The sequence below is a fragment of the Cynocephalus volans genome, chromosome 2 (genome assembly GCF_027409185.1).
Source record: "Cynocephalus volans isolate mCynVol1 chromosome 2, mCynVol1.pri, whole genome shotgun sequence".
NCBI lineage: Eukaryota > Metazoa > Chordata > Mammalia > Dermoptera > Cynocephalidae > Cynocephalus > Cynocephalus volans.
This window is the reverse complement of record NC_084461.1, coordinates 47801217-47873305: the sequence shown is the minus strand read 5'-3', so window position 1 is coordinate 47873305 and position 72089 is coordinate 47801217. Positions and strand designations below refer to the sequence as shown.

The following is a 72089-nucleotide window of genomic DNA, read 5'->3' as shown; positions in this document are numbered from 1 at the left end:
ATTCAGTGGAGTTTGTGTTTAGGAAATAGGGTTTCCCAAGAGTACAACTGGCAGCTTTGGGAGGGAAAGGAAAAGCAGTGGGTTGAACTGGGAGAAAAGGATGAAACAGTATGGGAAAGGGTCTGGGAGAGAGGAGATGACAGAAAAGTGTCATCTTGAGTGGTGTCCAGTGTTGACATGGAGGTAAACCATGAAGCACTAATAGCAGGGTTCTGGAAGAATTAGTTCCCACAGCAGCTTTATGAATAGAAAGGACTTGGGTTTCTCTAAGAAGACAGGCGCAGCTCAGGTTGGTTATACTTCCAAGGGAACTCTTGTCTAGATGAGCCCATGGGCAGTGATAGTACCATAGTTTCTCCATTCTATCACGTTATGAATTGTGAGGCCATTCAATTCATGCATAACAGCTTATGGGGGTGGGGGCAGCAAACAGTACATGAATCATGCATAGTGATTTCAGGAACATTACAATATGAAACATGTCAAGAAAATATAGAAGCTGCTTTTGTATAACTTTATCATGTCCCTGGTTGATGGAGAGGGAGACACAGGCCTCATGGGGATATATTACATTTCTTAACTGAATAAATGAGGAAGGTGTTGAGAGATGGCCATTCAGAGAGAATAAGAGGAAATGAGATGGAAGTGCAGTCTAGATGATATTAGTGAGAGTTTTCAAACAATTCTCATTCCAGTTTGGGCTAATCTTTGTTAATCACAAAACTGGGTTTTCACAAAAACATGGTTGTCTCTTCCTCAGGGACTCTAAAATATGATGGATTTTCATCTCTTTGAAATGGGTTTCCTGGCTGTAAGCCAAGGTCTAGATAATCTCTACAATTCTCTAGCAAAGTGACTATTCTGCCATCCCTGCCCCCCTAATTCTTGTTCATGTCTTTACCCAGCCAGTTTATACCCTTGCCTATACCTAGGGCAAAGTTTTACGTAAATAAGGCTTCATTTAGTCTTTCTCAGAGATGTATTTCTTTTCCTAAAATAAGAAATTAACAAAAGAATTTCCTAAGTTTTCCTCCACTTATTTACATATCAAAATGAGCATAATGCTGGAGTTTTTTGTATGCTCCAAGCAGCAAAACCAAACCCTTACTTGGTGTAATTTACTTAAATGCCAGATTCTCCTGGGGAAACTGGGCTGTCTTTATAATTTGATTCAAATAACTACTCTGATTCTCAATAGCTTTTTATGAAATTACCATGTAGAACCTAAATTGGTGCAGCTGAATTAAATAAATATCGAAGTTTAACATTCTTAATCGCAAACCCTCAATTTAACCAACCATTTATTATAATCAAAAAGCAATCAATATGTTGATTGTGGTGACATGCAAAATGGAGTTAGAGTTATTAGTAATTACCCTATATTACTGGTTTAATGTGATGGAGAAATAACTAGAAAGAAATTTTAAAGCACTCTATAGTTAAAGGACTGGTTGCTATGTTTTGGAGCAGCGTGCTAGATTGATTGTAGTCTTTAAATAAATTGAATAACATAGTTGCTGTCAAACATATGAATTATTCATGAAGCACAGTTTGAGAACACTAAAGCAGCTCCTGTTTATGAATATTCAGAAGTGTTAATATATAAATGACTGACCCAAAGCTAACCAACTCTTGCATAAAGAAAAGGTCTCAGAAACAAAATCGAAATCTATTAGGCAAACTCGCTCACTTGAGTCACTCATTTGAAATATAATCAGTCTGAGAGATGGGGAATGAAGCCTGAGCCTCAAGTCAGAGAGGAATCAGGCCAAGGAGGGAGGCACTGGGGGCCTCGTTTGACCAGGAGCACTTGGTGTTGCCCAAGTCTTTTCTGCAGGCCCCCGAGACCTTGGAGTTTCTATGATCTGGTGTGGCCTTTGGATCCCTCCTTATCAGTGTTTGGAACTATTTAGCAACACACCTTTTGTGTGCTTTTTCAGTCCTCTTCATGAAAGGATAAGAGGAAATTTCAGAGCATTCCATTTTTAAGAAATGCAAGTCTTTATATATTCATTCTAGAAAGAAGAAAGTTAGAATAAGCCATAATTATAGCATATATTCTTCTGGACTATATATGTTTAGATATATTTTTCCCACAAAAATTTTCTCATCCGTCTTTAGTATAACTTTTTTCATTATTTAGCATTTCATGTAAACATTTTTCATCTATATTAGTATTTTTAATGGCTGTGCCATCATCTGTGTAATGCTGTTATTGAACATTAAGATTTCTCTCTCTCAATTTTTTTCCCGTAAAACAAATCCTGCTATGAATATCCCTGTACATTAATCTTTGCTCTCATCTTTATTTTATTAAGATAAATTCATTGAAATAGAATTGCTTATTTAACAGTTTATTCTTATAACTAGTGCAGAGTTACCTTGTTTCTTTCATTGGCCTTGACTAAAACCACAGCCCTGTTTTAATTTCATAGATTATAAGTGGGAATGAGGGAGGGCTTGACAACTTTTGTCATTATATCATGGGCCATTAAATAAAAAAATATGGGGTCTCATAACTTAGAATTACAATCTCTTACCATAAAAGTGGTTCTTGGGAAAGTTTATTGCAAGTGAAATTCCTTAGACAGTGAGATGTAATTCTGTCCTGGGGTAGACAGGTGACTTGCCAGTCTTCCACACTTTCCTGTGTCTGAGGTCTGCCAGGTAGGATGTGGTTAAATACTGAGATACAGATCAACCTAAGTGCTGCATATAACATTCTGTAGAAATCATTCTGGTAAAGAGGCTTTTTATTTTCAAATTTGCATGAGCAATTATTTGGATAAAATAAACTTCCTTAAAATTTGGTTATTTCAACCAGTTAATATCAGAGTTACATGAACATATGAGGGATCAGGTATGATTTTATTTCTCTCAGGATAAACTCATAGAAGAATGTTGTATGTACTGCAAGTCTTATCATTTGGAGGTTTAAATCTTAATTGACTGGTGGATTTCACAAATCAGTTATCTGAGGGCAAACAAGGCAATAGTATACATTTTTTAATTTTAGAAATGGCTTTCTGCTCTCATGGTAGCACATCTCTGGTCTCAATGACATTGTGCAGTCACGCAGGCCACCCATGGTTACAAGGACTCTTATCCTCCATTTGCAATGCATGTTGTATGGAGTATGATTAGAACTGCCCAGCCCAGGATGACTGGGTGTGCCATTGACCAACAATCTTCTTCAGATGATGAGTAACCTTGAGATTAATGCCCTTCAATAGCTGGCTCCAAAGATGAAGAACAGTGCACATGGTTGAAGTCACAGATAACACAAGTTGTGTGCTCAATTGTTGGCATATGCAAGAGATATTTTTGGAAATATAGTGGCTAAGAACATTCTGCTCTAAACATTTTTTATCAGGATTACATGCAAATATTTTCAAAATGTTTCACATGGTAACACTTGATTTTGGTTTATGACATTTGGATGGATGGATATAGTCTAAAAACAGATGGTTTAAGTTCTTCACAGGGACCTGTTTCACAAGGTGCCCTTACTATCAAGAAGGTAATAAAATGACTGGATCATTTGCTTGATAGATTTGCATCCCCTCTACATCAGTGTTCCCTTCTAGTTGCTCAATTATCAAAGCACAGTGTGAGAAGGTGATTGTGCCTCATCAATATCTTGTCTAGGTGGTGTCTTAGTGGCCACATGGAAAATGTCACTCTCAATAGGAAAGATATATAATTAGTTAGTTAGTTTAAAATAACAACCTGCTTTCTAGCAACTGAAAACCAGATAGATTTATTTATGTATCTCTGGTGTGTGAGATATTGAAAAGAACCTGCAAGTGGAGTCGGTGGTTTTTATTCTGGACTTTGCTGAATAGAAAAGAAGTAACCATTTAAATGTTGAATTATTTCTGAGATCTTGACAATAGAAATAGGTAGGTATTCCCCTGAAATTGGTAGCCACATTCATGACACTTCACTGTTGCTTCATGAAAAGATGTTCTCATGGTCCTGAGGGTCTTCATAATCAGGATCATATGACTTAAAATGGAATCTCACCTAGATCGCTCTTATCAATGAGCATCTCTCTCAGAATCTTCTTTGAAACACCTAGCACAGAATTGGCATTCAGTACTGGCTCTTTTTCTCCTGCTGAGGAGACGATACCTCTCTGACAAGCCATGTGCCTTGACTGTGCTTTGTAAGCTTAGGATTGTAAGACAAAGCTTAGTTGGCAGAAGGGCTTTCCAGAATGGGGATGACAAGATCCCAATGGGATTGAGCCTTGGCCGTACCCCCTACACTTGAAAGTGTGATCCCAGCATGTCTTTTCTTTCTTTCAATTAGGCCATCTGACTGGATTAGTCTGTTTTCTGTTGCTTATAACAGAATACCTGAGACTGGGTAATTTATAAAGAAATCAAATTTATTTCTTATGGTTTTGTAGGCTGGGAAGTCCTAAGGTCCAGGGGGCACCGCTAGTGTGGGCCTTCTTCTTGGGGGGGGGTCTTTCTGAAGAGTTCCCAGGCAGCTCAGGGTATCACGTGGTCAGGAAGGCAAAAGCCTGCCAACGTGCTTCTTCCTTTCTTCATAAAGCTGCTAGTGCCATTCTCGTGGTAACCTATTCATCCATTAACCACTTCATCCATGAATGGATTTATCCATTGATGACGGCATAGCCCTCATGGTCCAATCACCTTTTAAAGGCCCCAACTTTCAAATACCATATTAAGAATTAAGCTCCAACGTGAGCTTGGAGGAACATTCAAACCACAGCACTAACCAATTCTCTAAAACTGGTGCTTTGTTCTTTGCAAAAACAATTAATTTTACTGATTAATTTATAATTTTACACTAACCACACTGAAGTCTCCTGCAATTTTAGTAGCCATGTTGAGCCATTAGTTATATGTGTGATATCAAACAGGTCACTTCACTCTGGACCTAACTTCTGCTATTAAATAAGAAGGTAATTGATTAAGCTCTAGGACTCTTCAAACTTCAAATTCTATGATTATAATATCCAAATTCATTCACTATTCTTCATTTATTTAAGAATACATATTGAGCCCACACTTTGTGGTAGGTACTGTGTTGGGTGTTAGTGATACTGCAAACAACTTCAGGTCTAGTTCCTTGTCCTCTGATGGCTTATGTCTCAGGCAGGGAATATGAGAATAAGGGCTGGGACGACTGGAGCATGTGAAGTTTGACAAATCTCCCCAGGTGATCCTGGTACTTGCTCCCTCTATCAGTTAGTTAAGAACTTGATATCCATTCAGAAGAGGTCAGCCATGACAGGTTATTAGGAAATATTTTCCCCCTGTAGATTGACTAGTTTAAAAATCAAGCTAGAGGTTACCCCACTCTGTATAGCTACAGTTTTGCCACTCTGTTGTACAGTGCATTTATAAAGTATTATTTCAGCCAATGCTGGGTTTCTGATCCTTCAGAAGCACAAGATTTCATTTGCATTAATGCATTAGTTATATACTCTGTGAGTGACTCTGTTTATTTGTAGTGTCAGGGAGTAAACATGTGACTCGTCAGAGAAAGGACTGGTTGAGTGGCATGTTCTTTGACTTGGGCCCCTCTTTGCTCCATATCCTGTGGCAGGATGGGGAAAGGGGAGGGTTGAACGTGACAGCTGTCAGCTGTGAGGGTGCAGCTGCTAAACATGTCTGTGACCATTCTAGGGGTGAGGGCTTCTGAGGCACTTTGGGGCTTGTGACTTCTCCTTTAGTTTGTCACCAATTCCAATCTAAGAGTGAGAGTATCCCTCTGTGTACCTATTACAGCCACTGACGCTTTGATCTCTTCCTCATTTACACACACACACACACACACACACACTCTCGCTCATACACATACCTGTATAATGATGGTTGCATGTTGCCATTTCCTATCTTCACCATTCATTCATTTATCAGCTCACTGATTTTTTGATTCATTTACTGATTTGTTTATTCATCATTGACTTATTCATTCCTTTGTAGATCAATATTGGAAAGATTTATGCACAACAGTGACTCAATCCTAGCGCAAAATGTTTTGGAGAGCCACCTGTATTCTCTGTCTACACCACTTCCTTTTCAGTGTCCTCCCAATTTAGGCCTCTGTTAGAGCTGGTCCCCTCCCCTCCCTTGCTCCTTTTCTCCCATCCTCCCTCCCACTTTAATGCCTCTGATAGGCTTTGTTCAAGGAGATTGCCCACAGGTTTAGGAGGTCAGGGCTGACTGCCTGGAAAGACATCTGTGGGTTGGTGACAGGTGCAAGGTGGCACCAGGGAGCAAAAGAAGTTAACTAAAGATCTGTAGCAGAGAATACTATAAATATTTAAAATCTCAACTCAGAGAGTTTCTCACATTTTCTTTTACCTCTCCAATAGTAGCTCTATGGTACCATCTGAGAGTACTCTAGGGTGGTAAATGGGAAGGGATTGTTCTGGAGCCCAGAGATCCAGTGTGCCTGGTACTGTGTTCATGCTGGGACCACAGAAACAACCAAGGATCCCACAGCTTACTGATGATTGTTAGTCTACCACCTCTTCTGTCCAGTCTAGAACCTGGTGTCTTCATTTTCCTCTTCCCACCGAACAGTCTTTCTACTCCAGCTCCACTACAACCAACCCCTAGAGAGGTTCTTAAGTAGCATCTATTTTATTCCTGAATTCTTGGTCTTCTTTCCATGCCCCATTTCTTGCATCTGGGCTTCTATCTCTGAGTCCATTCCCAATAACCTGGCCAGTGTCCCAATTTCCTCTTAAAACAAGAGCCTCCCTTTGCCTCACCACTCCAGCTTGCAGGGACCAAACTCACAAACATCCCCACTGCTAACAGACTCCTGGCTTGGTGTCCTGGACTTCTAAGGGAACTCCACCTTGAATGCCCCATTTCTGTGCTTCACACACCTGCTGGAACCCTTTCCCTCCTCAACTGCTGCTCAGAACTTTGCAGTTGTACTTGTTCTGCACTGTGCACAAAACCATTATTAACTGCAGCTGCAACTGCTTGGTTCCTTTTCCCTCCCTTGTGTTTTACCCCGGGGGACAGAGATACTTCCAAGTCCCGGTGCCTCCTTCCATTCCATCCATCTGCAAGTACTGCTCAGCCTGGCTGAATTTCACAGAGTGACACAGGCAACAATCATGCGTGAATTAAAAGTTATGGCATTTGCTGTTCTGTAGATTCATGCCACAAAAAAAGAGCCAAAACTTGGATGAGTGGAGAAATTTTAAGGCCACATGCAAATCCCCTCCAAGTGAAATGTTTCAAAGCAAGGAAAAGACAAAATGCTGCCTAGCTTTGCTGTTTCCCCATTTTACATCATGCAATATGACTGTAAAATATACTTAGGGTTTATGCTGTGCAACTTTCTTTTATGCCAATCCCCTTATAATGTGATTGTTTTGTATGACTTCATCTAAGTCATTTTGATGTGTCTTCAGAGGATCTGCTTAGTAGTAGGATATTGTATTAGTCCGTTTTGTGTTGCTATAACAGAAATACCTGAGACTGGGTAATTTATAAAGAACAGAGGTTTATTTGGCTTATGATTCTGGGACAGCTGCAACTGGTGTGGGCCTCAGGCTTCTTCTATTCATGGCAGAAAGTGGCAGGCAGCCAGCGGGTACAAGCAGATCACATGGCAAGAGGAAGCAAGAGAGAGAGGAGGTGCCAGGGTCTTTAATACAAACAGTTCTTGTGGGAACTAATAGAGCAAGATCTCACTCAGGACCCCCACCCCCCAGAGAGGCATTAATCCATTCATGAGGGACCCGCCCCCATGGCTCAAACAGCTTCTAGCAAGGCCACATTGGGGATCAGATTTCCACATGAGCTTTGGTGGGGACAACACATCCAAACTCTGTCAGATATCATAGTGGAAAGAGCAAAGGTCTATGTCCTGGTCCAGACTCCCTGGAACCTACTACCTATTTAAGCTGTGCAAAGCACTAACCTTTATAGGGCTCAGTTTTCCCATCTGTGAAATGGAAATAACATTTCTCAGCCTGCCTTACAAGGTCATGAAGACCAAAAGATAAAGCCTTGGGCTTGCCAGTTAGCTTAGTTGGTTAGAGTATGATGCTGATAACACCAAGGTCCAGGGTTCGATCCCTGTACTGATCAGCCACCAAAAAAAAAAAAAAAACCCCAAAACAAAAAAAAACCAAGATAAAGCCCTTTACGAACTTTACTCATTATATAAATGTCAGATATGGCTGTGAGAATACAATAGTGGTAAAGAAATATAAGATGTTTATACACACACACACACACACACATATATTTAAAGTTGTTTTCTTTGACATTGTTACCAAAGACATTTATTTTAGGTTATTTGTAAACTTTTCTGAATATTACATTTATTTATCATTTTATTATAAACCACTTTGTGAAGTCAGTTGAAAAGCATTATTGTTTCCATTTTATGGATGAAAACTGAGATTAAGAAAAGGTAAATATGGGATTTTACCCAAGATATTGGGGATAAGCAGTAGACCTCAGGTCCCCTGTTTCCCTGAGCCTCTCTCTAACCAGCTCCAGCACCTGCATTCTCCCCTTGTCTAACCTCCCCTGGGCCAGGGGCAGAACAGAAGCAAGCCCTTGGGGGCCAGGCAGGAGAGCGAGGGGATGACTGACCACCAATGGAGGGGTGGGTGGCTGGGCTCCCCAGAGTAATGGGCCAAAGTTGAATTGTAGGGTGGGAGCAATGTTCAGGGATCTAGTCAGAGATGAATTACCAAAAGAATAAAAAAAAATAATTCTGAGTGGATAAATACGATAGGCAAAAACCATATAAGCAGACGAAGACTAAAGCAATCACAGTTGACCTACTGTAGTAGACAGGAGTCAGGCTCAGGCACAGGGTACTCTGGATTAACTTTCTGGGAAGGGGTCTGTGTGCTCTTTGAAGGCTTGGGCGTAATTCTGAGGATGTGCCCTCACTCGACTCAAATGCTTTAACTCATTTAGTCAGTTTGCATGCACGTATCAACACAGATTTATTAAGGATTTACTATGAACCATGGGATGTGTTAGGTACTAGAGATATAATTGTGAATAAACACATATATGGTTCTTGTTCTCCTGAAGCACATAGTCTAGTGCAGCGTTCTCCACTTGGGCACTATTGACATTTTGTTGTGGGGATTGTCTAGGGCATTGGAGGATGTTTAGGATATCTGGCCTCTACCCACTAGATTCCACCTCTCCAGTTCTAAAAACCAGAAATGTCTCCAGACACTGAGACATTGCTAAATGTCACCAGGGGGGAAGAAGAGGACTGATCACTCAGAGTTGAGAACCACTAGTCTAATATTAACAATTATTAACAATTACTGAGCATTTCCAAAGTACCAGGCACAGTGTTTGGCACAACTAGCCAAAAGGTAGATAATGGAAAATCTGAAGCAGGCCTCACTTAAACAATTCATTGCATTCTCCAAGGATGTCTGTTTTTTCCATAACTCACAAGGACCAATTCCAAGGGCATGTGCACCATTTGCAGCCAAGGACTCTGGTTTGCCTGTGCGCTTCGGTTCAACACGACACATGTTGAGTCATATGCTTACAAAAACATATTGTTTGTTCTCAAATCTGTTTGTGCCTATTGTACTTGTTATAAGTGTACAATTTAATTAGGGAGTACATAAACTAATTAAAAGGAGTATGAAGACTTGTTTCTAAGAAAATTTAGTGGAATGCTTTGGAAAGATATGATAAACAAAACTTTGTTTAACTGAATATGAATAAGAACAACTGTAAAAATGCAGAAAATATTGTAAAATCCAGAAGACATAAATTGTTGCTACACTTTAAAGAATCCCAAACTGGAAATTGTTCCCAATGCATTATGGATCTGGGTTAGTAAGAATAAAGAAGTGAAGTACAGTTAGCAAATTGTTCTCAAAGAAATGCCCTTGCACTACAAAAAGATGTATAAATAAATGCATATTTATATGTTTTAAGTTAAAAGAAAATGTTTAACATATGTATGGTGTTTAATGATTCTCTGTTTTTAGTTTATCAACCAACAGTCTATCTCAATTGCTTCAGATGAGTAGGATTATCTCATATTATCCCCATTTTTGAGATGAAAAATTGAAAGAGAGGGAACTTGCTGAGTGCTAACTGGAGACAGTGTAGGCCTCAGGCTATTTGAGCAGTTGAACCCAAAACATGGATATCAAACCAAATCATACAATTTATATCAATGATATGAATGACAAAATTTGAAAGAAGAATTGAAGAGATTCTTGTATGCCCTGTTGTCTCAGTTTGGTCATGTAGTAGATACTGTGGCAAGCCTCCATCGTATTTCAGGAACTGGGCTCATCAATGAATGCCTTGAGACAGTTGCAAGGATTCCCATTTTATGGTAAACCAATGTGAATCCAGTATGCAAAAACAGATTCTCATACAATTATCTAAAATATGTGGCACTTTTGCTGATAAAGAGCTGAAAAAAGCCAAAACTATAGGACTGCAACAACCACAAACAAAAAGTCCAGGCAGGGAATATCAAATTCAGTTAACATCCAAGGAAATTGAACACCAAGTCCTCAGTTTCCTGATGACCTCCAACTATACTTTGTTCCTTAATAATTTACTGCAGAGACTAATGGGATGATGTTGTCCATGCTGTTTAGTTCCCTGTATCCAAGGAAGTACGTGTAATTCCTGGGAGGCATAGCATTGCTCTTGTTGAATTTAAAAATGACAGGCAGGCTGGAGCTGCCAGGGATGCTTTACGAGGACTTAAGATCACCTCGTCCCATGCCATGAAGATCACCTGTGCTGAGAAATAACGTTTGGGATAGTCATCTTTAAGAGATTTAATATTGTTCATGGTGTTTGTTTTGATAACGTTTGGTCAGGTCGTTCTAATAGCTGGGAGGTGGGGGAAGTGAAAGTGAAAAAAAAATAGAGAGGTAACTTAACTAGGTAACATCTAAGGACATGGTGAGCCAGGAATGAAATCTGGGTGTGCCTGGCTATGGTTCAAGCTCAAGACCACAATGCGATGCACAAACACCACCGCCAGCCCGCACAAGGATGCTCTTGATTACATTAAAATTAAGGATTTCTGTTCAGCCAAACACATCACGGACAAAGTTACTAGATGGTAAATTGGGAGATGTTTGCAATGTCTAAAACTAACAAGGGTTCAATATCTAGAATATACAAGGAATTCCTAAAACCAAAAAGAAGAAGAAAGCAATCCAAATGTAAAAGTGGATAAAGTGTGTGACAGGTAATCGACAGGAAAGGAATCCCTAAAGACTAATAAGCATATAAAGAAATAACAATGATTTTGGTAATTAGATAAAAGGAATTTAAAACAAGAAAGAGATATCACTCTGTGCCTCTTTGGTGGGTGTAAATTGGCTGGATAATGCCACGAATAGGCAGGGATGCAAAGATATGGGAATCCCATGCATTGCTGATAAGAATGCAGTTAAAAGCAGCCACTCCAAGGGTGATCTGGTCTCATCCTAGGACCCACTCATTTCTCTCCTTGGTGTATATCCTCCAAAAATATTCACACAACTTTATTTGGGGATATGTACAAGGATGTTCAGTATAGCATTATGGGTTAGCATGTCTTCTAAGAAACAGATACCAAGATGTGAATTAAACCAATTAAATATACAAAGAATTTATTACGGGGAATACCTGTGAGAGAAAATGGGGAGGCATGGGAGACCTGATATCACAATGCAAGTCTGACTCCAAGTAAAGCAAAGAGGGAAGGAAGGTTAGTGGAAGTGTGCTGAGGAAGCTTCTGTAAATCTACAACGTCCTCAAGCCAAAATCAGCTGTGAGAGAAATCCTGTGTCTCCCAGAAATGGGCCTGTCTTAGTGTCTTTGTTGCAGTCAGTCATTGGAGACGAGCAGCCTGGGACAAGCTGGCCTTGGTTGAAGCCCAGAGATGGATTTCAGAGTAGCTGGCCTTTGGTCAATTATACTCCTTGTGGTTGGAGGTCTGTGGCGCACGTTCTCATGGGTGCCACACATCATCTGGAGTACCGGGAGGAGGAAGGCGACCTGCATGCCAATCGTGGGGAGTGCGGATAGATAAAGCGTGGTGGACACCCACCAGCGAGCAGTTAGAAGCAAAGAAGTAGATGTATATCTAACAGCATGAAAACAAAGTGCAGAGCAAAAAAAAGATAAACAGAATAGATATCCAAGACAATAATATTTACTAAATTTAAGATATATACATGTATGCATACAAAAAGATAACACACAATATGCAAGGGTACACATATAAACCAAAAGACTGCTAGGGAGAAAAAAGGACTGTATAAAGAAATATACAAAAAAAGGCCTCACATGGGATCAAAGAGGATAAAGTGTCTTGAACTGAATATAAGTAATTCAATCTCCTGACTCTGAGGATCTAAATAAATCAACACAGTACCCACCACCTACCTCCCCCAAACTCCTGAACACAGAAGCAGCCTCTCTAGAATTCTTTATTGGCAGCAACTATAAAAGCAGTCTTCAGTTATAAAAACAGCAGCTCTCTGTCCAGTAGACATGGACCCCATTCCTGGTCCTTTAAATCACTAGCCCTATCAGTGCCTCACTTTGCAGCAAATACAGACACAGCAGCACGGCACACCTCGCCTAAGAACGGCCTCAAGCTGCCCACCTGCCTATTCTGTCTCTCAACCTCTCCCTTCTGGCTGACTTCTGGGTTCTCCATACCTGCCCTGGCCCCTTGCTGCTTTTGTTTGTTTGTTCTTGTAATGTCTTTATTGAAATGTAATTCACATACCATACCATTCACCCATTCAAAGTGTAGGATCCAATGGCTTTTAGTGTAATTGCAGAGTTGTGCAAACATCACCACAATCATTTTAATCACCCCCAAAAGAACTACTGCACTCCTTATCCATCAACCCCCAATCCTTCCATGCCTCCCCCACCCCAGCCCTAGGTAACCACTAAATCTACTTTCAGTTGCGATAAATTTGCCTGTTCTGCACGTTTCATATAAAAGAAACCATACAATGTGTGGTCCTGCTTGACTGGCTTCTTTCATGTAGCACAATGTTTTAAAAGTTCATCTGGGTGGTGGCATGTATCAATACTCCATTTTTTCTAAGGGCTAAATATGGCTATACCACATTTTGTTTATTCATTTTTCAGTTGATAGACATTTGGGTTGTTTTTACTTTTTGGCGATTATGAATAATGCCGCTATGACATTTGCGTACAAGTTTTTGTGTGGACATATGTTTTCTTTCTCTTGGGTGTATACCTCAGAGTGGCATTAACTTTTGAGGCACTGACAGGCATTTTCCAAAGCAGCTACAACATTTTACATTCCCACCAGCAGTGCATGAGGGTTCCAGTTTTTCCTTATCCTAGCCCACACTTTTTATCATCTGTCTTAACTGATTATGATCCCCCAATACTTGCTATTGGCTCCCAGCTCCTCCTGGACTCAGTGACCTTAGCTGTCCTGCACTCAGTTGGTATGCTCCTTGATTTCAGGACTCGTCAGTGTTTCTGGTGCAAGGCATCCACCATCACACGGGCAGAATTAGTCCTTGGCTTCCTCCAGTAGAAAAATAATGGGGTTCTTAGATTCCACCCCCAAAATAAGAGAGGAGAAAAAGGAAGATCTTGAATGTGACTGACAGTTACCTTAGCCCTTGTGAGGATAATTTTGTACATCAAGTTGACTGGGTTAAGGGATTCCCAAATATATGGAAAAACATTATTCTGGGTGTGTTTGTGAAGGTGTTTCTGGAAGAGATTAGCATTTGAATCAACAGACTGAGTAAGATCATCCTCACCAATGTGAGTAGCATCATCCAGTCTGTTGAGGGCCTGAATAAAGCAAAAAGGTGCATGAAGGACGAATTACCTCTCTCTTCTTTAGCTGGGACATTATCTTCTTTCTCCTGCTTTCAGACTTTGGGTCTCCTGGTCCCTGGGCCCTTGGACTTGGAGTCTTACACCAGTGGCTCCTCCAGTTCTCAGGCCTACGGTCTTGGACTGAATTACACTACTGGCTGTCCTGAGTCTTGAGCTTGTTGGTGGCAGATTGTAGGACTTCTTGACCTCCCTAATCACATAAGCCAATTCCTATAATAAATCTCCTCTTTAGCTATCTGTCTACCTATCTGTCTGTCTGTCTATCTATCTATCTATCTCCTTTTGGTTTGGGTTTTCTAGAAAACCCTGACTAACACAGCCCTTTTCTTTTTCCTCTCCTCCAGTTGCTGGAATAACAAGCCGAGGGATCCAGGAGGGGCTGACCTGGGGACAGCAGCCATTCTGGAATTCCAATCTGAGAGTGACAAGAAGGATAACATGACCAGTGCAATGACCAATTCAGAAGTGAATTCTCATCTCCTTAATTGTTTTCATTTTCTGTGAATGCACAGATAAGGGAGAGAAGAGTTAGCGTTAGGCATGGCAATAACTAATAAATCACTGTTTTTACTGACAGTAATTTACAATTGATAATGTTAACTGTTCTTCTTATCAATGACTTCTCTTTTATGGCTGGCCTATTTAGAAACAACTGTTGGCAGTTGTATCATTTCTCTGTGTTTCAGGCTGAAGAGTTCTAGTACAGGGTGAGACAGATTTCAAGATTATCATGGCTAAAAGAAATGCTGTCAGCACAGAGGAAAAACATCAGAAAAGTCATGAATTGTGTTTCTGTTTAACTCCCATTCTGAGGCTGGGATCATTTAAGTAGAGATTTCTGCCTTGGAAAATTGACTTTGGTTTGGATTCCTCAAGCATATTTGAATTTCATCACAGGAAAGCAGGCTCAGAGAGCACACTTTCCTACACTAATGATTCTATACAGGACAGACGCCTTTACTTAACAGCCACTTAAACTTGGGAATAGATTAAACCCATTAAGTAGGCCAGTGTTTTCTCCCTTACTGTGGTAATTAACCAAATTGCTAGCTTAGTTGGAACCCAGATGATTATACTTAAAGGATACCCTAGACCTATGGTTTCAATATTTTTATTTCAATAGGCATGACTAGGAAATACGTTCTCAATTGATTTAGTTTTGTAACGTCCTTTATTTATTTATTTTTTTGGCAGATGGCCAGTATGGGGACAAGTAGGAACTTTTAAAACATGAACTCTCTAGAAGTGTAATTCACATACATTTAACTGTACCCGTTTTGAGAACTGATCAATGAGTTATACATTTGAGTAAGCACTGTCATAATCAAGATGTAGAACATTTCTATCACCCTTTCTTTCTGCTCTTTGCCATCAATCCCTACCTACTTTCTGGCCCCAGGCAGGCACTAGTCTACTTTTTTGTTACTAGATTAGTTTATAAGAATTAAATATAAATGGAACCAGAATGGTTTTGAGATTTATCCATTTTGTCACACGTATAGTTGTTCCTTCCTATTTACTACATAATAGTTCCATAGTGTATGGATATACTATATAACAATAAGGTAAAGTTTACCTCAGGAATGAAAGGTTGGTTTAACATTGAAAATCAATAAATATAATTTGCCATATGATCAGAATACAGGTGAAAAATCATATGATATATGTAGAAAACGTACTTGAAAAAATTGAACACCCATTAATGATAAATACTCTCAGCAAACTAGTAATAGAACAGAGTGTCCTCAATATCTATAGAAACACTTCTATAGAAAACAAGATACTTAATGGCTACACTGTATATTTATCGCTGTATAACAAATTACCCCAAAACTTAGTAGCTCAGACAATACATGCTTATCTCACAGTCTCTGGGGGTTAGGGATTCAAGAGCAGCTTAACTGGTTGGTTCTGGCTGAAGTTCTCTCATGAGGTGACAGTTAAAATGTCAGCTGGTGCTACAGTCCTCTGAAGACTTGAGTGGGACTGAAGGATTCACTTTCAAGATTGCTCATTCACACAGCTGTTGATAGACGGTTTCAGGTCCTTAACCATTGTTTGTAGGAAGCCTTTAGCTCCCGTCATACGGATCTCTTCCTAATGTTTCTTGACTGTCCTCATGGCTTGGCATATGGCTTCCCCCAGAGTGAGTGACCCAAGAGAAAAAGAAAGCAAGAAGGAAGCCACAATGCATTTATGACCTAGTCTTTGGGAGTCACATACCATCACTTCCACCAGAGTCTATTCATTAGAAGCAAGTCACTGACTACAGCCCACATTCAAGGGAAGGAAAATTAGGCTCCACTTTTTGATGGGAGGAGTATCAGAAAAAATGTGGATATATTTCAAAACCACCACAATGGGAAAAGATGAAATGCTTTTCTCCAGGAAGATCAGGAACAAGGAAGGATAAGCACTGTGAACACTTGTTTAACATTGTCCTGGAGGTCCTAGCCATTGTAATACCCGTATAGCAAGGAAAAGAAAAATGCATATGGATCAGAAAGGCAGAAATAAAACTGTCTTTATTTGCTGATGACATGTTTGTAAACATAGAAAATTCAAATGATCCTACAAAAAAAATACTAAAATAAAAAAATAAGTTTAGTAAAGTTTTAGGATACAAGTTCAATATTCAAAATTCAAAATATTTCAAAATTCTGAATTTCCATATACTAGAAATAATCATTTGTAGACTGGATTTTAAAAGTGCCATTTGAAATAGTATTAAAAATACATAAAATAGTTAGGAAGAAGTTTAACATGTGCAAGATGTGCAAGACCTGTACACTGGAAACTACAAAACATTACTGAGAGAAAGTAAATAAGGCCTAAATAAATGGAGACATGTTCATGGATTGGAAGACTCACTGTCGTTCAGATGTCAATTCTCTAAAACTTGATCTATGGATTCAACACAATCTGAATCAGAATGTCAGCAGGAATTTTGTAGAAATTGACAAGCAGGTTCTAAAATTGATATGGACATATGGAGAATCAAGATGGCAGAATAGATGATCCCCAGTGTCACTCACTCTGACAGTCGACCAATTTGCAACTATTAAAAGGCAAAGAGCTCAGGGGAAGAGGAAGAGAGGGCTACAGAGTTCGTGAAGGCTGGAGAAGCCATAACGAGAGAAAGAAGGGACCGCTCCAACTTTTTCAAGGCCCAACCATTTCAAGCCTGACCCTGGTGAGCACACAGAGAAAGAGTTGGCAAAAACTGCAGCTGTGCCTTTTGTGTGATGTTGCTTGGAGACTACAAGGGAGAAGAGGGCCTTGGTGTCCTCCAGGCCAGCAAGACCACTGACAGGGCTCCCATGGACCCACATAGGAACAAGGGACCACAGACAATTGAAAGAAGGAGCCAATCAAAGGCTGGTGAGTCATCTCAAGGGACTTGCACATGGCCCACCGCATGGGAAGTGTTTGGAGTGTGGGGAGGTGGGGGAAATGGGCTGACCGAGGGAGCATCGGTGCATAGCATGGACAGCTGATCTGCCCTCCAGTCAGCACAGGACCACTCAGTATAGACTGGTCAGGAATATAGAACTGCAGGGGGTACAGTTTGCTAAAAAGACTGAGGCCCAGACCAGAGTTTCCACACAACCCAGGTGTACCAGACCTCACAAGACCCAAAAGTGCTTAAAAGGTCAACAATTGAAACCCGAGCTGCACAAAAACCCTTCTCCAGAGAATCAGCAGAAAAGCAGCAATTTAACTGAATATAGGGCTCAAGTGCTGTTCCCCCAGGAAGTTCCCCTATTTTAGAAGTAAGCAAAGGACAATAAATTAGTTCCAGTACAGAATTTAAGTGGTGGGGGTAGCTAATAATCCTACAGAGAACTGAAAGAAAACAAAACAAAAAAAACACAGAAGAACACAGATCAAAGTTCTGATATTAACCAGTAAAGGTCTAACACCACCAAAGAATGCCTACAAAACTGGAAGAGCCTGAAGCCTCCTGAGCTCCCCAATTGGGGTGAGGGGGCCTGAGGGCCTCAGTCACACCCCTTTGATGTCTGCATCCAGCCCAGCAATGAACAAGCTGCCCCAGACGTCCCCTGGGCTCCCAAACTGGGGTGGGGGGTCGAGGGCCTCAGACACGTGCTCCCCCACTACATCTTCATCCAACCCAGCAATGACTGAGCCACCCCAGAAGTCCCCCAGGCTCCTGAGACAAGGTGGTGGGGTGCTGAGGGCCTCAGCCATGTCCCCCACCCCCGACTTCCACATCTAGCCCGGTGGGCTCTCAACCTGGAGTGGGGGGGCCCCGAGGGCTTCAGTTACACCCCCCTCCCTCATCAAGGAGGCCTGGGAAGGAGCCGGCCATGGGCCAGCCCTGTCCCACCCACCTCACTTCCATTCTCTTCCCCCTGCACGACTGCTCAGCAACAACATCTTAGAATGTAATTAAATAATAATACATTGTTAAAAAAATTGATATGGATATGGAAATAACAAAGAATGTAGAATAGCCCAAATAATTTTTTAAAACAACAAAGTTGAAGAGTTTATGCCACGTGATTTCAAGATTTATTATAAATCTATGTCATCAAGAAAGACAGTGTGAAATTCTCATATGGACAGGCATATAGAACTATGAAACAAAATAAGTCCATAAATATATCTCCAACTGATTTTTGACAAAGGAGCTAAGCTATTATTTTCTTTATTGAAGCATAATTGATTATACATATTTGTGGGGTACAGAGTTGAATATCAATACCTGTGTACAATATGTGATGATTAAATCAGGATAATTAGTATATTCACCATTACAAAATATGATCATTCTTTGTGTCCTTTAACCAATTGGAGCCAAGTTATTATAATGGGGAAAACTTTTCAACAAATGGTGCTAGGACAATGTATGTTCATATGGAAAAAAATGAGCTTTGACCCTTAACTTACATACATAAAAATGAACTCAAAATAGATATAGACCTAAATAGTAAAGAATTTAACATATCTTGAAGAAGACTGTAGTAGTCAGGATTCTCCAGAGAAATAGAACTAATAAGAGAGATGTAGATATAGACACAGAAATAGATGTAAATATAGACATAGACATAGAAATATAGTTATACTAGAGGTAATTTATTATGAGAATTGGCTTACATATTTATGGAGGCTGAGAAGTCCCACAATAGGCCATCTGCAGGACAGTGGCTCAGTCCCAGTCCAAAGGCCACAAACCTGAAGTTCTGATGTTCAGTGGCAGGAGAAGATAGATGTCTCAGCTCCATAACAAAGAGCAAATGTGCCTTTCCTCTGCCTTTTTGTCCTTTCTTAGCCCTTATCTGATTGGATGGATGGTACCTGCCCATCCTCACACTGGGCGAGAGTTATCTTCCTTACTTAGTCCACTGATTCAAATGCCAATCATTTCTAGAAACACCCTCACAGTCAATTCAGAAATAATGCTTCACCAGCTATCTGTATATCCCTTAACCCAGTCAATCTGACACTTAAAAATAACTATTGCAAAGATATAGGAAAAAATCTTTGAAAACTTGGAGTAGGCAAAAATTACATAGGCTATATAAAGTATCTGTCATAACAGAAAAAAATTGGTACATTGTACTTCATCAAAATTAAAATTTTCTGTTCTTCAAATAGCAACTTTACCCAAGAGAATAACAAGGATCAGGGCAAAGAAGATTATGTGTACACCAGGTATTAAAATCTCATTGATAAAGGGCAGTGGCCAGGTGGTCAGTAAGGACAATGACCAGAGTGCAGGTAGTATGAGTGAATGCTAGGATTCTCAGAGGATAGAGCATCCTGACTTAGTATCAGGGGAGCAAAGGACATGGACCTCACCTCCTGACCCTGAAGTTTGTGTAGCCTGAAAGGATGGTGTCCTGATATCAAGTAGAGGCAGATTTCAGTTAAGGCAGGTGGTGGAGGAAAATGCCGAGGTGGGAGGTTCAGTATGTAAGGGGTATGTTGATCACAGAGTGTCTTTGTTGCTTTGGCTGCTATAAAAAAAAAATGTATAACAAAAATACCATAGACTGGTGGCTTTCAAAGCAAACATTTATTTTTCACAGTTCTGGAGGCCAGGAAGGCCAAGATCAGTGTCTGGTGAGGGCCCTCTTCCTGCTTTATAGATGGCTGTCTTCTCCCTGTGTCCTCACATGGTAGTCCTTCTTGCGGGGATGAGTAGAGGGTGATGGCAATGGTCTTTAGCCTTGCTTCTAGCCTTTAGCACTAAGAAGAGGGTGGGAACCTTCTTCTGTAAATGTGGTTTGGTGACTTCATCAGATATATCCCTATGAGACCCCAAGAAATATTGAATAAGACTTGTGGAGGGCTAGGGATCTGTGAACAGCAGAGAGGGACAAGTGTTAGAAAAATTTGTTTTTTACTCTTTTTTTTTTTTTTTCCTTCTGACCCATAAGGGGATTGTAACCCCTGGCTCGGTGTGGTCTGCACCACGCTCAGCCAGTGAGCTCACCGGCCATCCCTATATAGGATCCGAACCCGTGGCCTCGGCGCTCCCAGTGCCGCACTCTCCCGAGTGAGCCACGGGGCCGGCCCTGTTTTTTACTCTTAAGCCCATTTAAAACCCCATTCAAATGTGGTCTAGGGCAGTGCTACTCAAAGTGTGCATCCATGAACTGGTTATTAGGAGTCTCTCACTAGGTAAGGAGCAGTCCAAAATATCAATCCACATGCTGCTTCCTTCACTGAGGATGTCTTGTTATGAAAAAATGCCAGCTGAAGTTAGTGCTTAACGACTGTAGCGCATAGTAACATGGTTTATTTACATTCTGGCTCAAGCTCTTTAACTTGTCACTGCAGCGGTCTACACTTTGAGTAGCTAGGATAATGAAATGAGGGTCTTTAGAGAGTCATGAAATCAATTTTGGGACTTGCAATCTTTGTTTTTAAAAAAATCTAATGGCATAGAAAAATATCAGAGTACACACCACTTACAGTAAATATTGTTTTATGAAACTTTTCTTTCCGTATATATGTGTACATATACAAAATTCACCCATGTGTACTGAGTCACAATATAAGAATAACTGTGGATATTGGTCAAAAAGTTTGAAAAACACTGGTCTAGGGAAACATGGAAGTACGGCTGTGCTGATTTGAGGCTGGATTGTGGCCCACTAAAATTCCCAGATATTTTTTAGCTATACATCAGCAGCAGATACTGCCAATGGTTGATCCATATTTCTCAGTCTACCTTGGAGTCCCCTGCAGATGGCACCTGTACACACCTGGTTCCTGCATTTCTCTGCTTAAGAGTGTTCTCTGGCTGAGACTATGGGCTTAGCCCTCAGTAAGGATAGGCCAAAAGTGCCTGGGAGTTAATGCCTAGTGAACTTTCATGGGGATGGAAATTGGTTGATCTAGCTTCCTTACCCTTGTGAAATTCTTTACAATTCTAAAGAATTACATGCCGTCTCTAAAAGGATCTTTGGTGGGAATGAACTCCAGTTTTCCACAGCATTAACCTCTCATTAATGTACCCTTTACTGGCTTCCTCCCTTTTCTGTCTCAGTTTCCCATTCCCTTGCAGTGGGATCATATTCTAAATAAACTACTTCATCCAAATCTTTGCTTTTGGAGGAACCCAGACTAGGACAACTGGCTATTAGACTCCATCCTGTTATTATGAGTTGCCTTTTATTGATCATTTATTAGGTACAGGTAATGTGCTAAACACTTTACATAAGCGATCTCATATAATCTTTACAACACAAACTGAGAAGAGATTCAAATAAATTAGATGACTTACCCAAGGTCACAAGGCCAATAAATAGGGAAATTTTCCATTTGAACTCAGGTCTGTTTTATTCCAATTCCTGCTGTGCTATAACTGTGTTATATATATTTTTTCTTCACTGATCTGTAAAGTTATTGGCCACCTAACAATGTCCCCAGGTTACCCTATCTTATTTTCTGGGCCACTCTTCAGCCTGTGCCATGAATTGCGTTCCCTATCCTTCCTTTGGACAGCTCTGCATGACAGAGGCATCAGCTCCTGCCGGCTGCATTTTCCAGGCTCCTGGATCAGCTGGCTTCTTCCTGGGTTCAGGCAACTAGAGGCGCTGGTAGGAAACTGGAGGGGGCAAGAGAGAAGCCAGGATGTTTCTCGCTCTCTCTCTGTCTCTACCTGCATCTCTAGCACAGCTCTGTCTTCAGCTCCACCTAGTCAGGCATGCCATGGTTCCAACATACCCCAGTGTCTCTGGCCTCTGGGCTCTGGAACACTGATTCCAGTTTTATCTCTCCAACTTAGGGGTGGTAGCAACTTTCTGCTTTTACAAATCTTTTGATTGCTTTGCAGTCCTTTCTTTGTCATTTCAGCTATTTCATGACCTGTGTAACCAATTTATGGATTAATTTCCTTTGTTTTAATTCTTAGAATGGTTTCTGTTTTTCCAGTTGGAATTGACTGATACACTTTCTAACCCTACACTTCATAAAGAGTGATGGTGATTCCTCTGATCTAAACATACATAATGGAGGAGCATGTCATCGATAGATTGATATTCAACCTGAAGTTAGCCACAAGATTCCTTGTCAATGTTTGTCTGTAATTCAGTGTTTTTTTTTTTTTTTTTTTTTTTTTAAGTCTCATTTTCCAGCTGGCAAGTTCTAGCCCAGGTTTCCTAGAAAAATAGAGGCTGAAGCAAGGATTAAGTGATGATGTTGCATTTGGGGGTACAGAACCATGGCAGCAAGAGTGAGGGAAAAGGGAAGTTAAATGGGGGAGATGGGAAGCAATGCAAGGTGAACCAGAGCCATGCTTGTCATTGCTTTGTGTGATAAAGCCACAGCACATCACTCAACAGGTGCAGCTGCTCCACTGAGCTGGACATCTCAGGACAGGCTGTGTGGAGAAACAGTGTTTCAGAGTCATCCATCCAAGGACTTCAACTACATGCACGCTACAGTCTTCCATTTCCCCATTCATCAAAGTTTGCCTCATATTGAGTTAGTGTCTTTACATTTCCAACACAATCCAACCTCTTCCATCACTTGGGAAGCCAGATACCATGCTCAGCAGACTAGTGTACTGTCTGAGTGCAGAAGAGGCGGAAGAAGCCAGACTCCAGAAGGCAGCTGCTGCAGAGAGCTGCCATCCATGGGGGAGGCTGTGAGGCTGTGAGGCAGGGTAGGTGGAAGGAATCTGAGGGGGAACATGTTAGGGACTGAATTTTGTCCCCCCAAATTTATATTTTGAAGCCCTAACCCCTGGTACCCCAGAATGTGACTGCTTTTGGAGACAGGATTTTTAAAGATGTGATTAAGTTAAAATGAGGCCATTAGAGAAGTCCTAACCCAATCAGATTATGTCCTCATAAGAAGAGGAAATTTGAATGTACAGATACACCAGGGACATGTGAGCACAGAGAAAAAGACCATGTGAAAAGGCAGCAAGCAGGTGGCCACCTGCAAGCCAAGCAGAGAGGCCTCAGATGCAACCAAACCTTTGACAGCTTGATCTTGGACTTCTAGCTTCCAAATCTGTGAGAAAATAAACTTCTGTTGGTTGAGCCACCCAGTCTGTGGTATTTTCTTATGGCAGCCTGAGCTAACTAATAAAGCACATAAGATGTTTTTGATACAACCAGTTCCTAAAACTCCTTCTTTCTATGTAGGGAGGTTCTCTCAAAGGATAAGCTTGTTCATAGACAACTTTGACATTGGAATTTTGGAGAGAAATCCACCCAGTAGCGGAGTGGATTTATCTGGGTGTAAATGTAAATGTTGGGATTTAATTATTTCAAAAGCTGTCATAGAAGTTGGTGAGAGAGGAGAGCTGCACTGCAGTGTAGATTTGCAATGAATCCCTTTATAGGTCCTAGCACGGTGAGCTCAATATGTCCCTTCCTCTCCCAGGTGGGAAAGCTTGGTGGAACTGATACGGCCAGTGTGGGGTTTGTGTGGACCAGGCAAAGCCTGCAGCTGTGGGTGAGTGGAGATGTTAGAAGGTACCCATGTCCCAGACAGAACGCTGAGGGTGAATGCCAAGCATGTCCCAGTGAGTCAGACAAGGAAGGGGGCTGAGGGACATTGCTCTGTAGTATGACATCAAGAGGAGCTAGGTGTCTGAGATAGAGGAAGAAGGGACTATGGCAGATTAGAACAAGTGAGCAACAGGGTACCTGACTGCACATAGGTGGTGGCCATGGCTGGGTGTCCTGGTCTACATGTTGCATGGGCAGGGTAGCAGTAGAAATGATTTGAAAATGGGTTGATAAGTGAATGACTGCTCCTGTGTAATATCCTACCTAAGGATGCATTAGGACACTTTACCTGTCATCATCATTATTATATACCTTGGGTCATTTCTCTCCAATGTACTGACTGCAGTTGAACTAGCTCCTGATTCATTCATTCAACAAATATTTGCCAAGCATCATGCTGGGTCAAGTGTAAGCAAGGAGGGACTGAGATAGATATGGCTTCTGCTCTCTCAGCTTGCCATCTTTTAAGTACTGTATAACTCTGATAATTTTTCCTAAATGTACTATTGTTACAATAAAATTGATCTGATATACATTTTTTCTTTTATCCAGTTTCATGGGCCATAAGTTAGTTTTCTTAATTTAGCAAAAATTTTCCCCCAAATGAGATTGCTTAGTCTCATTCGTAATTATCAAGATTTCACTTAAATGCTGTCTTTTTGTTTTTCAAATTGTTCTTGGTTTACTCATTAACATCTTGATATGAAGAAAAGAGCCCAGGCTTTAAATCCAAGCAGACTGTGGGCCAAATTCAGCTCTATCATCTACAAACTGGGTAAGTTTTAATTTCTCTGAATCTTAATTTCCTAATTTGTAAAATGGAGACAATAACACCCACCTTGCAAGGTAGTTGGGAGATATGAAATAATATATACTTAATAGGCACTTAGTAAATGCTTATTTCAATAACTTGAAATCACACTGTATTTACATTTAGCTTGTGCAAACTAAATGAAGAAAAAAGAAGAAAAAACTATTTAAATGGCATACTTTTTAATATTCCTGAAATATTTTATAATTGAAAAAGAAATTAAACAAATAAAGAAGTCTTAGGAAAGTGCCACATTGAAAGTGGTTATACAGCCTCCCAAAAAGTCCAGTGTAGCCAATTTTCTTTTCAGTATTGGGAGTTTCTTTAGTTGAACACCAGATGAAGGAGTTGGCTTGTATTTACAGACCATGCTGTACCAAAAACAAAAAAAAAAGTGTGTCTTTAAACACCAGAATTATACTCAGTGCAGCAAGATGTTCACACTATGAGAAGCCAACCAAGAGTACAGAAGATTCAAGTGTCCCATCTCAAGCTAAACCCGGAGTATATACACGGAGTCGAATGGAGAGCAGGGTCACTGGCATTCCTTAAGCTGTGTTTTCTTTCTTCAGGATAATTCATACAGCAATTAAATTAGTCTAGTTCTGCTAATACTTGCCTTGGGAAGTGTTAACGGTCCTTCATTAAGAGAAGTCCCTGTTTATCCTTGCCCTATGCTTTCCATCTCAAACCCAATTCTCTATGCTGGTTACCCTAGTTCTTCTGTGCTCGAAATTTTAAATTGTCAAGTTAAGCTTTTCCAAAGCTCTCTCATTCTAATATGGTACAATATAGAATCATGAAGCATTTGTCAGTACTTACGGTTGGTTGTTTGGTTCCACCTTTTTGGTCAATCTTAGAGAAGTGAAGCACTTTTTTAAAACTAGAATTAATAAGATATAAGAAGTCTTCACAGTATGTACTTTGAAATACACATTGAAGCTTTTAGGCCATATTTAATACAGGTTAAATCTTCCTGTGTTAACATATATTTTAGTTAAAGGTTAAGCATGCTGTGAGGAATGGAATATTTTGGTCCTCGTTGGAATTTTCTGATATCAAATTTTCAGATACAGTATATTGTGTAGTGAAGGTGGTGGAAGGGATGGCACTTTTCATTTAATGACTTTTTTCTCTTTCTTGACCATTGTCAAAGGATGCATTGCTCATGAAGGAGGGTCTGGAAAGAGCAATGTAAGGAAGCCAGCATTGGTAGGAAATACTGAACACTATTGAAATTGACACAAGTATTTTCAATTAGTCTCAATACTTTTCTGTGGGCCATGCTTTTGAGAAGAAATTAAAATATTTTCAGAGATTTCCATGTTTCTATGAACACTGGATAAAAGCCACAGATAAAAATCCTTATATGATTTTATCTTATGATATTTTTCAACTTCCTATTAAAAATAAAACAACAGCTAAACTCTAGACTGATTATTTTTAGCAGCATATAGTTTTCACTGTCATCAAATATGTGAGAAAAGTTTGAACATAAATGAAGTTAATGGAGTATTTCTGAATTTTTATTCATAGTTCTTTCTCTTCTACTCTGAAAGCAAATACCAAATGTTTGGAAATACCAGATTCCCAAAGCAAATATCAAATGTACACATGTTGTCTTAGTCTGCTTAGGCTGTCAAAGCGAAAAACCACAGACTGGGTGACTTAAACAACAGACACTCATTTTCTCAAGGTTCTGGAGGCTAGAAGTCCATGATCAAGGTCCAGCAGGGTTGGTTTCTGGTGAGGGCTCTCTTCCCGGCTTGCAGATGGTTACTGTCTCACTATGTCCTCGCATAGCCTTTCTTTGGTGCGCGTGCGCGCGCACACACACACACACAAAACACATGAGAGAGAGGGAGCTCTCTGGTGTCTCTTCTTATAAGGACACTAATTCCACTGGATCAAGGTCCCACCCTTATGACCTCATTTAACCTCTATCACTTCCTTAGAGGCTCCATCTCCAAATACAGCCACACTGGGGTTTAGGGCTTAAACACATAAATTTGGGGAGAATGCAAACATTTAGTCCATAGTATATGTTTTTCAAAGAAATACTGTGTCTTTTATTATATTCTTTGCAATATAAATAAAGTCACTTTTAGCTACATTACATTGCATTATAATAAATTAGGTAGTGAGGAACTGCATATTGATTACTCTTGTCTTTGTAACTTATTATTAAAATGAATAAATTAATGCTGTTAGAGCTTATATCATTTTAATCTTGAATTGCCTGCTTTCAGGAATCTATCTTAAAATACATGTTTTGTAATTTATTTCTCAGTGGTCTTAAATATGCCTCAAAATAAGAACACATTCATTGGAATTAAAAAATGTAATCAGACTTTTTAAAAAAAAATACAAGTCTGACTTGGAAATTTGGTTTGACAAAAAGGACAGGCTTTTCAAGTTGGGTTATGAGGCAGACATTTTCCACAAACTTAAAGAGCTAAATCTGCAACTTCAAGGTTTGACAAAAATATATTTAAAATGTGCCATAAGATACACGCATTTTATCTAGAACATTCTATTGGCAAGAGAGTATTGAAATTAAGAATATTTCCATTTTCCCTCCCTTTTCTGAGTCTGTTGAGTTAATCAGGTGCCTCTAAGTGAAAATCAAACAAAGAAACCAGTACAATTAATAGTCATTTGATAAATCTTTGCAAAGTCCTTTTTAGTAATATTCATCAAAATTGAAGTTAATTATAGTGAGGGACTCAGTAGCAAATACTTTTGCAAAGTCAAGTCAATTTTAGTTTTTTGCTTTCAAAAAATTGAAAGAAGACATTCAAAATATCAGCATGTAGATCATTAAAAATATTGTTTGATAGAAGATCACAGTGTGACATATTACTAAGGAGGTCAAAGAATTGAGTGATGGTTTAATAACAAAACCCTTTCATTCCCATCTACTTATTGTATGAATATGGCTTCTCAAAGCTTACTTCTATACAAATAAATAATAATAAAATTGATGCTCCACTCTCATTCCAGCATTAATATTCATCCATAGATACATGAATTAATTTTTTAAAGGTCCTATTCATCTTATCAAGAGATCTATTTCCAATGCAATTTTTGTTCAATAAGCTTTAATCAGAATTTGTAATACATGTGTATTGTTTGATCAATTGTGAATTAATAAAATTATACTTATAACTCAATCTGGAGAAAAATTATTAATCTTGACTGTCAATTTGTAGATATATTTTTGTGGCAGAGAAAGATAGGGTATTAACAAAAGACTTCTGAACATAGAGCATATTACACTTCTTTGAAAGAAATAGAAAGGGACTATGAGTTCAAGTAAAAAAAGAAATCATGTAAAGCTTCTTACTGTTAAAGAAGAAATGTGTTCATGTATTTTTCTGAGAATGGTGGACTGTCAGATTGCTATGGTATTTTCCATTGCATACATTTTAAAGTGTATTTATATAATGTCTTTATTTTTAAATGGCCATCATTACAATATGTTGGAAAGTATATCCTTTGCGAGTATTTAAACTTATAATAAAAAAAATTAGATGTCAACTTGAATATGTGGGAAAGAGTATAGTTATTAAAAATTCTTTTGAGGATATCTCTTAAATTTAAAGCCATTGAGTTGCAACATGAGTAAAATTGGGTTCACTTACAAAGGTATGTTAGCCTGATGCATATATCTTATTTTAAGGACAGCTCTGACTCATGGGTCAGATAAATCCTCATGTCTATGGACCAAGTTCCCTTCTCCTTTAGAATGAACTGAGGAGACCTCTTTTGATCTGTGTGAATTTTTTTTTTGGGGGGGAGATACAGACATCTCCCTTTTGTTAACTGTCTTTGTTTATGCAAAGCTTACTACAGTCAATTAGCTTTCTCAAAGAGTAGTCATTCATTCCAACAAAAAATATTTGAGTATCACACAGAAATGGATATATTTAGAAAAATGCAAGTAGTTTGGCCTGATGCTGGGCTGAATTGTTGACATCACAGCCTTATCCAAAGCCATGTTGAGAGGTAGTATTAAGAGGATGTTCAGAGTTTGCAAACTGGAAGCTCATGGCCTGACCATGATTTATTTAACATGGTTTATTTGATCTACACTGTGTTTAAGTTTTTAAGAATTAGTTGACAAGTTTTAAAAACCAGGAGATTTCTGCAAAAATCAGCTTCCCAGCTGTTGTTGGAAAACTGGAATGTCTGGAAGCACTGGGCCCATATTCTCACAAGGTAAGAGCCAGTCTGCTGAAACTAAGTAGTGGCTGCCCCATTTAGACAGGACATACCACCTCCAAGTTTGATAGTGCTCCTGCTTTTGTCTACACTAGCCTGCTTCACTCATTCATTATGCCTGCCTAACTACTCCAGGCATTTGAGATTGATACATTAATTTTGGACAATTTATTTTCCCTTGGGTTAGATGGAATCTGCAGAAAACTAAATATTTATATTGCATTACTATGGCCCTATTTAAAACTACTTTCGGTAGGTCATAGATTCATATTGTGCCCTTAATTTTCATGGATGGTGACAAAAAAAACCCAGTGTTGTAAAACCTGCTAGCGCATTTGGGGAACCCGTTGGAAAATATTCCCTTTTACATTACTATGTAGTGCAGACAAGACGTTTCTTTTAAAGTGTCCTGAAAAGCTCTGCTTCCACTGAAGAATTTGTATATATTTCCTTAGAGACGATGTGAATCAAGCAACCATTGTATTTACTTTTTTTGCTTTGGCTGCCAGAAAGTTCTAAGCTAAATGTATGGTTTAACTCATACCTTGTGTATTACACCTCCTGACCTGTTTATTCTTGTTCTTACTTTTTGTCTGGTACTAAACTCTAGTCTAGTTAGTTTCATTGGTCTTCATTTTTTATATTTACCTGTATTCTTACATTTTCCTATTTTATTGTATGTATTTACTGTAAACCATCTCAAACCACACATTTATAGATAATTTTTTCTTTCTAAAAATGGCTGGAAGATCTGTTACGTTTTGGTTCTCCTTAGGGAGTTACCATGATTTTAGTTTTCCTTGCTCTTGTCTCCATCTACCACCTATAAGAATTAGTTAGATTATAAGCTTATGGGGGACAAGGAGTTTTATGGGTGGTCCCATAGTGCCCAGCATCCAGCATGCCACCTGTTGTGTAGTAACAGGATAATAATAACTGTAAAAAGTAATATTTTTATTTCAACTCCCTGGAACAAAAGGACTTGTTATCTGTATTGACTCCTGAAAAGTCTTGTCATCAAAAAGAATGAAAGATCCATTCAAACACAGTAGACTTTACAAACTTTATCATAAAAGGAATGTGTTACATAAGACTGGGTGGTAAACTTTTTCTCCAGTGATCAGGAGGAGAAAAGTAGCTCTGTTTACTTAAACCGCTAATTAATTTGGTCTTATTATTTTATGAATCCTTATCTAATACTATGGACACAGACTTTCTAAACTGTATACTATGAGGGAGAGCATATAAGCAGTCAAAATTACAAATGCCTATACAAAATCTTTACTATTTAATAAAAAGAGAATTTGCAGAAACTTTACTAAGTTCATGCAAGTACACGAGTCTGTGCATTTCTCAGACATGGCAAAATATAACCTAAGGCCACATTTATAGTTTGGATTAGCCATGTTTGCTAGGAGGAAAATGTTTTTCCTAGTGTGACATATGAGGCAGGCAGTTGGGAACACTTTCTTCATGACTCGGATACTGGCTCAGAACTGTGTAATGGCTCTGTCCACAGAGTATGCTCACTGCCTCATTTCTAAAGTTAATCACTGCAGTTACTTTTAAGCCTTATTTTTTTTTTTTTAACTTTTAAAATTCTCAGCTCCTCATTGAAGACAGTATATACAATGTGTGCCAAGCCTCTACTTTCAAAGTTCAGCTGTTTTTGAGTTATTTCCTGGACAAAAGGTTGCAAGATACCTTCCACAGCAGGGAAAGTGTAATTTTCCATGTCTTTATGATGTTTTGAAATAGTTGAAGTGATTTTCCCTAAAATTTCCGTAAATAAATAACTTTTACCACTGGCTTGATTTTGAGATGCCTTGGCAAAAATTTTGAAAGTAACCCTCTCCCTGCTTCCCATAATCCAGTCTCCAGCCTTGGCAAAAATTTTGAAACTAACCCTCTCCTCCCTTCCCATAATCCAGTCTCCAGCCTTAGCTTTAGTATGCACCGCGGGATCAGGGGAATTGGAGGGGGCCCCAGGTTAAAATCCAGATCTTTCACATTTGGATTAAAAGTATGGAAAGTTTTATCTTCTAAAAAGTCTCTCAATTTGTGAAATTACCACACAAACCTGACCTCTATCACTTAATATAACATATGTTTTCACAAACAGCTGGGAGGAGAGCTCTGGTGTCTGAGATCACTTTACAAATCCCTGTAGGGCCCTGAAATCATAATTTCCTGATTGTGTTTGCATCTCCCTTATCCAAGTACTTTACCGCAGACTTTCTTTTCCATACATAGGATTATTTCCAGCCTCCCATCTCAGGACAATGAGTGTCTTACAAATTTGCCAGGGTAACTCCGCAGGTGGACTTTAACTTCAGGATCCACCTGTGCAGGGTACCAACCAGTTGTTAGTGTGTATTTCTGTTTACTTGACTAGAAGTTGTTCAGTGTGGATGTGGACCTACCAGAGGTTAGACTTAGCTCCCCCAGTGAAGAGCAAATGTCCTTAAATCGTGCGTAGGAGCAGGTATACCAGTTAAGCATGGTCCTCTCTCTTCCACTCATCCACTTGCCCACAGGACTATAGCTTTTATGACCGTAAGCAAATGTTTGGCCTTTTGCAGAGAGAGGTGGGAGTTTTTGAGACTCAGTTCAGGGCCTGTCCTTAACTATTCCTGTCCTTCAGCAGGTCTAACAAGTGTGTAGCTCTGGGTCATCCCCTAGACAGTTTGGTGATTAACAACCCCTAGGACTGGCCTAATATTTTTCGTTAAGTGTACAGTTTATATTTTATGAGCGTCTTCTTTGAATTGTGCAAGTATGTTCATTTCTCTGCCCTGTCGATTTCTTGCCTTTTCTTCTTTACTGTCACTACCGTCCAGAGCCCGTTTGGCGAAAGTCTACTGCCATCGTCCACTCCATGAGCCAGTGTACGCAGGTCTGCATCCCCCATTCCTACAGTCTCTTCGGGGAAACCTCAAAGTGCCTGGCCGCCATCCTCTCACCCCTGCCGTCCATCAGCCTCTTCTCCATTTCCCGGGACTTCCGCCCGTCCATCAGTTGACTCCATCGATCGGCTCTTCTTTCTCAGGGAAGTCTGTCGAGTTGTCTCTCCCAGTCTCTTGCCCGCCTCCTCCACAGGAGTGTCTGTGGGTCGGTTCCCAGCCGTCCCCACCGGCTCTGAGTCTTGGGCCTCGACGGGCTGGACGAGGATCTGTCCCGCGCCCGTGCGTCCGTCCGTTCCCCGTTGCCTCCAATTCGGCAGGAACTTTACTCCAGCGGGGAGGAGAAGGACGGGCGAGCGCGGGCGCGGGTGCGGGTGCGGGTGCGGGCCGGCAGGCGGGCGGGCGCGGGGCGCGGCGAGGGGCGTGCGAGCGGGCCGGGGGCGTCGCGGGCCGCCCTGCCCTATAAGGGGCCGAGCCGCCTCCGCCGCCGGGCGGGTGCCGGGCGGACCGCGGCGGCGACGGCGGCGGCGGCTGCGATTGGCTCAGGCGCCCCATCCGGGGACTGGGCTCGGCGCTGCTCGTTCGCCCTAAAGGTACCAATATGGCGGAGGTGAGCAGGGAAACCGGGCAGGAGCGGCCGGGCTGGAGCGGGCGGCCGGCAGACCCCCGCGGCCCCCGAGCCAATCTGGGGGATCCGGGGCTCTTCCCGTGGCCCCACGGGGGGCGGCGCGCGGTGCGGGGGTCCCGGGGCGGCGGCGGGCCGCGGCCGAGCTGGCCGGGGGGCGGGAGCGGGCGCGGGAGCGGTCTCCCTCCGGGACTAGGCCGCGGCGACTCCGGCCCGGGCAACGGGGTCGAACGGAGGCGGCGGCCGGCAGCAGGGAGCGTCGGCTCGGGGACGGCGCCGTGCCGTGTCTCCGGCCGCTGACGCGGGCCGCCGGCGCCTCCGCGCCACCTCCCGGAGCCGGGGTGGGTGGAAACCGGCTGAGCCCCCCCCTTCGCGGCCGGATTGCAAAGCGGGGAGCGGGCTGCGCCACTGCCCTGCGGGAGGAGCGCGCCGTGCCCCCTGCCCACCGGGCCCGGGCTGCGGCGCGGAGGAGCCGCTCGCTCCACTTTGCTCGGGGCGCGGAGGTGAGCGGGATGCGCGACAGCCGGGCTTCGCGGGAGAAGAACGGGACTCCCCGCCCCGCAGCCGTGGAGGTGCGGGGGCTCATGGGGTGAAGGGGGCAGAACAAGACCCTGGACGCCCTCTCCAGGAGAGCGGCTCCATAGCCCCACTTTCGTCTGGGCTGGAGGAGGGAGGCTGGGCGAGCGAAGCTGCCCCCGGCCATCTCCCCCGGGACTGGTGAGCTGGGGGGAGGGGGTGGCAAGGCGGGAGCCCCTCGCAGGAGCCCGCTGGGGCGAGGGGCGCGCGGGCGGGTCTGGGGAGAGACTGAACGCCTTGGAAACAACCAGCATCCCTGGGACTGAGGGTTTGCGTCGGTGGACTCGGTTGAAGATGGGGGGCTCGCGCTTTGGTTTGGGGACGATTGTCCGGTTCTAGCCGGCCTACGCTTCGGGGAAGAAGACAGCCCAGGAGTTGAGGCTCCCGGGCCCCAGGGGGCGGACTAGGTGCTGGGAGAGCGACTCCCTTCCGGGAAAGGGTGTTGCGTTTCGAGGACTTGTTTGGGGACGCAGAGAGCCGAGTGGGATTTGGGGGACTCCCGAGATGCCGGGGATGGGAGACTGATGCTTCGAGCCGACTGCTCTGGGTTTTGCTTCTCCGCTTTGTAACTTGCTGAGATCCGAGAAGCGGCTTGGAGTTGCCTGTTGGACTCCTGCTTTCGTCCGGGGTCTGCGAGTTTGTACACTGGGGACTCGGGGAGGAAGGCGAGGCAGCCAAGTGGGGGCCCGAAAGGGGCCGGGAGCGATTGGAACGAAGCTATGTCTTGCACTTTTGGCAACTGCGGAGCAGCGCTCGGCTCCGCCTCCACTGCTCCCTGTTGCCGGCGCCGTCTCTTTCTCTGGCTGCGCGATCTAACCCCACGTTTTCTTGTCTCTCTCCTAGGCTTCTTTTGGAAGTTCGAGCCCAGGTTTGTCCTATTTTCTTACCTTTTCCGTGGATCCTAGCGGGTGTTGGGGGCTTAAAGATCTGTTGCTAAAAGATTCCCCACAAAAATTCATCCTGCGAGTTTTTCATCATTGGTTTTTAAGAGTTTCAGTGTGCATTTGGTAATTAAGTTGTTGGAGGAAGGAACAGTTGTGCTCTTTTCTTTTTACCTTCATGTTGAAAAAGTACCTGTTACAAAGCTGCTAACAGACAAGTGTTCTTTTAACTAATATGTCTTTAATTTTCACGTATCTTGTTTTTTCCTCCAAGCCTGAAACAGTTAATCCTAAATCAACTTTACACCAATTTTAGAAGTTTATATTTTAATTTCATTTTCTTCATGAGATTGACTCTCAAAACTTTGTGGCTGCTCAGATTATTGACTGTAACTCCCCATTTTCCCTTGTTTTGTGTCTCTTTCATAGTTGAGAAACGTGTACAGATTGTGTTAAAACTGAAAATTGCTAGTTAGGTCAAGATACCTTAATCAGAAACTAAACCAAAACAAAAAAGTGAACTTCCAAGTTTGGCATAGAAAAGCGGTGGTTACGGATGTTTGAGTTGAGACAACCTTAGAATGTCTAGTACAATGTTTCTTAACCTTTTTGAGGTCATAAATTCCTGTCAAGATCTGATGAAAACAAGGAACTCTCTCCTTAGAACTCTGCAATATGCATAAACACACACAATTATACACATATAATACACACAGTTTGGGGGTTTTGGAACCCCTGAAGTTGGTCCATGGCGAAGACCTTTCCTCATGTGCTAAAATGTAAGGATATCTTTGTTTCAATTTCTCCTCCCCTTTCAAGCTCCTCTCTTGACTGCCTCTTTTTCTTCTTAAATTCTCCGGGAAAAGCGCCTCTGAACTAGTCCAACACCTTTATTTTACAGTTGAGGAGACTTTTAAGTAACTGTACTGATAGTCACCTAGTTAGTAGAGGAGTGTGGATGAGCTCTCAAATATTCCATTATAATGTATCATCTTAGAGTGAACAGTCCATTTCCTTGCAATGTTACTTTTTTGTATTTAGTCAACTTTCAAGGTCTCACTTGATTATCATTTAAGGTGTTATAAAAATAATCAACACCAAGCAGAAGAAATAGTTTAAAAATAGCTGTCTACATCTTTACACTTAAAAATTGTTTTAAAATCACTAATTTTGAGACAAATATTTCTTTGTTATAACTGATTTCAAGAAAAGAATATTTATGTGCATGATGCCAAACATCTGGATGATAATGGAATTTTTCCATTTTGCTGTCGTCTTCTTTTTCACTGTCTCCAGAAGTTGCAATCTAAATAAAAAGCCCAAAGACAGTGTAATTTTGATGTCTAAAAAGACTTATAACCTGTTTTTAATCAATTTCCCACTTTTTAAAGAGAATTCTAGAACTGGAAGGGACTTGAGGTCATTTCAGTCAACCCTATGTATCTTATGAATGAAAATCTGGAGTTAAATTGAGAATTTAAATGACTTGCCTCAGATTCCAGAAAGCCGAGAGTAGACCTCAGGCCCTTTGATTTCTGGCTCTTATTGAATACCTTCCATGTTAAGGGGGAAGCCTGCCATGCCAAGTGATATGGGGTTAACAAAAGAGGGCAGAGCTCTACTCTCAAAGAGCTGGAAAAGGTGGTATTTATTTTATCCCTGACACTTTGGCATACCATGGACGTTTCCAGGAATTCCTCGGAAAAAAATTTGTAATTGAGATGTTCTGGTTTTGACCTAATTAATAAATATTCATCTTTCTCTTTAAAATTAAGTCAAACCACATATACTTCAACAGGTTTGTGAGTGAGCAGATAAATTTTTCAGCATTAAAGAGATAACATCATAATGTAAACCTCCTGAAGAATTAAGTCTAATAGAAATTGTATAATTTTAAAGACTAATAATGAGAGTTCTCTGAACTCAGAATAAAATCTATTGAATTATGTCTATGGTTTTTCCATAGTGAAAAATCTTTGGCCTAGTTCATTGTTTCGGTAATGATCTTGCACTGTCCTTCAATGTTTGAAAATTTAAGATATTAAATAATTTGACTAAAAACAGACCAGACTTTTTATGTTGGATATGATTCCATCCACTTCTTCCTTCCCCTACCCCCAGATTCTGATACTTCTTTCCTGCACTGCTCTGAGAGTCACTGGTCTAATTGCACTAGATACTAGGGTAAAACAAATGGAAAAAAAAATCCCGTTTTTCATAAATTCAGTTTCATTCTCTTGGGATTATAGATTTTATTTATTTCTTCTCTTGGTTTTTAGAGTATCCTGTTGACTTCATATTTGCTATTAAAAAGCATTAGAATTGTATAAACAAGTATGAATTGACCAAAACAACTTGCAATGGGATGTATCTTCCAAAACCTTAAGATAGGATTTTCTATATTACCCTCACATAATCCTAAGAACTTTATTAGTTATCCAAAGTACAGCTGGTCAGTTGGCTCACTTGGTTAGAGCATGGTGTTATAACACCAAGGTCAAGGGTTTGGATCCAAATACTGGCCAGCCGCCAAAAACAAAAAACAAAGTAAAGCACAGTCTTACAGTTTCAAGTCTGTCTGATTAACACTGAGGAGACTGAAATACTGTTTTAGATATGTAAAGTGATATAGTGCTTTTAAAAATCTGAATTGCTATATAGCTGCTTCACAAAAACTTGTATTTATTCTATAAATTAGATTTAGGTTGTGTTTCATGTCTTTATTTGAGGATTAGAATTTGGTTAAACTTTATATTCTCCCGTGAAGTGTTAGTATAGTGAATTCTTGTGAAGTGTTTGATTCATGAAAATTTAATTCTTCTGACATTTTACTATTGCTTCTAGACAAATGAATTAAACTAACTGATGAGCAAGTTTGACTGCTTTTCTATTTGTTTATTTAAGACCACGCCATTTAAATCACTTTGTTGCTGCTATAAGTTATTTTCTCATGGACTGCACCCTTTGTAAAAAGCGTTTATAAATCACTCTGCCTTGTTCTTTTGCTTATTTAGATATATTTTCAGAACAATATGGTCATACTTTATAACCTGTAAAGTGTATAGTAAAGTCTTAACAAAACCCACATATAAACATTAAAAGGGACTGGCAGAAGAACACAATTTTTATTTTCTTTTGTAAATAGCCTTGTGAATGTATAAAGTGATTCAGTTTGTTTCATTTCAGTTGGGTCTTTGTCTTCTGAGGATCATGATTTTGACCCCACTGCTGAGATGTTGGTCCATGACTATGATGATGAAAGAACTCTTGAAGAAGAGGAAATGATGGATGAGGGTAAAAACTTCAGTTCTGAAATTGAAGACTTAGAAAAGGTAAAGGATTTACTCTAGTATTTTAACAGAAACTGGTAGTAAAGACTTTGAAATTCTATTATAAATTATTTCACAGTCTACCTGAAATAAAAATAGTATCAGTATCATTTTTTTTTGACCTAACCTTTATTGATGTCACCAGTTTTCTCATTATTTTGGAGAATAGCCTAATAAATACATTTTCATTTAATTTTTCAAAATTATTTTATATTTGTTAACTTAATTTTTAAGCTCATACCAGCACAGTGAAGTAGGTACATCTAGTTATCTTATACATGAGAATATTGAGGTATAGAGAACTGAATCTAAACTGAAACACTAAACTCAGTTCTTAATCCTAGCCCAGCCCTCTTTCCATTATAGCACACTATTCTGCTGAGAGTCGAACTTGAGTTTAACTAAGTACTGTAGTAGATACAAGGAGAAGTCTTTTTCTTCAAATAATTTATAATTTGGTAGAATACTGTGAGATAATTGAAAAAAGTTTTACTATTTTTTAAATGTAAGTTAGTTATATCCCATCCCCTTCCCCTGAGTCATCTTTTAAAGAGTTGGCAGGAGTGAGTATAGTTTATAACTTTTTTTTTTTTTTCTGAGCAGTAAGGGGATCGCAACCCTTGGCATGGTGTTGTCTGCACCACGCTCAGCCAGTGAGCGCACCGGCCATCCCTATATAGGATCCGAACCTGGGGCCTCGGTGCTACCAGCACCGCACTCTCCTGAGTGAGCCATGGGGCCGGCCCAGTTTATAACTTTTTAAACCCAAAGTCAATATAAAGTCAAATGAACTGTGTTTTAAACATGCATGTATACCAGGACTATAGAGAGATGCCTCCATAGGGGTCACCTTGAAAAACTATAGGATTATACTCTGTATATTAAACTTATTTGAAGAGTTCTAATCAGCCTATAGTAACAAAAGCTTTCAGGAATAATATTGAATAATACTAATCCTCTGAATTCTCATTCCTCTTTTTGTTGCAGAAGGCAAAGCACATTTTTATATAATCTTCTCTGCTTACTATCTTTGAGAGACAGGGGTGGGTATTACTGCATTTTTTCCTTCATATTAATACACAGGGAAACAGAAGGCAGATTCTTCAGGGCCTAGACCCCAGGCTTGCTCCAGTAGACCTGAAATTTTCTAAGCATGTTCATTCATTTGACCAATTAATTCAACACAGTTGCAGTTAGACTTATTCACTTAAAATAAATATCTCCTATGAAAGCTAAACAGATCTGGGAATATAAAACTAAAATTGTCGTTAAATACTCAAGTGACAGAAGAAGGAAAGTCTTTTGCCTGTTGCTCATTTCGGGGGTGATGATAAAATGTTGCCTGTTGCTGAGAAAAGATGCCCAAGAGTCTTGAGCTCTGCCTTGGCTTTATTCAAGCAGTTCCTTCCTACCTTTTATGAGTGAGTAGCCTAGAATAATTGAGAATTACAATCCAACTAACATTATCACAAAGCCAAGGATTGTGTTAGGTCCTGGGATTGCAAAAATGAGCAATTTGACAATATCTCTGAACTCTAGGAGTTTATAGTCTAGTTAATGCAAGGTGACAAATGGCAGCAAAGATTTTTAGTATGATAGACAGTTGGCCCTCCATATCCATAGGTTCTGCATCCATGGATTCAACCAACCATGGATCAAAAATATTCGGGAAAAAAAATTGCATCTGCTCTGAACATATACGACTTTTTTTTTTGTCACTATTCCCTAACACATACAGTATAACAACTATTTACATAGCATTTACATTGTGTTAGGTCTAGGGCCATACATTGTGTTAGGTACTATAAGTAATATACAGATGATGTAGAGTATACAGGAGGATGTGCATAGGTTACACTCACATGCAGATATTATACCATTTTATATCAGGGACTTGAGCATCTGTGGTTTCTGATATCCGCCGGAAGTCATGGAACCCAGTCCCCCACAGATATTGAGGGACAACAGTACTAAGAAATATGGAAGAGGTAGACAGTAAGAGCTATGGGAGAAAGGGTATATATATATTTAGTAAAAGATGCTTAGCCTGGTGTGGAAGTTGAGGGAAGGCGTCTTAGAGTAGACCATACTTCTCTTCTGTAGTTTTAAGTCAGAACTCTGTTGTGGGTGTGTTCTGTGGGCGTGGGACGAAAGTACCAGGTGTTCTCATAGCGCCTTCCTTGATAAAGTGTTTTGTTACACAACAGCAGTCTAGTTACAAAATTATATGAGAAAATGTTTGATAAAAATGTGTCAGATTGCATTTTAGCCATATAAATAGTCATTTGTTAGTCGAATAGTAAGAACTAGATTTCGTTTGCTGTGTTAACTTTGTTACCACTTGAGTGTGGGTAATCTGGAAGAGATTTTTATGGGCTGGTAATATTTTATTTTTCAGATTTGTAGGTTTTTTTCTGCCAGAGATTGTTGTGATAGCTGCTTTGATCTGTTTAGTGAGTTAAAAGGAAAAAAGATTAAAAAAAAAATGGTCAAGAGCAAAGATTTACTAAATTAGCTATTCACAGAAATACCTAGTCCCTATTCCTATGATTTTCATTTTGTTTAGTAAACTCTGGTAATTAAATCTTTGCTTTGTAATATCTATCACTGAGTTTGTAGATCCAGAAAAATTATAGACCCTTAAATATTTCTTCTCTGTACTTGGACAGTTTTGCTTCTTAGCATTTTATCACACTCTTGGAATTGGGACAGAAAAATATGGGTGATCTTTAAACAAATTCTACAGAAGACCCAAGAGTCTTGTCTCCAACCAGAAGGCTAAGCCTTCTCTCATTGAGCGATGGACAAGAGGAGCTACTTCTAAGAGTGACTGACTGACCCCTTCCTCTGATCTGTGGCTCTTATCTGTAGTAAAGCGTAATTGTGTAGATGTATTCTCTATTCTTTATTGATGTTAATGAAGCATGAAAATGAATAAAAGACACAGTACATAGAGTTATAAATATAAAAATTAAGGGTCACTAAATCTCTAGAAGAAATTTTAAGTTATGTTTTGAATATTTTCATGTAATTTAAAGTAATGTATTCTATTAATCTTTTATTATTGGAATAGCGACTTAGGTATTAGTACATGTTAATAGTCCTAGGGACTTGATGTTAATGTTTATTTTCAAAAATTATAAGTAAATTTTTATGCTCATAGTAAATAAACTTGGATGTTTGCTGACTGTAAATATGGTGTGTGTTTTCACGCTTACGGATTTTTAGTACAGCATATGTTACGGAAAATGAGTACAAAGTCAATTTTTTTATAGTAGCTCTTTGGTGAGTATACAGTATAGATTAAGTGACTAGATTTTAGTTATTAAACATTCTAAAATAAGGTTTATATCATGTCTTTATATATTTTAATTTATTCATATTACTTTCTGAGAACTTTTAATTTAACAGTCCCAGATTTAGAGGTAGAACTTTTTAATAAGTTACTATCATTCCTTTTATTAATATACAGATTTCCCACCTGATGTTCATTGTGAGAAGATTCCAAAAATTTAGAAAAGCGTAAATACATGAGAAAGTAAAAAATCACCTTTTCTACCACTTAGACTTTAGTACAGGTTCTTCCTTTTTTTTTTAAAGCATTTAAAAAAATTATATGTATGTTGTTTTGCAACCCATACTTTAAAGTATCAGACCGGTGTTATTTTAGTTACTAAAATTTATCTGCACTTCACTTAGACAATCTCATTTCACCCATCCAGCAGTGCTATCAGGTGTGTCAGACGAGTATTGGCTTTATTTCCTTGGCTCAGAGGCCTTGTTGACTGTAAGATATACCACTGATTTAGAAATAGCATAGCTGTGGGTGGGGATGAACATTACTATGTGAAATTTCTTCATTGGTTATGGGATGGATCCTGATTTCTAATGTGTGGAGGTGTGCATCATAGGATCAAGGAAATGGTGGTATTTTACTGTTACAGATGAGAAGTGGAAGTGAGAGGGGTTAGGTGATTTGCCCAAGGTAAGGGTTAGCAATTAGTGGATCCTCTGCTCCTAAATCTTGTACTCTTCCTTATATGAAAACCATTCAGCTTACAAAACGGTTTATTTATAAAGGGGACTAGACTCAACTTTGTGCCTTAAAATTTAAATAGGTTCAACAAAATACCCAAGAGAAAGACAGAAGAGAAAAATCCTTATACCTGGAATAGGCTGGTAGATCAAACTTCTAATCTACCCACCACAGATCCTTAGAGACTTTGAGATTTACTAATTCAATTTTGAAAAAATTGTTCCTAAGCTTCAAAGGAATGAGTGCTTTATTAATAGGCTCTAATAGAACGCTCGTTTGTGAAGTGCTTCAGAGACTGGATTCACCTTTTCCAGGTTTGCTTGAAAAATTTAGTACAGATACTTTGTGTTTCAGCACCAACCCACCAGCCACCAGTGTCATCTCTTGAATTTATTAATGAAGTATCCACTAAGGTGGCCACCTTCTCCCTCAACAAATGAACATGCTCATGTCTTTATGGAGAAAGTAGGGGTTTTCATGAGTGTCTAGCTGGAGCCTCCTATTTCCTCCACAGTTACAAACTTTGCCTTTATATTCATTCCCTTCTGTCCCAGAAGTAGCGGTCATACTTCCTTCTTTCCCTCCTGTCCCAAAAGTAGCTGCCATATCCCAGGCTAACCCCTAGATTCCCTCCCCCCTGCCCTAGTTAATTCTTTTTTTAAAAAAAATTTAACATAGCATCCTACTCACACATTTCTCATATTTGGAAGAAATTCTCTTTTGACCCTGTGTTGCCATCAGTCATTCTTTTGTAGACAGCTTTCATGGATGTATATGCCTTTTCTCCCCTCACAGTCCTTAGTTTGGCGTTTTCCACCCCACTGTATGGTCACCAATAATTTCTGATTGCCAAATACAAAGAATTCTTGTCTGTCTTTATCTTGTTTGATTTCTCTTTAGTATTTGACCCAGTGACAAGTGACTATCCCTGGTTTCTCTACACTTCCTTAACTTATATAATCCTTCCTTCTCCTAGTTGTACTTCTCTACAGTGTCCCCCTTGGTCTTATTTATGGGCTTTCCCTTCTTTGCCCACATTTTAAATGATGGTGTTCTCCAGGGTTTTAGCTTTTGTCTTCTCATATGTCTTTTCTGGGTGATCTCACCAAACCCACTGCTTCAGCTTTCACCTTCAGCTCATTATTAATTACCATCCCACCACAGAGCTTGTTTTGTGTTTCTGTCTCATAACGGTGCTATAGCTGTCTAACTTCTCAGGCCAGAAATCCAGCAATCCATTTGGACTTCTATGTTACTTTCATTCCCTCTGTCAGGTAAGTAAGAAACATTCTTTTCCCTAAATTTCGCTCAAATAATTCTCTTCCTCAGTTCAGGCTCTCATTTTTCTACTTCCCCTAGAATGTTGTTTCCGAAATGCAAATCATGTTTAAGATTTTTTTAGATATATACCCCATTGCCTGTAGGGTAATATGTGTGAAAGTTTTTCTAATAAAGCATAGATCTCTCTCTTTTCTCCCTACCTTCTCCGTGGGTGAGCTCATCAACTCCTGTGGCTTTAAATATCATCTAGATGCTAATGAATGCCAGATTTATATCTTTAGCCCAGCCTGATTCTCTGAGCTGCAGGCTCCTGGCCAACTTGACTTTTCTACTTGGATGTTTCACAGTCCTTTCAAATGTAACTGGTGTCCTCTACAGAACTCTTAATTTTTTTCCTTCAAAAGCCTTTCCTACCTTTAGTCTTTTCTATCACAGCAAAAGTTATTACCATCTAAGCAGTTGTTCAAATAGAAATCTGGGGAGTTGTCCTTCCCTCGCCTTTTCACTTCCACGTCCGGTAACCTGTTTGATTCCACTGCAAAATATATCTCTTCTGTTCACTTCTCCATGTCTATATCACTACCCTGACCCAGCATGAGGCTCCTTAAGTGGTCTCCCTGCTTCTCTTGTATCTTTCCACCCGCAACACCCACTTTTATAGTTCTCCTTTTTATAATTCTCCAGCGGTTTCTCATTGCCCTGAGAATAAAGTCTGCATTCCTTTCCCTGGCTGTGAGGCCCTTTGTGATCTGTCTCTGCCTCTTTTTCCATTATCTTCTTGAGCCACTCTTCATTCTACTCACTGAGCTTTGGCCACTTGGCTTGGAAACCACCTAAAGTCTTCAAGTGTGTCATTTCTTTTGACTGGGATGTTAATGGGACTGGCCACTTCTCAGACTTTGGGTCTCAGCTGAAGATCATTGACTTTCTTTCCTTGCTACCCTCTGAAAGTAGACTCCCAATGTTACTCTGTATCTCAGGGCCCTAATTGTTTCCTTTGCACTCCTCATAATTGACAGTTATTGCCAGTACCCTCTCCCCTTCTGCCCCTCCCAACTGTAAGATGTAGAAGGGAAAGGCCTGTGTTTCACACCAGCACCTGGCACAGTGGCCTCCTGGTGCACAGTCAGTGCTCAGCCAGTGTTAGTGATGATGGTCCATGCAACCTTGGGTCACAGCCCTCATCTGTCAAAAGCCTCTTTGTCTTTCAAGTCTTAGCTCAATCTTTGCCCTCTGTGTGCACCTTCCTACCCCATACCGTTATTCCGAGGGCGTAGGTCTTCCCTACTTTGTACTCACAAGTTCATAGCACTAATTCCAGAATTGAGTACAGCCCCCATCACATTATAATTGTTAACTTTAGTTTCTCTCACTAAGACTGAATTCCTTGAGAGGAGTGATTTTTCTGTAAATTTCATTTGTATATCCATAGCCAGTAGACCCAGTAAATGATGGGAAGGTGGATTGTAGTGCATAATAAGTGAAAATTGCCATCTCCCCAGCTGAAGGAGGGGGTCTAAAACTGTGAGGTTATAGAGAAATATTACTGGCAGGTGTTGGGCAAAGGCTGTAACCCAATCACCTTTTATGTTATAACCAATATGAGCCAAAGGAAATGGGCTACATGATCTCTGCAAGGAGCAAGAATAGGGCTTTGGAAAGACTCTAAACCTGATTCTGGTCACCTTCGAGGGGTTCTTTTGTTTGGGAGAAGAATGATTAATGGAGGTTCACCATGGTGTGGGTGAACTTCTATCTGTCTGTCCTGACCATCCACCAATTTGTCCTGACTCCATGCTCCCAAAGCAATTTTTTATTGATTTTAGTCCCAAGTTGAAAGGATTTCATGAGTGACATGATTATTGTGGTCATTAAAAAGGTGTATGTCTCCTACTGCAAATTTATAATTTTTTATAAATTATAAATTTTTAATAAATCATCATATATCTTATTCTAAGTTTATTTAGCACGATCTGTTTCAGTTAGGCACAGTGAAATGTGTAAGTTCCGTACTTGCAAAGGTGAAGGTGAGATTTTGGGGAAACCTCAGAGCCTGTGTGCCTTGTGGGTCCTTGTGGATGGCCAGCTGGTTCTCTAGGACCAACACTGGCTCTTCTTAGTTCACATTGTGGTCAGTGGTGGATACATTTTGCACACTCTGCTTTGGCATTTTCATGCTGTTTGCTTCATTACTTACGTATTTTGTCTTAAGAGGAAAACTAAACCAATAAACAAGCTTTAAAAATAAATCTCTTAATCGATGGACACAAACATCTTAAAAATATTTAACAAATCAACTAGTTCAGGAATAGTATATTTTTTGAAGTTATGTGAATGATTATAAATAGTTCTATATACTTTAGTAGTTAAAATATATTTTAAAAGGAATTGTAGCACTTACTTACAGATAGGTTAGTTGGGGTTGGGGGGGACAGTGACTGGGTGTCACTATGTGGCTTGGCATAGGAATTCATAACACTGCAACACTGGAGCCAGAGCATGAAATTTAATCAAAGCAGTGCAGTGAATAAGAACTTGGGGGACTGGGATTCCAACCAAGAACTAAGCCTCAGTTTCCTTACCTGTAAGATGGTAACAATAATACAGTCTTCATCAGATGGCTATTAAAAAAAACTGGTATAAAATTTCGGGTATAGTAGTAAGAATATAAAAGGATAATTGTGCTTTGAGTGTTAATATATAAATATTGCTAGTTGTAGTAAATGTTCAGTAAAGGTTTCCTATAAGGTATCTTCTACTTAACATGAAGAATAAACCAAATGGCCAACTTAATGGCAGGGAAACAAGCTGTAAATTACATGACATTATTGATTGATTAATTGGAAATGTTTTCAAGACAAATCTTTATACTAATATGAAAGCTAAAATAAGGTCTGCACTAAAGCAAATATTTATGGATTTTTTTAAAAAGTAAAATAATGCTGGAAAATAAAACCTAAGGTGTTGTTATGCTTTTGTTAATACCGTGCACTAATTATAGCTCTAGGTATATAGTCCTGTCTTTTGATACAAAAAGAAAAACTAAAACTTGGCTTTGACTGGTACTGCTGTTTTGGTAATGTGCTTTATGAGCTTAAGAGCATCACAGTTTTCCTGCAGTTCAGTATTATGACATCTACCGAGTTCATATTTGTGCCCTGGTTTGAATAGGAAGGAAACATGCCTCTAGAAGATTTACTGGCATTCTATGGCTATGAATCTACAATTCCAGCAGTTGCCAGTTCCAGTGCAAATAGCTCTCCAAGTGAACTTGCAGATGAACTACCAGATATGACACTAGACAAAGTAAGTACAAGCATTTAGAAGAAAAATTCAGGATCCTTTACCATTGACTGTTTTTGTTAGTGTTTCCCTTCATTGTAAGCATTTTATAATTATGAAATGTAAACTTCTTATTGACCCATTGCTCTTATTATTTTGGTGACTGATTTAAACTTTGGCTTTGATCACACTATTTTAAGAATAGTAGTAGCTTCATAATACTTTGCATGCCTGAGTATCTTCCCATAATTTTTTCATCTTTTCTGTATAGACACATTGTATCTAAACTTAGATTTTTGCCTTAACCTCTTTTGATCACGTAAACACATGAATGCATTGATTAATAAATCCCCCAGAAGCCTTCAAACCAAGCTGGCTTAGGCCTGGAGTGGTTGGAGAGAAGGTCTCTTTTCTTGGCTCTGGGAGTAACAGCAGCCACAGCAGCCAAGGCCATGGTGATACATTTCTAACATAGGCTGGTAGTGGGGAAGCTTAGTACCTGCTGAGGAAAATTTCACACAACCATGGTCTTTGCTAACAGATCCCTGGGAAGCTTTCCTGGCCTTTCACATCTCAGACAGGGAGAGGAATCCACATCTTGGAACCTCTTCCTGTGAGTTATGTTCTTCCCACTTTTCATTCAAATGTGATATTCATGTACCACAGACCCTAATGAGCTTAGTCATTCAGCAAATATTTATTGAGTTTACCAAGCACAAGGATGACTATATACTTATATAAAAATTAACTCAAACTTGCTTCTTTTAAAATTATGTCACTAGTCAGAACTGTTCATTAGTCGGACTTTGCACTTTTAAAATTGTTGGAAGAGTGGAATTTGGAGACTTTTTTTGTTTTTTTGTTTGTTTATTTTATTTGTAAATAGTGAGTATAATTGTTAACCACTTAGAAGTCAGATTATTTTTGTTGTAAATTCACTAAAAATTAGCCTGCAGCTTCAGATAAACTCTCTGCACACACACAAATTAGGTGATTGTTGTTATAAGTATATAAAAAATGCACTTATTATTGTTATTTAGTAGTATATTATTAAATATTATATATAATTAAATATTAAATGTTATGAAATATTTATGTATATGAAGTAAATTATAGGAGAACTTCACATTTACTTCTCTCAAAACCAGGGGTGTTTCAACTAGTTCTTAATTGTGTCATGTGTTACAAAAGGACATTTTCTTAATTGATGAAAGGTAATCATTTCTAACTCTAGCACTGCCTTCCTGTTCTTCCAGGAGGAAATAGCAAAAGACCTGTTGTCGGGTGATGATGAGGAAACTCAGTCTTCTGCGGATGATCTGACACCATCTGTGACTTCCCATGAAACTTCTGATTTCTTCCCAAGGCCTTTACGATGTAAGAAACCCAATTATACTGATTAATAGTACCATTAATACTTGAGTACAGTGAGTATAGCTTGAGTACATTTTATTGTGTTCAGAAGTTTATGTCAGAATATTTTAAGTGTTTTACATAGTTGAGATAAAATTATATCTGATCAAGATTATAACCTTTTTATTGGGATAGAGTTGAACTAATATGCTGTTTAAACATTGAAACATTCATTTAGTTTTGTGAAGCTGTTTTCTTTTCCAAGACTCATTTGTTGCTATGGTAACAGTCTTAGATCAGCCATGAAATTTTATAGACATTTTTGGGTTTCTGTTAAAAGGCCCTTGGTCTCCTAATTCTGAAATCTTGTTAGTTTCAAAAAGCATTTTTATTTTAAGTGATTCATTTAATTCTTTTTGTTTTTTCTTTTAGTTCTTGGTATTGTCCCTTATGTTTATCAGTAATATTAAAAAGGTTTTGGACTGAAATAATTTCTTATGTGCAATCTCACTTATATTTTTGAGGTATTTTTATGGTGGAAGAATTAAGTTCAAATACAATTCACGTGTGTGTGCAGAAACAATTTTAATGGACTTAATGTGCTGGTCTTTGTATCTCCTTCTGGATTAGTGTAATCAGAACTCCAGTGCTAAAGATGACCACAGTGGTTTTTTTTACTTCCTAAACTATTTAACAGTACACTGTGATAATTAAAATGTGTACATTTTATTAGAGTCTTCAGTGTCTCGTTTTGACTAATGTCAGTTGTAAGAATAGTGTAGGAGGTTTAGTATATTTATGCTAATCTCATTTATTCAATACGTTTTTATAAAATATATAACAGGCATCTTCCCAGATGCTGCAAAAATAGGCAGTAAAACCTTTCTAATTTTCTTCTTTTAAGCAAATACTACATGTGATGGTGATAAGGAATCAGAGGTTGAAGATGTTGAAACAGACAGTGGTAACTCACCTGAAGATTTGAGGAAGGTCAGTTGTGTCACCATCAAAACCTAGTAGACTACTTGGACTAAAGTGGCTTTTAAAAAATTTCTGAAGTGATTTATGATAATTTTGTTGTTGCAAGATAAAGTTTCTTTTGAGTTGTAGAAACTGATTGAGTTGGGACTTTTTTTTCAGTATTTATTTTTAATAAGTTGTTTTCACTTCTAAATTTCCCTGTAGGAAATAATGATTGGTTTACAATATCAGGCAGAGATTCCCCCTTATCTTGGAGAGTACGATGGTAATGAGAAAGGTAAGGAAAGCATTTGATTTTGATAATGTTTGGTAGGTCAAGTTACTACTTAATATGTTTATTTAAATATCTGATTATATACCAATCTTGGCAACACAAAGATAGATTTGGGGTCAGGGAAACTTCCAGAGTCAGAATATTTAGGCCTGACCTTCACCTTACACACAAGAGCTTCTTAGCCATTGTGCTCAGTGTCTGTTAAAATAGTGGAGAGCCTCCTAAGGTGCAGCACCTTGGCCAATATCCTGCTTCAATAGAATTTCATTACCTGAGATAATGAGAATATTAAGGATATAATCCTCTGGAAGGAAAACTCTTGAGGAAAAAAGAAACGAGAAGAAATTCTCCTGCTCCAGTCCTGAAAGAGCAAGAGGTGGAATGTAACGATTCTATTGCTTTTACCGTATGCCCCTATTTATGTGTAATCAGTTTTTCCTCACATTTTTTGATAGATTCCAACTGTAATTGGTTCTGAACTCTAGAGGGGATAAGGTAGTAGGAAATAAAAATACATTTACACCTTCCTAGCTGAACTCAGGAACTAGGTAGATTTGGGATATTTCCATCGGCCTTTGGCCTTTTCCCTAATGAGTTGATTCATCCCTGTGGAGTCACAAGGACAGAAGGAGCACAGCTGACACAACATTTCTCAACAACTTCTTTCTTCCTTTCCTCCATGCCAGGTCATCTCCCATTTAAAGGAGGGGAGGACTGGCTACCCTGGGGTCGTTAGCCTTGGCAGCCACTAGCAACTCCATTTTCCTAAACTGCTTTTGAAGCGATGGAAGACAGTTGTCCCAGAGGAAGCAAATAATAGCTGATGTCCTTCAGATGTGCCAGCCTCTTCACCCATCTGCCCAAATGCCACACACACCCTTGTAGCTAAGTACATGCACAGCAGCTATAGGTTCTTAGGTCAGACATATGCAGGCAATATTCTCTCAGTTCTGCAGATTCAGAAGGGAAGATATACCTTCTGTTTCTTTTGAGAGAATAAACCCAAACTATTTTACCTATTTCAGTAGTGACCAAAGAATAAAGCAACTGGATCCAGAAACTTCCTCAAAAGTTGGTTTTATTGCATCATAGGCACACTTTATTTTTAAGTTTCCAGCTAGCTGGGAATGATAATGCCTCCCTCATATATCTCTGAACATAAAAGTCTGTGGTACATAGTGAGCTCTCAATAAATTATTCTTATTAGCTATATTTAGTGTTTACTAGACCCTTGAAGAATGGATCATACTTGAAGCACTAGGATAAATACTTGGACCATCTGTATTACTTACTGGGTAAAGTAGAAGCTTTGAGTAAGGTGGTAGAGTGCATTAATAAAATATAAACCTTGTTTTAGAGTCATTTCGTTTATTAATATATCAGTCTCTCTAAGAGGTAGTGGAAAGTTTACTTCTCTTACTGTTTTCCCTTCGTTCCAATAATCTCCCTAGGGAGGTTCGAATAATCTACTTTCTCCTTTAAGTAAAAATTCTTTTGGGGAGGAAATCAGTAAAGGAAAACATGCCTCTCTTAGGTATGTCATTATTACCAGATATTTTGGGTTTTATTTGTTTTTGTTTGTTTGTTCACAATTTTTAACATCTAGAGACTTCATAGAGCCATTTAGGGAATTCAAAAGAAAATCCAATGAGGTTGGAAAATTAGAGAATTTTTTTTGCGGGTTATTTCTACCCCTTTGTTAGAAGAGTATAAGATACCAATATGGGGTTTTATGTTAGACTTCAGTAGATATTGAAAGCCTTCTGATTGGTCAGTAAATTCAGCCACTAAAGAAACTACTTTCTCTGGGCCCTGAAAACCCTTGGCCCTTAATAAAAGTTAAAAAAGTTTTTGAACTAGTGAAAGACTCTACTTGCCAGACAATCAAATTATTGGTGTCCTTAAGGTTAGTTACTTGTCCCAGTGTATAGCCTACCAAGGAAGAGAAAGAAAAGTTGGTGTATCTCTTTGAATGTGTTCACTATTTTTAATGTGTTAATGGGATTTTCTTTATCAGTGTATGAAAATGAAGACCAGTTACTTTGGCGTCCTGATGTAGTTTTGGAGAGCAAAGTTAAGGAATATCTTGTTGAGACCTCATTAAGAACTGGAAATGAAAAAATAATGGATAAAATTTCTGCAGGAACACACACAAGGGACAATGAACAGGTATACTTCAACTTCTGTCAAAACAGTAGCCATCTTCAAGTATCTTCTTGATTTCTTACATTTAATTCAAATATTTCTTAGGTGTAAATTGTATATCTCCTTTCCTGATAGATTTTTTAAAATTTGCAAAATACTGGTTTAAAAAATATATATAATCTTGAGACATAGAGGTAACTACCCTATATAGTTTCATGTCTTTTCTTTTGGGTTTTTTCCTATACACATACTACTTTAAATGCCATTTTATATTCTTTTAATCACTTAGTCTTCAATTGCTGTTGGGAATTTTTTAATACCTCATTCTTGATGATGATGTATTCCATTCTATACTTGTAACATCACTTATTTCAGACATTCTCTATGGTTGGACTTTCATGGTAAAGGTATTTGAATTATTCTTGAGCTTTATTGAGGTAGTGATTAAGAGGTAATATCTATTAAGAGGGTACAGATTTGATTTAAGAGCATTTGCTAAGTACTTACATACATGTAGATGTAGGTCTTCTGATCACATGTGGGATGGGGGCTGGGACTATTGCTTATTAAGGATTGTTTAAATGCTCCTAGTTTTGCCCCTTTTACATCATTTTGCCCTTCTTGTATGCCTTTTTCACTTTGTATCCCCAACCTAAGTGATCCTGACTTGTGTACCCAGAAATAGGTAGACTCAAACTTGAATTCCCAAGTAACATAGAGAAGTCATGCTAGCTGAACTTCAACGTAGTTTAGTCAGCTGTCAGAAAGAAATCCTATTAGATTTTTGCATTGATATTTTTCATTGTTTATAAATTAACTTTGGAAGAATTCATACCTTTAAAACATTAAACTTCCCACTCCAAGAACATTATCTGACTCTCCATTTACTTGACTTTTTTAATCATTCATGTGTTTTTGTTTTTTGGAACATCACATTCATCTTACTAATATAATTTCCCAATATCCTTTGTGTGTGTTTGTGTGTGTATATTTAATGCTGTTGTAAATAGGACCTCTGTTATATTTATAATTGTATAATGTTGATATAGAGAAATACCAATTATTTTTTAAATTTTATCTTAAGCTATTTGAAACTTTGATTTTTCAGTTGCTTCTTTTAGGTTTTCTAGCTTTCAACAAAGTTATTAATATTATTATTGATTGACAAATCATAACTGTATAAATTTATGGGGTGGTTTTCTAGTTTTAAAGTCATTATTAAATTACACTTTTGTTCCTTCCTTACCATTATTATATCTCTTGTTGGTATCACATTTCTTAATGCATTAGCCATAACTCTCAGAGACATTTGGTAGTAATAGTATTTGGGGCCTGCTTTTGATGGAAGTAGTAATCTAAGGTTTTTACATTAAGAATAATAACTGGTGCTTGGTTCAGTTTAGGCTGTCTTTATTATAGCAAGGTAGTATCCATTTATTTATAACTATTATAGTTCATGTCTTTTTTTATTAGAAATGGGTATTGATTTATCAGATGCTTTTTTAGCAGCTATCGAGATTGTTTTTTAATGTAAACTATTGATATATTAAAAGTTTTTCTAATATTGAGCCATCCTTGCCTTCCTTGAAACTTAGTTGGGAAAGTGGATTATTATTTAACTTTCAATTGACTTCTGTCTGCTGCTATTTATTATGTTCATAATTTCAAACAGATTTAGTAGGAAGAAATTCTAATTGAAAAAAAATGACACCTTTCATAGTAGATGAAAATAATTGAGACCATTATAAATCCCAGTTACTAAAGTACCAGTCCTTCTATTCCAGGCTTGCTGCCACTCCCCTTTATTAAAACTCTAAAAGACAGGGAGGAAAGACATCAAGAGACAGACCATAATTCTAATTTTCCTCAACTAGAAAAAAATCATCTAAAATGGGAATTTCCCAGCTCAGAAGGCCTAGCAATTAAAAACATAACAAAACAAAAAAGAAAAGAATGATACAGGTAGGTGACTTCTGAGAGGTAGAGTGAGAATGAACAAACTAATGGGGTATCAGAGTCAGTTTGCAGGATGGGTATATTGACTAAATGCCTGGGCAGACATACCCTCAGAAGTCCTAAAATTAGCAAACATTTCTGCCAGTATTTGTCAAGGCTTTTACAGTATACTTGATTATTCCCCCCCACCCGAGCCCTGCTCTGAGAGAACATGTTTTTTTGTGTGCTGTGCTGTCAGGTATTAACTTTTGGTAATTTTTATTGAATGTTTTTTTCCCTCCTTCTCTTTCCTAGGCATTGTATGAACTTCTCAAGTGTAACCACAATATAAAGGAAGCAATAGAAAGGTATTGCTGCAATGGAAAGGCAGCTCAAGGTAAAAAACACTTGGGTTCAAGAGAGGGAAATAACAGGGGATGGTCATTTGGGGATCAGAATTAGCAAAGTATCTTAAAGGACAGAGCAATCCTGTAACACTTTTGTAAGATCTGTGTTCATTTTCATAGCAAATAATTTTTTCCTTTTCTTGCCCTCTATTTTTAGACGTACCAGAGATTGTTCAAATACAAATTAGTTACCCCCCTGTCACCTCCACTTTCTTGAAGAAATAGTTACAGAACAGAGCAGACCCCAGAGATGACAATATATCCAAAGTAATTAAAAAGAATGATTTTATGATTTTATTGAAAAAAAAAGTTTCTTTTTCTTTTTTTTTTTAAACAGACAGGAAATGAAAAGGAGATTAAGATTAAAAAAAGAAATGTGTAATGTATTCCATTGAATTTATTGCTAGAAGTATATTTTTAGTAATCATGTAATAACATTTTTACAATGCTTAGATTTCATTTTGTGTGTTAACTTTTATTTCAGTATTTTTTGTCATTATATAAATGGATTGCATGCACCATAGCTTTCATTAAGTATATGTAGAGTGAAAATAATACTTAGTAATATTATATAAATGGCTTGGAAAAATATGAAAGCTGAAAATAGTACATTAAACTCACAGGTTGAGAGTCTGTTGAAATGTTTCCCTTGTAAAAGCTGCTGCTTTGAAAATACCTTAAGCTCTCAAAACTCAAACTATTTTTCCCCTTTATCGTGGACTAGGATGAATGCCTTTGGGGATCTTTTCCCCAGTGTCATTGAGTGAGACACTTCAGAGAGAAAGGGGGATAATAAACTACCTCTGAAGTCTAGGCTATGACCCTATAAAGACCTTCCAGGTCTCTACCCCAAGTAGGTTTTTAATTCACCAAGATTAACATCTGCTGGGAGTTGAATCGGATTTAGTATTTTGATAGCATGGACTGTTTATTATTTCCTTTTTATTTCCATACACTGACTTTAAATAAATATGTGTTGATTATACTTTATTTATAATTAAAGAGCTTACAGTTTTCACGTAAAACTAAAATAAGGATTTTTCCTCCATAAAGGGAATAGCCTTTTTTTCTAATTTAAAAACGGTATATACTCACTATTTAAAAAAAAAAATCACAAAAATGAGCATAAATTATAAAGAAATACTAAATTCTTATCCCACAATGCAGAGAAAAAAAGCAGTATTTATATTTGTGTTCTAGGCTATTTGATAAGATTTATAGTATGTGTACTTTTCGTAATCATAACAAATCTCCTACATACAGAACTCATGTGTGTGTGAGAGTGTGTGAGAGATAGTGAGTTTATGGCCTTTTACAGGGAAAACATACTGAAAGTAAATCAGCGATTCACATAAAAGAGTTTTGAAGCCAGTGAATTTTGTTTTAAATTTTTTTAGAAGGAATGACTGCATGGACAGAAGAAGAATGCCGAAGCTTCGAACATGCACTCATGCTTTTTGGAAAAGATTTTCACCTTATACAGAAGAATAAGGTAAGTTAGGCAAATAAGTGCAGAGAAATTGCTTACTAGTTACAATGAGTATAAGCAACTAAATTATCAGTCACTTAAATTGGAAAAACACCAATTTGTTAATGTTCCCTTGTCATTAACATTTCTAATAGCTCTCTAAATATGACTGGAATTTTCTAGTACATGCCACAGCCTGCTCATGGAATGGCTGATAGTATACTCACATAACATCCTACCCACAGAAACTAAATTCACTATATTTTTCTTATTCTTCTGCATTTTTCCTTGACTTTCATTTCTTTCCAAGCTGTTCAGAGGTTTGTAGTTCAAAAGAATGTTTCAGTTTCACATTAGCAGTGAGAACTGCAGTGTCTGAAAGAAGAAACATTGTTACTAAAACCAACTAAAAAATATATTCTAACAACACCAAATGCTGGCAAGGATATGGAGCAACAGGAACTCTCATTCATTGCTGATGAGGATACAAAATGGTACAGCCACTTTGGAAGACAGTTTGGCAGTTTCTCGTAAAACCAAACATACTCTAACCATATGATTTAGCAATCCTGCTCCTTGGTAGTTTTTACCGAAATGAGTTGAAAACTTATGTGTACAGAAAAACCTGTACACAAAGGTTTATTTTTATACCAGCTTTATTTATAATTGCCAAAACTTAGAAGTAACCAATATGTCCTTCATGGTGACTGGATAAACAAACTGTGGCACATCTAGACAAAAAGATGAGCTATCAAGCCACAAGAAGATATGAGGGATCTTAAATGTATAGAACTAAATGAAAGAAGCCAATTTGAAAAGGCTATATACTGTAGAATTCCAATTGTATGACATTCTGGAAAAGGCAAAACTACAAAGAGTAAAAAGATCACTGATTGCCAGGGTTTAGGCAGGAGGGTGGGATGAACAGGCAGAGCATAGAGGATTTTTAAAGGCAGTGAAATTATTCTATATGCTACTATTATGGTAGATAAATGTCATTATACACTTGTCAAAACCCATAGAATGTATGACATCTAGAGTGAACCTTAATGCAAACTATGGACTTTGGGTGATAATGTGTCAGTGTAGGTTCATTGATTTTAACAAATGTACCACTCTGGTGTGGGATGTTGATAGTGGGGGAAGCTATGCCTGTGTGGGAGCAGGAGGTATATGGGAATTCTCTGTACTTTCTGCCTAGTTTTGCTGTGAACCTAAAATTCCTTTAAAAACTAAAGTCTACTAAACTGCCTTCTCAAGTGGCTGTACTATTCTTTATTCCAACCAGTAGCGAATGAGAGTTCTGTTGCTTCACATCTTTGCCAGCATTTGGTATTGTCAGTGTTTTGGATTTTCACCATTCTAATAGGTTTTTAGTGACACCTTATTGTTGTTTTAATTTGCAATTCCCTAATGATCTCTTTTCTTATGCTTATTTACCGTTTGTTTATCTTTTGAGTGTCTGTTCAGATCTTTTTCCCATTTATTAATTGGGCGGTTTGTTTCCTTGTTGTTGAGTTTGAAGAGTTTTTTGTATATTTTGAATTTTAGTCCTTTATCAGATACGTGTTTTGCAGATCTTTTCTCCCAATTTGAGACTTGTCTTTTCATTCCCTTAACAGTGTCATTTGCAGAGTAGAAGTTTTTAATTTTAATAATGTCCTACTTAATCAGTTTTATCTTTGGTTGTTCATGCTTTTGGCATTGAAAAGTCATTGCCATACCTAAGGTCACCTAGATTTTCTCCTGTTATCTTCTAGGAGCTTTATAGTTTTGCGTTTTACATTTAGGTCTATAATCCATCTTGAGTTACTTTTTTTAAAAGGGTAAGGTCTGTGTCTAGGCTCATTGTCTTGTTGTGGATGTCTAGTTGTAGCACCATTTGTGGAAAAAACTATTCTTCCTCCATTGAATTGCCTTTGCTCTTTGGTCAAAGATCCATTGACTTTATTTGTGTAGATTTATTTCTGGGCTCTCTCTTCTATTCCATTAGTCGGCTTGTCTGTTTCCCCCCCCCAATACTGCAGTATCTTGATTACTTTTTACTAAGTCTTGAAGTTGGGCAGTACCAGTCCTTTGACTTTATCCTTTTCCTTCAATATCGTGTTGGCTATTCTGGGCCTTTGCCTTTCCATACAGAATTAGGTTGTTGATATTCACAAAATAACTTGCTGGGATTTTAATTGGGATTGCACTAAATCTGTAGATCAGGTTGGGAACAACTGACATCTTAGCAATAATGAGTCTTCCTGTATACATGGACATAGAATATCTCTTCATTTATTTAGTTCTTTTTTGATTTCTTTAATCAGAGTTTGGTAGTTTTCTTCATATACTTCTTGCACATATTTTACTAGATTTATACCCAAGTATTTAATTTTGGGGGGATGTTAATGTAAATTATACTGTGTTTTTAGTTGCAAATTCCACTTGTTCATTACTAGAGAAAAGCAGTTGACTTGAGTGTATGTGTGTGTGTGTATTATTATTATTATTATTTTTGGCAGCTGCCCAGTACAGGGATTGACTTTTGTATATTAACCTGCTATCCTGCAACCTTGCTATAAGTGCTGATTAATTCCAGGAGTTTTTTGCTGATTCTCTGGGATTTTCTTAATCAGAGAGTTTTATTTCTTTCTTCCCAATCTGTATACCTTTTATTCCTTTTTCTTGTCTTATTGGACTAGATAGGCCTTTCAGTATGATGTTGAAAGTTTCATGCTTTCCGTATATATGAAAACTTAATGTTTTCTCAAAGATGAGATGAAGTATTAAATTTAGTGAACAGATAAAACATTTTTGAAGAAGTCTGGCTTGTCCTTTTAGGTCAAAATTATCAGTTTTGCCGTGACTTATGAAATTTACTCTTATCCATTCATTCCATAAACAATTATGTCCTTCCACTTACCAGACATTATTTTAGGCACTAGAGATACATCAGTGAATAAGACAGAAAAGGTCTGTGGCCCCAAGAAGCCTGAATTTTCTGTGAAGGCTTATAGTTAATGATGTTTATTGAAAGGTATACTGTATTTTTTGGTTTAAAAATTTTGTTCCTATAGTAGTGATCTTATATCACAACTCGCTCAGGAATTGGGATAGAGATACTGAATCTTCTTTATTGGGTACTGATTAAACATGGGAGAAAGTGTTTATTGGATAAGGATAAAGAATTTTGCCATATGTCTGAACTCATATTTGTGGCTGTATATAGTTAGAGGAGCCCTAGTTTGGGTGTGGAGCCAAGTTGATGAGGGTCACATTTTATTATTGTTGTTATTAACAAAATCTGTTGGAGCTAAGAGCCAAACACATTAGTGGGCAGAAAGCCCTGAGTAAATCATGTTAAATTTCAGATGCTATAGATTACTGATCCCTTTGCCAACAGTTCTTAATCTCTTTTGGATAATGGAACCCTCATGACAATCTCATGAGGCTGCATTCCTTCACCCCAGAAACATATACTGTGTATGATTTTGGGAATTAATGAATTCCAATGAAACCTATTCACGGACCCCTCAGGGGTTGGTTAATCCAAGGTTAAGAACCCCTGCTATAGTCAGAATCAGTGAGAGTTCACTGAAGAAAAATAAAGGATACTAGCATTTTACGATTTTCAGTAAAAGTGTAAGATTTAAGAAAAACAACCCTGGGCTTTTGAAAATGGCCTCAGTATTAAATGTAAAGACATTTCACTGATAAAAGTGTTCAGAATTTTATAATTAGGAGGACAGAAAATAACACCTGTGGATTCAAGTTACACAGTGGGGGGAAAATGTTGCTAAAAAAATGGGTTTGATTTTTTGATTTGTTTTTTAAAACAACTTTTTCATTAGGTGAGAACCAGAACAGTTGCTGAATGTGTAGCATTCTACTATATGTGGAAGAAATCTGAACGTTATGATTACTTTGCTCAACAGACAAGATTTGGAAAGAAACGATATAACCATCACCCTGGAGTTACGTAAGTACTGTGGGCTTGACTTCAGTGACTTTAGTTTTTAACTGTGATATGCAGTCATAAAATTATTGGGTTGTGTTTTTCAGAGACTATATGGATCGTTTGGTAGATGAAACAGAAGCTCTGGGTGGAACAGTAAATTCTTCAGCCTTAACTTCTAACCGGCCCGAGCCTATTCCTGATCAACAGCTGAACATTCTCAATTCTTTCACTGCCAGTGACTTGACAGGTAAAATGAAGATCTTTTTGTGTTCTTTAGTATAGCTTGGTGCAAAATCATGTCCTCTTTGTTTCATGTCATAGGACCACTTACTTAAACCATTTTCCATTTCTTTTTAGCTTTGACCAACAGTGTAGCAACTGCCTGCAACCCCACAGAAGTGAATTGTTTGGATGATAGCTTTCCTCCACTGGGCAACACACCCCGTGGACAAGTAAATCATGTGCCTGTTGTAACGGAAGAGTTACTCACCCTGCCCAGCAATGGGGAAAGTGATTGTTTTAATTTATTTGAGACTGGATTTTATCACTCGGAGCTAAACCCTATGAACATATGCAGTGAAGAGTCAGAAAGACCAGCAAAGAGATTGAAAATGGGCATTTCTGTCCCTGAATCCTTTATGAATGAGGTTTCTGTAAATAATTTGGGTGTGGACTTTGAAAATCACACACATCACATCACCAGTGCCAAAATGGCAGTCTCTGTGGCTGACTTTGGCAGTCTCTCTGCCACCGAGACCAATGGTTTCATCAGTGCCCACGCTCTGCATCAGCACGCCGCCCTTCACTCTGAGTGACACAAGTGAGGAGCCCAGAAACAGTGGGTGTGCAGTACCAGTACACTTGAGGGGAGCTATCAGGTTTGCATAGTCTTTCACTGGAAGTTTGAACCTTTTTCACTATGACATCAGTGATGTCAGTATGTATAGAACTATATCTTGATTTATCAAGAGTATTTTCATTTTTCAATCCATAAATGTGGAAATGAACTATGATCAGCAGAGTTGGGAACTAAGATTGAACTCTGTGGTGCAGCTTTAAGCTCTGCTTGTCTCTTCCTCATCCCCCAATACCTCTTCCCCACTCCCTTCTTTTTCTATTCTTTTCTGTTCCCCACTGCCCTCATTCCCAATTTTAAAACCTGTAGACAGAGGCCACAAGCTCAAAACCAGCACAGATGTTCTGAACTGAATGGTGTGGCCTCTTTTTGTGGAAATCCTTTTGCCGTAATGGATGCAGTGGAATAACAATGTTTACAGGTAATGATCCTGATCCCTGCTCAATGTAGCATTTTTTTGGTTTTATTATCTTAATTAATAAAAGCAGGGGTAGGTTTCTTTAAACTGCACAAACATGCAAGGATTTTTTTAAAATGGAAACTTCTCTCATATTATTCAACTAGAGCACTTCCGTTTACAAAACAGCAAGTCCATCTTTATGGAAGCCAGCACGAGGAACTGTGTGCAAATTATGAAGACACTTGCTTGGATCCTGTTTCAAAATTCTAGACCAGGGCTACCTTACACAGAATTAGTCATTTTACTGCCGGGAGATTTCTGTGTAACTTCACCTATTGGCTAAAAATTTGGCATTTGAAGATGTGGTATTCAGATGGGGTTTTGTCCACCATTGTGAAGATTGTAATCTTAAAAATCATACCAGTCATTGATAATTTAGTTTATCCTGAGGCAGTTGACTTGCAGAGGCACAGTCTGCAAAGCCTAGGATGTTGCCACTCAATGGTTTACATTTTGGGACACCTCTTAAGTTGTTTGTAGCACTGCAGTTCAAAGTGTTAATATTTAGAGGGACTTCTAGATTTCATACATTAATAATGCAGTAGAACCTTGAAGTATATTTAAGCTTTTTGTTTAGCTTGAATAGTTGGGAAGAAAAATGTGTGTTCCTATCTGAGATAGAATGGTACATTACCACTTTAAGTTTTAAAAAGTGATAGACATTCAAATGCATCTCAAACTCATTTTTATTTTTATTCCAAACGTTGTGAATGAGAAGCCATTGTCATAAACTTTGGCTATTTTTGCTCTATAGATATGCATCTTTAAGTTATAAAGTGAATCAAACAATATGTAAGACAGTATTAGCATGTAATAAGCTTTCCTTTTATAGTACAGTTAAAACAGAATTACTTTTTTGTATTGCACCGTCTTAATTAAAATTTTTGATTTTTTCTAGTTGCATTGCTTTGCAAAAAACTTAAATGTTTGGCTGCATTGCTATATTTGTAAGTGTAAGTCGCTTCAAGGTTGTGCTGATGAGTAGATAGAACGTAGTTATCTTAGTTGTGATTGAAAGGGAGGGTATTTATTATACAAACTGTGAACTGCAATGACATCCTTAGTTTTGGATGATGTGTATTCTTATTTTTCTTTGCAGCATTTTAATGAAGATTGCTTTGAAGTGTTTACGCAGTAGCACATTTACGATAAAATTTAGCACAGTGGACAAAAGTAGTTAAATTAATAACTTAAAATCAGTCTCTAATTTATACATCTAAAGTCTAGCAATCCTGTGTGCACACAGTAAATAATGGGTAGCCTGGGCTCTGTGTTGCTTTCTGTTATTTTTATCCAAGTTGTCGCTTCTTATTGCTGTGGTGTTGTGCTAAACTTTGAACCTTATTTCTTTTGTTGAAATCAACACATTTTTTATAATTTAGTAAGATACTGGCCATAATCTTCCATTGTTGTAACTTTAATTTTCACTCTGGGTTTACAGTGGCTGGTCTGTATAAATAATTTACACAAAGATGACTGAATGCTAATACCAGTTGCACTTAAATGAACATACCCATTCTCAGTAGCTGATGCAGTAATATATTCAGTTTATCTATGCATTGCTGGGATCTTGATATAAGATGGAAACAATGTTTCTTATCTAAAGTTTTGATTATCAGCAAGTTGAATGGACACTTTAGTTATTTAAATAAAGATTTTTGACCAAAATCCAGAAAATGGTATGAGAGAAAAATAAATTCCAGCTAGTTCAATAGATTTTTTAAATGCCAATCTGACGTTAGCCTCTTAGAGAGTGCTAACTAGCTGGTAACGTTTACTTTTAATTCCTTGTTAAAATGAGGCAATAATTTGCAAGATTTTTGTATATATGTGTAAATTCTTCATATCTTTTTAGCTCTAATTCAGTATTTTCTGACTACTTCTGCCATGTATAATACCATTTTTGTGCATGCTTGATGTGACATTCATAAATTGTACCACTATGACTTTATCCATGTAAAATAGCTATTTATTGAATTTTCTTTTAAAGGCTGGATTTACTGGTGGTTTCTCTCCGTTTAAACATCTTAATAGAGAATTTGTTACTGTTTATTAAAAGAATTGCGTTTGAAAGCATGAAAATAACTAATCTGCAATCATATGAAGAAACAATGCCTTTATTATCAAGTGTTAAGCACAATTCTTATAACAAACTGTGATAAATTCTTTTTACTACTTTTTTTCCTTTGCCGCATTTTTTGTATGAACAAACCAAAAATTCATGGTGAGCAGTTGCAGTGCTGGCTGGTATATCTTTTTTGTACAGGGAGTTTGAAGAGGACAGTGGACTCATTGAGAAGTGTAACTGGTGCTGTGATCATAGCAATACTTTACTTCTGTTAGTAGTACTTCATCTTTTTCATATAGCTTTTTAAGTGTTTGGTTTTCCTCTTGTCATGGTCAACTGCTGAATTTACTTGAAGGATGTAGAATACTGTTTAAAAAATACAAAAGTCTATACAATTAGGTCAAAGAATTGTGCAATTGTTTCCTTTTTAATTTTTAAAATTGAGGGTCATAAATATTTGAGAACATCAGATGTAGTAGAGTGTAGTAATTCTATTTAATTTAACCAAAGTCTTTAGTGACTATTTCAACTTTGAATGTAAACTAAATAAACCTGACCACCAAGGAGATTGTTTGCCCAGAGTTTCAAAGCACATTGCCTACAAATGGAAATTGAAATAATTTATAAAAATATTGACATTACTATGTTTTTTAAAAAGTTCCTAATTTTTTCACTAAAAGGAGGAAACTATTAGTTTTATTGTCAAATATGGTAGATAATAATATTCCTCTTAGATGACCAGTGATTCCAATTGTCCCAGTTTGAAATAAGTACCCTGTATGAGATAAATTAGTGACAATCAGAACAAGTTTTAGTATCAGATGTTCAAGAGGAAGTTGCTATTGTTGATTGATTTTAATATTTGTACATAAACACTGATTTTTTTGAGCATTATTTTGTATTTGTTGTACTTTAATACCTGGTGTACAGTTCCAGAAATAAAAATCTGGAAATCTTTTTTTTCTTGGTTTGTGTGAGTATTTGCCCAAAATAGATTTTTATTGAATGAATCTTAAGCAATACCAAATAGGTAGATATTGTGTTACTGTTAAATTGGTTTTAAATGTAGTAACTATTTGATAAGTAAGTAATAAAGTTGGTAGATAAAATAAGTTTTCTTTAAATTCTCTAATAGTTTTCCATCTAATAAAATTCTAAACATCTCAAAGTTGGGATTATACTTAATAGTTTAATTCAGGAAACATTTAGTGAATGTTATGTTTTAAGCACTGTTCTAGGCAAGTATGTCTTTTAGAAAGATGATATCTGAAATTTTATCAGATATTATTTGGCACTATATTGTGGTCAACTAGTCTTTCTTATCTCTACTATCCCAGTTTCATCACCTCTATTCATATCTTTCAGCCTCCATCTTTTTAAGCTAAAGATCTTGTCTTAGCCTCATTTCACAAGCTTGTCCTATTTCATTTGCTCTGACCAGAGCTTTCTCTAGTTCCATTCTTAATATGCAATGATCAGACTGCACGTAATATCCAAATTTTGTACAAGACTAAGAACAAACAGGATACAATGAAAGCCAAAACCTTGACTCCTCTGCTTTGGCTACTTGTCTAAACCATATTCCTTCATTCTCAGACACCAAAGGGCCATAATGTATAGGGTATGGTGGATAGATGCACAGAAGTGCCTTCAGAGGGGGAATAAGCACAAGTATTTTGCATACAGCCAAGAACACAGTCAAGTGCTATATGAGAGCTACATAGGCTTTAGGAGAGGGAGGAGAAGCCTTGTGGAAGCAGAATAATCCATAATAAGAGCTACGGAGAAAAATGGGAAAGTGGATGGGGGGGTTTCAGCAGTGGGAGTCGGGATTGTAAATTTCAGTAGAGTTGTTAGGCAAGGCTCCTCATTGAGAAGGTGACAGAAAGGGAGCAAACAGGCTATCTGGCTATCTGGGGAAAATCTGTAGGCAGAGAGAAGTGCAAAAGCCCCGAGGAGAGAATGTGCCTGGCCAGTTCAAGGAGGGGCCAGGAGGCAAGTGTGTGTGGCTGGGGTGGAGTGAGCAAGTAGGAAAGCAAGAGATGAGATCTGATGGAATGAGCAGTCATGTTTGTGAAGGACTTAATATTTACTCCATGCCATAAGGGGGGTTTGAGCAGGGGAGTGTCAAGATCTGACTTTCATATAAAGTAATCAGTCCTGGTGCTATATTCTATAAGCGGGGCAAGAGTGGAAACAGGGAAGGCAATTAAGTTTTTGAGATTGCAATTAATGAGGTGAGTAAAGCTGGTGGCATAGCAGTGAAGGTTGTCAGAATCTGGTTATACAGGTTCCATGAGGATTTGAGGGGCCCAATAAATAACACACCCTCCTTCCAGTTCCAAGTTTGGAACTAAGAGTTGGAGCAGGAGTCAGGTCAATAGAGATCAAAGTAACTATTAGTAATAAAACTCTGGGGAAGGTGGCTTCAGTGCTGTGGCCGGGTTGGCTTGCTAATACTCCACCTCTGAACTAGACTTAGATTCTGTTACTGGCTGGGCTGGCTACAGGTTACTCCCTGCACAAAGCAGAGAACTAGACTTAGATTCTGTTACTGGCTGGGCTGGCTACAGGTTACTCCCTGCACAAAGCAGAGAACAGCTCAGGACACATTCTTCTGGCAGGCAGAGTCCACAGATAAAGGACTAGAAGGGTGTGAGCCATGGGTTCCTAGTTCTCCAAAGATACTTTCAGAAAGGCACTCTTCCTCCAATGGGTGGAGAGAGAGGCTAAAAGCATTACTAATGGAAGCCCTCCACATGGAATTGAGACATGAGGAATAGGTGGTGTTCCTGCCACCGACACTATCTTTTAACTGTATTCCCGTGCTAAAACAGTCTCTCTCACACTCTTCCTCCCTCCCCCCCCCTTTTTTTGGTGTGAAAATATTCAAAGAGTAGAGAAAATAGTATAATCACTTCATATTTCCCTGCTTGAACAATCTTTAAATTATATATACACCTACCAATTTACTCATGGCAACACAACAGGTATTTTTGACTTTATTCCGTAATAATAAAATTTTTACAGAAGTTTGTACACATCAACGATACTCTAAGAATTGCTGGTGCTTGGCTAAAATTTTATAAAGCACCACAGAGATATACCAAATAAACAAGAAAAACTGAAATCATAAGTTCAAGTAGTAGGTTTTAATTTAATAAGCTGCTGTGTATTTAGGTGAAAACCAATTAAAATTGGAATTGCATTACCAATTTGAAATTGTAATGAAGCAAATAGCTTTTGTCATGAAATTGGAACATAAATATAATATTAGTAACAAAATATTCCTACTCCAATTAGATCTCAAAATATTTGTTCTACAGGTGGAACTCAGAAAAGTGATTAACGAAAAACACTTAGAATTAACTCAATATCTGAGTAGAAAACCTAATTTCTTATTCACAGTTAGCTGACAATTGTGTAATAGTTTGAAAAAAGCTCTTCTCCTTGCTTGATGTCTCTAAGTGCAACAAGAACAACACATCGGAGGGGGCTGAAAATAAAAGAAACACACGAAAGGGAGAAGTATAAACAGATACGAACTTCTATCTTTAATCAATATAGGTTTTATAGCTGTAATTGTACTCAGATTCCTTACATTTTAGTTTATGTATTCAATTTGCATGAGGAAATAATTCTTATCCCTGATGCAGGTATAGTATGTCTTTTCCATATCATTTATAGAAACCACAAATCAATAAGTTTGTACAACTGAAAACTTTGTTTCTATGTTTAGACCTCCAAAACTAGTTTTGCAAAAAGATTTAAAAATGACATTACAGTTTATCATTCTTTTAGTAATTTTTATCTTGTGTTCTGAAAGATGGAAACATTACTTAATTGGAATTAAAAAAAAATACTTTTCTGACCACAGTAAGACACTGTTATATGTACACCTTCAAAATTCTAATGAGATCATGCCCCAGAATATATGGCTAAGAAAACCTAATTATTAAACACACAAACACATACATGTAGAGACACAAAAGTTACCAAGTTTTAAGTATAGTATTAAGTTTTAAATATCATTCATCTTAAAAGGACAATTTAATAGGTTGCATGTAAAATAAAGTTTGCTAGCAACTCCACTGAAATGATATAAAGATTATATCTTCTTATAACATTGTGAATAAAGAATTCAGCTCACCAGAATTATATTTAAAAATTGTTACTTGAGTATTCTTGGTAGACTTTCCACTTAATGAACAGAAAATAAAAGTTACATTAAAAATATGTATCTTCTGAAGATACATCCTTTTTTTTCACTATTAGGTTTCAGAACCTAATAGTGAAATGAACAAAAGAAATAAGTGTAAGTTGGCCCCTTTCTTCAATTGGATGTTCTCTTGTAAGATAGAGAACATGATACTTGAAGTGATTAAAAACGTATGTGAAGATTTTGGAATAGGAAAAACAAAATAGCTTGAAAAAAACTTTAAAGTCAATACTTATAAAGAACTACATAGAATAAAAATGGGTAATAATAATAAGAATGGGCTAATTTAAAGGAAAATTTTTAATTTCAAGTAAGCCTACATTAACACATTAAGGTGTGACTAACATAAAAATCTAAGTTACTCATAATTTTTCACCTAAAAAAAATTTTACCCCAAATTCTATATAGCTTTGTCCTAGAAAAATTATATTTTGCAGTACAGCATAAAACAGAAGATAGGAAATGCTTTTTTAGAAGACTAACCTTTGTTTGTCATAGCTGTAGGTAATGTTTGGAAGATATTGCTTCAGTTCTATAGGGAAAACTGCAGGCACATCAAATTCCTGATAACAGACATTAGCGGCTCTGTCTAGGAACAAGCACATAATTTTTAGAAAAAGAGCCATGATACGAGGTCATGGAAAACAGTACTGAATGACACTTGATGTATGGTTTCTAAATTATCAAAACACAGTCAAAATAATAATTACTATTATGTTCTGTTACACAGTATATATATATATACACACACACACACACACACACACACACACTCACATACACACACACACACATATACACACGAGGGGTCTTCAAGAAGTTCATGAAAAGATTGGTATTATCTTTGACTTCCATTTTTCCATGAACTTTTGAAGTACCCTCATATATATGGTATATATTTATACATATGGTAAAAAACAAATAATACATTTAAAAATATTATAAAATATTATAAAATTAAATTTTATTTAAACTTGTTTTATTATCTACTTTTTATACATACAACATATATAATAAACATGTTTAGATTCTGTATATATAACCATATATAATAAACACGCATGTATATATTTCATTGTTTACTTTTCATACTTCAGGAAATAGAGGCTCAGAAAGGTTAAAGATTAAGTATAATAATCAGGCTTTGAATTCATGTCTCCCTAACGCCAAAGCTTATGCTAAATGTAGCCAGATGATCAAACTTTTACTTATGGGAAAGTCAAGTCCTAAAGAAGATAAGTGGCTCACAAACTTAGCAAGAGAAAGGTAATACCAGTCTAGTGATTATAAGACAGTGACAAAATAATATTGAGGCACTGACAAAAATAATCTCAGTTAACTATTAGAAATGCTAAAATAATAATGATCAAAAGGGCAGTTAACAATTGCCTATATACACTGCAAAATCAGAACAAAAATAGTAAATTTAAAAATTCCAAATAATGTATATCATTATTTCCCCAAATTTTCTCTGTAAAATGTTCCCTCAAAAAGTTATAGTTGCTTAAGGATTCTGAATATTTGAGATGTTACACTCAACTGCCTTGGCACTCAGTCATTTGGCAAAGGAGGAGAATTAACCATTGCTTTATCTCATCTCACAGCCCCACCATGATGCCAACTTACCATTTGAACAATTGTTGACATATTGTCCTACAGCCAGTGGATTATTAATTTCTGATGTTAGCCATGTACTATCACTCATTTTTAAAGGACCAAGTCGATCCCTACCATTGCAAGATCTGAAAGAGATGAAAGGGTTAACTAAGGGATTGTTCTTCTGCACCTTAAAATAGAATCAAAAATCCAAAATTAACCCTAGAGCTAAACAAGTGCAATTTCTCTTAAAAAAAAAAAAAAAAAAAAAAAAAAAAAATTGGCTAACCAATAGGGCAACTGAGTTACCACACAGTAGCTACAAATAGATTTTTATTTAAATGCTGTTGGTCATAATCACTGAGGTAAGTGTGGTTCCGTCTCCCATAACTAAATTTGAACATGGGTATCACTTACTTGTACACGGCTTTGGATATTCCTTTGTCATTTCCATCAATGAGTACCCCATCCAGGCATCTAAAAATAAATGGATTTCCAATAGACTGGAAAAAGATTGGCTCATACTTCTGATATACTGTACCTATTATACAATAAGACAAAGACATATTATAGCAACATGTAAAAATCGTAAACATCGTGATAAGGACCTTTCTCTGGAACATAAACACAAAATGGAAGAATTTGTTTTAATTCCTCCACCTTTTTCTGACATTTCGCCTCCAATCTAGAACATGCATTCTCTTTAGTTACTTTCCCCCTTTCAAGAGTGAGTGCCCAATAGCAGATGAAGCATAGAACAACTTGTCCACACAGCAGAGTAAAATATGACTATCTTGGTTACTGATAACAAGAACATCACATTTTAGGCTGTTTCACAAAGTCATATATATTTTTTTAAAGTGGAGTATGATTCACATTACTAAGGAGTCTTTTAAAAAATGTATTTTGTTAATAAATAATGTAGACATATATGGGAATAGATAGATATGACATTCAGGTTTTTTTTCCTTTCACTGGCAAAGAAGCAAAGAAGAAAATATTTACTGGGTTCTTTTTATGTGCCAAGCATGTTAATCTATTTATTAAATTTATTTTAGTATTAATTTGTTTGCTGGCTTGTTCTATTTAGTCTTTACAGAGTTTAGTGGTACAGGAAGAAACTGAGACTCGCTTAGGGGTGTAAAATTAGAAAATAGCAGAATGACTTTTTAAAAACATAGGTCTATGTGACTCAAATATTCACACACACACACACACACACACACACACATACTTTAAACTATACCAAATAACAATGCTAGCTTAACAAATAACATATTCTACTAAGCATTCTAGTCAAAGATCTTTTACAAGGAAGCTGCTGTACTTTCCAAGTATAGAAACAGCAGAAAGATCTATATTCAGTGATATATGAGTTTAAATTCTATCATTTATGTTTTAACCCACCCCATTTTTATATTTGGTTATCAATTAACAAAGACAAACTGACTTATTCTCTAGTGCTTTCTTAGTAATTTGTCAAAGTGGGCCATACTAAGTTCTAAATTTGAACACTGACTAGAAAGATTTCCTCAAAAGAAAAATGCATTTACCCCAACAAAACTCCAAGATACTTTCTAACACATAACAGTTAATTTCCAAATTAAAATTTTAAAAATCTATGGAAACCTGAGTTTCCAATTCAGCCCCTTATTCTAAGTATTACAAGGCTAGGCATTTTATTAAACTTATATTTATCTGTCTGTAAGAAACTGTTGACAAAGTACTGATCGTGCTGTTACCAGGATACATAGATACAACCGCGCCTTTTGGTACCAATCCTTTAGTAACGAAGACACCTTTTCCAGCAGAAATCAATGAGCTACTTGCTCGGGCAACACTGAAACCCAATGTCGTATAAAGAATTTCTTCTGGTTTAAAGATGTCTTGCTGTTGATGTATGTTTTCAAGCAGTTTCACCCTTTGATGCTGAACTCCCAGCAGATCTTGATATTTTGATTTAACAGGCTCTGGAAGCACAGTCAAGATATCTGACTGTTTACTGAAATCATTTAAGAACAGGGCCTGGAAAACTTTCAGTAATGTTCCTAGGACATCTTCATCTGAGATAACTTTGTCTTTGGATTCTTCTGGAACATATCGGAGGGTCCTGAAAATGGGAAAAGTTTCTATTCACTACCCTTCAACTAATAAAAGCCAGACTGTCTTGATGCTTTCTGGGTTACTAGGCTTCATGATTATCCTTATGCATTCGAAGGGCATAAAATAAGTTCAGAAAAGAATTATTTGGGGTAGCTATAGTTACCTAATTCCCAAAACAATGCCTGCTCAAGAGGCCAATATTTATGAAAGTCCCATCCTGTACTAAAATAAATGCTGTTAGGCACTTAAACATTATCCCACTTTTGCAGACAAGGAAACTGAGGCTTGGAGATGTTAGGGAGCTTGCCCAAAGTCCTAAAGCTGGTAACTGGGAGAGCCAGAAGGAGAAATGTCGCTCAGCTGTATTCCCCACCACACCCAGCAGCAGCTTGAATATCATCACACGATGAGAATCCTCAGACTGGTGCGGCCTTTCTAATAGGCGTGCAGTTTCAAACACAAATCTATGTTAACATTATATACTTTGCCACGTTCTCTTCCAGGACTACTAACTTTTTTAATGATCGACTGCGTCACTTTTATTTCCATACCTCTATTATTTTTTGTACTAAGTATTACTTTTACTTCTGAATGAAGAGGAAGCAATTCCTGCCTCAGTTCTGTAGTAATGATTCACCTGCACAGTCTCCGTCGTATGAAACATTGGGAGAATTCTTTGGTTTCCCGGTTTTTCGGAACCTGGCCTTCGGCGGAGACTGTTTTGCCCGTCCGGTGAGCACCGTGCTGCCTTCTTGCAGGTCACCAGCACGCCCTTAATAAAGCCGGCGCTGCCACGGCCCCGCGGCGACCCACCAGCTCGTGGGACCGACCCCGTATCATAAACCCAACGCGCCGACGTGCTTGTAGTCGCTTTTTGCGACTCGCAGCTGTTATCCTCACAGCCGAGCTGGGTTGCTTTCACCACAGAAATTACTTGTAGGGAGCTGTGAAAATAAACCTTGGTTTGGCCTTTATGAGGAAGTTTAAGCTCCCAACTACGCCCTGGCCACACGCTCTCACGCGGGAAGGGTCTTCTTTTTACGAAGTTTCTATTTCTTGCCGCAGATACAGGTGCCCCAGCGAGACGAAAAGCGAGAACACCCACAATGAGCCGAGCGCAACCTCGCGGCGCGGTGGACACTGGGAAGACACCTCAGGCTCCGCCCATCTAAGGCCAACGCCACTTCAGGAGCCCCGCCGCCTGACTCTACCTCCGCTCCGCCAGCCTCGGGTCCCACCCGCCTCAGACTCCGCCCTCCTCAAACGACTACACAACCTCTGGCCCCGCCCATCCACCTGACGCTCCGCCCACCTCAAACCACTACGCGCGACCTCAGGCTCCGCCCTCCTCAGGCCACTACGCGGACTCAGGTTCCGCCCTCCTTAGGCTCCTGGGCCACCTCTGGGCCGGCAACAGTGGCGGTGCCCGGGGGCTGAAAGAGGACTCCCGAGGTCCGGCCGCCCCGACTTCTCACCTCGGGTTGTGGCTTAGGTTAAGTGCGATCCAAGGAACGAAGCGGTACTTGTAACGGCGCCAGCGCTGCCGCAGGCCGCGCAGCAGGCGTGCCGGCATGGCGGCCCCGCGGTGCCGTGACGAGGACGGCACAGGAGAGGCGGGCCGCGGTCTCGGGCCCGCCCCTGCCAGGGGAGGAGCGGGGGCCGCCGCGTCCCGCCCTCCCTGGTCTCTGGCCTCTGTGCTCCTGGCACCGCCTGGCTCCTCTGGCCCAGGGCTCCCTGCCTTCCCCTTTACTGACCTCCTCTCTGAATCAGAGGCGCGTAGAGCTGGAAGGAGGCCCTTTACTACTTGTTCTTTTCTCCAGTCATTCGCGTACTTTCGCGCGCGCGCGTACACAGCTGTCACAGGGCTGCAGAGGGCATTCCGTCCTGGAGGGACGCATCGCAACTGCTGACCACCTGGCTCCTCCCTCCTGGCTTGCCCCCCGCCTTCCCTCTGGGCCCGGCTGCTGATTCCCGTGAGCATCCGTCTGCTCTGTTTTCTGCACGCTCTGTGTCCCTGCTCAGCTCTTCCTCTCTCTTCCTCAGCGTTCTCGCTGAGAAACACATCTTGGAGGTGTACCCATATTCGTTTGTATAAGTCTATTTCATTCTACTAAGGTTTCATTTCAAGGTTAATATTTACTGTAATTTTCTGGTAAGTATGCTTCATGGAGTCAGTTCAGTTCCAGGATGTATTAATAAATGGCATACATTACAAAGAACCGAAAAGGACTAGTTGAATCCTTACCTATAGTAATGTACTTGTTTGAAAAAAAAAAAAAAAAAGGTTTGTATATAATTCTAGTTCTTTTTTATATTTGTGATAAAAATTAATTTTGGGTTAGCTGAGTAATTCATGAGAACAGCATTCTTCTTATAAGAGAAATATGGTGGTTAAAGCTGAAGTCCCCTTTAACCAAACCCTATTTACACCCTCTACTTCCACCAATCCTGGTCCTTGCCTTCTTTCCTC

At 38.5% G+C, this 72089-nt stretch overlaps 2 protein-coding genes and 1 pseudogene across 3 annotated transcripts; 2 read left to right on the top strand and 1 right to left on the bottom strand.

The window, feature by feature from the left end:
* The first annotated feature begins 10148 nt into the window (after positions 1-10148).
* LOC134371160 (U2 small nuclear ribonucleoprotein B''-like) lies at positions 10149-10777 on the top strand (annotated as a pseudogene).
* Positions 10778-32405: 21628 nt separating this feature from the next.
* MIER3 (MIER family member 3) lies at positions 32406-62665 on the top strand. The gene is made up of 13 exons (XM_063086792.1): positions 32406-32411; positions 33846-33870; positions 37070-37215; positions 45701-45835; positions 47068-47188; positions 48069-48154; positions 48350-48422; positions 50437-50588; positions 52815-52896; positions 54304-54398; positions 58211-58338; positions 58422-58564; positions 58675-62665. The coding sequence occupies exons 3-13, from the start codon at positions 37117-37119 to the stop codon at positions 59130-59132; spliced, it is 1572 nt and encodes a 523-aa protein (XP_062942862.1). The 5' UTR covers positions 32406-32411; positions 33846-33870; positions 37070-37116; the 3' UTR covers positions 59133-62665.
* Positions 62666-64693: 2028 nt separating this feature from the next.
* SETD9 (SET domain containing 9) lies at positions 64694-71225 on the bottom strand. 2 transcript variants are annotated; one of them, XM_063086954.1, is made up of 6 exons: positions 71095-71225; positions 69316-69626; positions 67934-68057; positions 67547-67662; positions 66404-66509; positions 64694-65197 (listed from the first exon to the last, which is right to left on the bottom strand). In XM_063086954.1, exons 1-6 carry the CDS (start codon positions 71190-71192, stop codon positions 65110-65112), a joined length of 843 nt encoding a protein of 280 aa, XP_062943024.1. In that variant the 5' UTR covers positions 71193-71225; the 3' UTR covers positions 64694-65109. The 2 variants fall into 2 exon arrangements, with proteins under 2 accessions (XP_062943024.1, XP_062943023.1); XM_063086953.1 differs by having other exon boundaries at positions 64695-65197; positions 69259-69626.
* Between the last annotated feature and the right edge of the window lie 864 nt (positions 71226-72089).

Excerpts from the sequence above, each read along its gene's own strand:
- MIER3 (XM_063086792.1), top strand. The coding sequence starts at position 37,117 with ATGTTGGTCCATGACTATGATGATGAAAGAACTCTTGAAGAAGAGGAA. Across the intron at positions 37,216-45,700 it reads AAATTGAAGACTTAGAAAAG|GAAGGAAACATGCCTCTAGA; the intron begins GTAAAGGATTTA and ends TGGTTTGAATAG. Across the intron at positions 54,399-58,210 it reads ACCTTATACAGAAGAATAAG|GTGAGAACCAGAACAGTTGC; the intron begins GTAAGTTAGGCA and ends CTTTTTCATTAG.
- SETD9 (XM_063086953.1), bottom strand. The coding sequence starts at position 71,192 with ATGCCGGCACGCCTGCTGCGCGGCCTGCGGCAGCGCTGGCGCCGTTAC. Across the intron at positions 67,663-67,933 it reads ATATCCAAAGCCGTGTACAA|ATCTTGCAATGGTAGGGATC; the intron begins GTAAGTGATACC and ends CATCTCTTTCAG. Across the intron at positions 65,198-66,403 it reads TACAGCTATGACAAACAAAG|CCCCCTCCGATGTGTTGTTC; the intron begins GTTAGTCTTCTA and ends TTTTATTTTCAG.